Source organism: Phascolarctos cinereus, unplaced genomic scaffold, assembly GCF_003287225.1.
Source record: "Phascolarctos cinereus isolate Bilbo 61053 unplaced genomic scaffold, phaCin_HiC Scaffold_5;HRSCAF=322, whole genome shotgun sequence".
Lineage (NCBI taxonomy): Eukaryota > Metazoa > Chordata > Mammalia > Diprotodontia > Phascolarctidae > Phascolarctos > Phascolarctos cinereus.
This window is the reverse complement of record NW_027555958.1, coordinates 453355000-453407177: the sequence shown is the minus strand read 5'-3', so window position 1 is coordinate 453407177 and position 52178 is coordinate 453355000. Positions and strand designations below refer to the sequence as shown.

At 43.3% G+C, this 52178-nt stretch overlaps 1 protein-coding gene and 1 long non-coding RNA gene across 4 annotated transcripts in view; both read left to right on the top strand.

The window, feature by feature from the left end:
* Positions 1-5846, top strand: part of COA7 (cytochrome c oxidase assembly factor 7) — a 7919-nt gene extending 2073 nt beyond the window's left edge. The window contains exons 2-3 of the mRNA XM_020987788.2: positions 1509-1649; positions 4156-5846. Coding sequence (XP_020843447.1) covers positions 1509-1649; positions 4156-4604 — 590 coding nt within the window. The 3' untranslated portion in view covers positions 4605-5846. The remainder of the gene's footprint in view (positions 1-1508; positions 1650-4155) is intronic.
* A 5543-nt stretch (positions 5847-11389) lies between these two features.
* Positions 11390-50473, top strand: LOC110209354 (uncharacterized). Of its 3 annotated transcripts, XR_002324789.2 has the most exons (7): positions 11390-15584; positions 24862-25335; positions 30798-34864; positions 36038-36231; positions 39477-39724; positions 49106-49213; positions 49923-50473. It is a non-coding gene; the product is annotated as an uncharacterized LOC110209354 (long non-coding RNA). The 3 variants fall into 3 exon arrangements; XR_002324788.2 differs by having other exon boundaries at positions 39503-39724; positions 49106-50473; XR_002324786.2 differs by having other exon boundaries at positions 49106-50473.
* Positions 50474-52178: the final 1705 nt, after the last annotated feature.

Here is a 52178-nt window from a genome sequence, read left to right as displayed (position 1 = left end):
CTCTCCTCACAGAGATACTTTTCTATGTAGATGTTGTTTCACCTCAGTACAATGTAAACTTCTTGAGGACAGGGGCCGTTTTGAGGAGATGGGTTTTTTTTTTTGTCCTGAGCCCCTACAGTTCTTTTCTTACATCTGCTCCAGAAAGTCTTCAGTTTTCTCGGTGTATCTGAGCCAAGAAAACGTGTTCCTTGGTTTGGTTACCTGGTACTGTAGTTGAGGTGGAAATTTTGTCTTAGAGAATCCTCATGTTTGGGTGACTTGTTACAGTCTCATCTTCTTAGTAGTAAAGAAGTCTTCTAGTAAAGCTGGGCCAGATTTTGGATTTAGTCTTCCTGGCAGTTCACTTTTCTAAGGTTTAGAAAATGTTTTCCTCACAACCACCCTGTGATGTTAAGTCAAATATGATCACCTCCATTGTACAGAAAGAGAAATAGAAACTCCAAGAGGTGAAGGTGGTAGAGCTCATAAATTTGGAACCAGGATTCTAGCCCACCAGAATTCCTGTCTCTTGAGTTTCGTGTTCTTTCTGCCACACTGCTCTGGTTGTCCTTGGGAAATGTGTGTTGAGTAGTGGACTGGAGTCTGAACCCCAGTGTGGTGAGAATCTTTTCTTTTTATCTGGATTTTTATGATTTTAAAATTTCATAGCATGAAATAGTTTTCCTAAATTTGATCTCTACTGTTGAGATCAGCACCATAAATAAAGGTGCATAGAGGAGCTGGACACAGGGATAGAGTGACGACCCTCTTTACCCTCTAGCTTTCTACCAAGTACCCAGTGGTTGCTCCAGACAGGAAGGGGAAAGAGAGATCACTGTAGACCTGGAGGTGGGTCTTGAGCCCTTGGAAGACATAGAAGGGTGGTGTGCTGGAAGAGTACTGGTCTGGGGTCCACAAGACCCAGGTTTGAGGCCATGGGCTTTGGTGAACTCTGCATGACCCTGGGCAAATCATTTGACATCTCAGGGCTCCAATGACCTTGTTGCTAAAATGCAGACATTCTTTAAGGTCCCCTTCATTTTTAAAATCTAATGTTTCTATAAACCAGCTGGAGACCCTGGTGTTGGAAGTTATGACTTTTCTAGGTGATGCAGTGGGTAGAACATTGGACATGAAGTCAGGAGCACTGGGGTTGGATTTCTTCTTCAGATGAAGACTAGTTGTATGACCCTGGGTCAGACACTTCATCTCTCCTACTCTCAGTTTCCTTATCTGTAAAGTGGGAATAAATAACAGTACCTACCTCTCAGGGTTGTTGTGAGGATCAAAGGAGATAACATGGAAACTAAGATAACTTAGCAAACTTTAAGGGGCTGTATCAGTGCTAGCTAGTAAATTATTTCTGTTGTTAACTTAAAAATCAAAGGACTGGCCTGGGGAGCTGAAAGGACACGAATGAACTAGGTCTTGGCTTTCTTGGGACATCTCTAGGCCAGCAGCACTAACTCCCTCAAAGCCAGCCCAGGCAGTGATGACTGACATTTGCTTTTTGGTTTCTGCCCTAGGTTGCTTCAGGCTGGTGGATTATCTAGAAGGGATCCAGAAGAACTTTGACGAGGCAGCCAGGGTGCTGAAGTTTAATTGTGAAGACTACCACCACAGTGACAGCTGCTACAAACTGGGGGCGTATTATGCCACAGGCAAAGGTAAGAAGGGGCTCTGACTCTATGTGGATGTTTTGTCTCCAGCCGGACTGTAAGTTCTGCAGTGGCTGAAACTGGGTCTTGGTCCTCTTGGTGGCTTTCACTGTGTCCCTTTACAGAGGTTGTCAGTAACTGTCCCTTAAAATCAGCATATCAAAAACTGAACTTACTGGCTTTGATCCTCAACTCTTCATTATCTCTCACCTCCCCAAATTCAAGCTGTTGCCAAAGCCTGTAGATTTCACTTTTGCAACCTCTCTCCAGAGCATCCCTTTCTCTTCTCTGATGCTGCCACCACTCTAGTGCAGACCCTTGTCACCTCATGCCTGGATTATTGTAATAGCTGCTAGTGAGTTTCCCTGCCTCAAGTCTCTCCCTGCTTCAGCTCGTCCTCCATTCAGTCAACAAAGTGATTTTCTTAAAGCTCAGGACTGACCATATCATCTCACTACTCAAAAAACTCCTGTAGCTCTATTCAGTAACTCCAGGATCAAATGCAAAATCCTCTGTTTGGCATTCAGAGTCTTTTGTGACCTGGCCCTCTCCTGTTCTCCTGCCCCCTCCCCATATACTCTGTGATCTAGTGGCACTGGCTTCCTGGCTGCTCCGTGATTAAGGCCCTCCATCTCTCTGCTGTCGGCATTTTCACTGGTTGTCCCCCAGGCCTGGAATGTTCTCTCATCATTTCCACCTACTGACCTCCCTAGCTTTCTTCAGGTCCCAGCTTAAATCTCACCATCCACAGGAAGCCTTTCCTAACGCCTCTTAATTCTAGTGCTTTCCCTCTGTTAATTATTGCTGTTTATCCTCTTCAGAGCTTGTTTGTACCTAATTGTTTGCCTGTCATCTCCACCATTAGATTGTGAGCTGAAGGCAAGGACTGTCTTTTGCCTCTTTTTGTGTCCTCTGTGCTTAGGTTGCCTGGTACATAGTAGGTGCTTAATAAATATTTATTGATTGTGTGTGTTCTTGTATATCTGTACCTACTCTGTCATCAGAAGTCATTTGTACTTATTTACATTCATATATGTGACTTTATGGCTTGGTAATATTCTGTTAACATAACAGCTCCTTCAGCCATTCTCCTATAGATCATTTCTACTTTTTTGGCGATTTGACATGATGATTTTTAGGTAGCTTTTTTCCTTTTTAATAACATGCCTAGTCTTGGCTCTGACCCGTACAGTCGGCGACCTCACGTGCCCGGGCCTCCTCCACCTTCCTCCTCTTTTAGATGAAGTGATCAGACCTGATGGCCTCAGAGCTCCCTTTCAGCTTTCTTGACCAAGTGCTGCTGCTGTGATTCCTGCTCTTAAATTGGCTTTTTTTCATTACATAATTTTGTGCATTTCAAAACAAGTGTAATTCTACTATTTTGCACTTTATGACTTACATGAGGGTGTTTAGCCCCTGTTATTGGCACCAGGCGCCAGGATTTATTTGTCTTTAGATTTGGTTTTTAGTAGTTGGTAGGATGCTTTCCCTTGAGGATGCTTTACACCTCAGGAGACTAGTGAGGTCTTCAGTCTTTTTTTTTTTTTTCTGGGTAATTGATAATCAGTTTGTTAATTAGGCTAGCAAATAATCAGTAAATTGATGGTCAGTGGTCTCTCTCCCTAACCAAAGACAAAACCCAGGAGATCCCTGAATGCTTAAATACCTTTGGAAAAGGAGTGTCCCTGACAGGCAAAAATCAATCCTGATTGGTTAACGGTTCACGAGTGAGTGGATTTTATCTGTTGAGAAAATGGGCTAAAAGTCTTCAGCTCCTCCTGCTGAGAATGTGACTTGATCATGAGACTCAGCTGCCTCTATCTATCTAGACACAGGAATTCATCTCCACCCAGGAGTCTTCAATCTCTTAAATTATAAAATATCTTTTGGATGTCTTTTTTTTAACATCCCTGTCATTCCCAATGATCTGTCCTCCCCTCATAGAACCCTCCCTTGTAGCAAAAAATATAGTTAAGCAAAACAAACCTGTATGTTGGCTATGTCTGAAAATGCCTATGTCACCTCATGCCTGCATAGAGTCCACCGTTTCTTTGCTGTGTGGTTGGCAGCTTGCTTCACAATCACTCAGCGCTCTGAAGTTAATGATAGGTTATAGATGTGATCAGAATTCTGGGCTTGCAGTGCTGTTTGCCTTGATCTTCTTGTGGACTCCTGGTTCTTCTTTCACTCAGTATCAGTTAATACATATCTTCCCATAATTCTCTGAGTTCTCAGTCCTACTTACTGTCCTCTCCAGCACCCCCTGCCCACTTTCCCAGCTGGGCTTGTCTGGCTCAGCCAGACTTTTAATTGTATATAGCAGAATTATTTTTCCAGTCCTCATCTCAAGTGAATGTTATGGCCCAGTCACATTAGGAGAAGGATGCTTCATGGGCTAAAAACTAAACTCTTTCTGTAATTGACTGTTTTCTTCTAGAGTTTTGCCAGCAGGTTTTTGCTCCAAATATTAAAATGCTGACCTGACATACATTTCTTTTTTCCTCTCTGCCTACAGGTGGATTAACCCAAAACTTGAAAAATGCCTATGACTGTTTTTTAAAGGCTTGTGAGAAACCTGGGAAGAAGTCAATAAATGCTTGTCACAATGTTGGACTGCTGACCCAGGACGGGCGCATCAGTGACGATAAGCCTGACCTGGTACGAGCCCGAGACTACTATAAAAGGGCTTGCGATGGCAACTATGCTCCTAGCTGCTTCAATCTCAGTGCCATGTACCTCCAGGGATCCCCAAGCATCCCCAAGGACATGGACCTGGCTTTGAAATACTCTCTGAAAGCCTGCGACTTGGGTCACTTCTGGGCCTGTGCAAATGCCAGCCGCATGTATAAACTGGGAGATGGGGTCTCTAAGGACGATGCTAAGGCTGAGGCTCTCAAGAGCAGGGCCCAGCAGCTCCACAGAGAACAGCAGAAAAGCATCCAGCCCGTGGAGTTTGGGGTGTGAGGCGATCAGACTCCTTCCTTCCTCCTTTGGAAATGCATGGCCTCTTTCACACGGGTACATCTTTGGCCATGAACCGTGGGAACAGGAAAAGCCTACAGTGCATCGGTTGCTGGTGTTACTTGTACCAGGTGCTGTAGTTTGGGGTGCCTGTGAGATAATTTATTTTCTTTAAAATGTCTAAATCAATACATATATCATGGGAGCTGGGTTCTAACCAGCTCCCCCAAAGTGGAGGGACTGGAGAGCCACAGAGAGGTGGGAGGTAGAGAGAGAAGTAACCAAGGGGGCCCAGGGAATGTGTGTGTGTGTGTGTGTGTGTGTGTGTGTGTGTGTGTCTGTCTCCCTCCCCATGTGTCCATGTCCACGTCTGTGTCCGTCCGCCTGTCCTGGTCTGTCCAAGTCCACTTGTGTGCCTGGGTTTGTATGGTTTCATTTGAGGGAAGTTTTCTTTGTGTGAACTTGAAAATTGTAAGGTGCTCATCATTCCCTAAGAGTGAGCCTTCTTTGTGCCCATCTGTCTTCTGATGTCTGTCAATCATTGTAGCTCTAATTGTTTTTTATCTCCGAGAATGATTTTTGTGGAAAATATTAATGATCAGAAGTAATGTGAGTCCAAAGAGTTCCCTATCATTGTCGTGCAGGTTTGAGAATAAGGCCAAAAGATGTCCTGGCCCATACTTCCCTGGAGAGATCACACTGGCTGACATTAAGTGAACCTGATGTTCCAAATTGCCCATTTGTCTTAAATGTCCACATCCTCGATTATTGGGTGTGTAGAGAAATCCATGAAATGTTCCAAAGCAAAAGATTGTAATGTTTGAACTGAACCTTTGAAATTGCCTTGTGAATAAATTAATTTAATATATTATTGATTTATTATTTAAAACTAGACTGTAGGTGGGAGTTAAGGGGAGGCGCATTTTTAAAAACGTTTCTTCTGTTTTTCTGGTAAGCCCTTGGTTTAGCACTAGGGGGCAGTGGAGCACAGTGGTTACAGATTATTTCTGTTCCCACCTGCCTTGCAGTTGCCATACGTGGAGGGGAGCTCTCTCTGATTGTCTAAAAGTTCACATGGCAAATTGTACCATTTGCATGTTACCAATCAGCAGATTCTGTCCCAAGAGCAGAGAGAAGCTCAAGTCAATGCATTCAAAACAGGGAAATGCGTGTTAAAAACTTTTGTATTATGAAAGTTAATTCAGAAGGCATATTAATAAAAAAAACCTCACTTTTTCTTATTAATTCAGAAAGTGTTTTTATTGACTTTTGTTTTGAACTCATTGTTTCTTAAATCTTTGTGGGCTTTTCCCCTCCATTTGAACTGGGGAAGAGGTTAACACTGAATCAGGCTTTCCTCTCTTCTTGAGTAGATGCTATTTGCCCGTTTCTTCTGAGACTACCACGTTCTCATGTCCAGATCTTTCATTGTCAGAGTCCATTGGTGACAAGACCAACAAAAGAAGGGATTTAAAAATTCATAAGTCACATAATGTGAAGTTCACAATTAAAACCATAATGAAATAAGAATTTTTCTGGCTAAGTTCATTTTATACCCATTAGCCTTAATTTGGTGTAGGTGGTAAGGGGATCGTTTGGACAAAAAACCCTTTGCTTTCTGTGGTAGGCAAGGGATAGCTCTTAGACTGGCAACAGGAAGAAAGATTCTTTTTTCCCTTTCTTGTCCTCTATATTTAAACTTGTTCGATGCTATCTAGTTTTTTTTGATCTAGCAGGGAAAAAAAGGTGACTTTTACAATGAATTATTTTAAATTTGTTTCTATTCAATTATATAATCACTCAGATTTATTCCATGTGATCCAAGACAGAAGTAGGAGCAGTGGTGGAAGTTCCTGGGATGGAGAGTTCCAGGCCAGTGCATGGAACGATCTCACACTTAGTGGTGGCCCCCTGTGGAACTTGCCTCCCTGAAAGCTGGCGAACTCTCATCTCTGGATGTGTTCAGGTAGAAGCTGAGCGGTGGCTGAGCACCAAGAGTGCTGCTGAGAAGATTTTTGCCTGGGGAGGGAGGCTGGAGCAGATGACCATAGAGATCCCCCCTCACTCAGATTCTGAGATTCAGACAATTCTGATTAGCTTACAAGTAGAATATTTTTTGATCCTTCCTAGTTTAAAAAAAAAATAATTTGCCCTCTTTGCTTTTGCTGTCCTTTCCAGTGCCTTGGCGTATGGTCTCCTTTTGTGCAGTGTGCTTGGTCACAGAGTCCCTGCTACCCCTCCAGTGTAGGCCAGGAGGAGCACTGTGTGTGTCCTATTAAGGAGGATGGCCTGAATTTGGCGGACCTCCCTGCTTCCACCGGAAGGTGCCATAGCGCACAGACCTGTTACACTGTGACGGTCGGGCTTCTCCAGATGTTCCTCTTTGCATGACCCTGTGGTCTTTGCACCAAGGCTGAGATGAAACATTTTTAAAGTTCCTGCCGTGTGCTGGACACTGGGATTAGAGAAGTACACCAGTCCCTTCCTTCAAGGAGCTTCCCTTCTAAAGAGGGAGCCACTTAGAACTAGCACAGGGTAATCTAGGGGTGGGGGAAGGCTTTATGTAGAAGGCAGCATTAGAGTTGGGCTTTAAAGGAAACAAATTCCAGGAGGTGAGGAGGTAGTGTACCCTGGGCATGGGGACAGACAGTACAAAGTCTGGAAAGTGGGAGATGGAGGGCTGTGTCAGCCAGTTTGGCAAGGTAGTGTGTGGGAAGGGAGAAGTGTGTAACAGAGTTGGAAAGGTAGTGTGGGGCCAGCTTGTAAAGGGCTTTAAAAGCCAAACAGGAGTATATGCTTAATCCTAAAGCAGTAAAGAACCCCTGAACTTTTGGTGATGGGGTCAGACTTGACATTTTGGCCCCTGTGTGGGGAGGATGGATTTGGGAGGGAAGAGTTTTGAGGCAGGGAGACCAATTAGGAAGCTATTCCAGGACCTGGGTGAGAGGTGATGAGGCTGTGAACTGGAGTAGTGGCTGTGAGGGGAGAGAAGATAACACGTAGAAATGGCAAGGTTCGGCATCTGATGAGCATGTTGGTGAGTGAGAGGATGGTAGTCCCTATGACAGAAAGAAGTAAGCTTGGAAGATGGGTGGATTTGGGGAAAAGAAAGTCCGTACAAGAAAAACCCAGTGGAATTGTGCATAGAGAACTAGCTTTGTTGTTAGGAAGCCATGGCTTTGAGCTCCATCTCTGACACATTGGGCAAGTCACTTAACCTCTTGGTAACCCCAGACAATTCTCTGATGCTAAGTTGTGTAATGGGTGTTAATCTGCATCGGTAGAGGGATTTTTCCTCCCTGGAAGTTCCCTATACTAGTGAAATCATAGGTCTGATCCAAAATATGTAGTTGGAGAGACAGTCTTGAGAGCTGGTTCTCAGAATGCACATCCTGGAGGGACGTGAACTAGTTGGGTCCAGAGCTCGTTTGAAGGAAGACAGTAGGCTGGTTGCGTTTGGGATATTAGGCAATGTTTTCAAGGGCCCTGAGTTTCAATCTGCAACAAAACCCTCCTCATTTTATCTTTGAAAGTTCTACTGATGCCCTTTAAAAAAAAACCCACGATATTCACAGCCAAGAAAGCACACCATATGCAGTGCATTAAGGGCATCCTGCATGAAAATAGGAGAGATAGGTTTGATAATAGGATAGGCAGTCTGATAAGATGAAGCAAATTTCATTTTTTGTGTTCTGTCCAGTACCTTTTGACTCTCAAAGTAGTTGTGTCATGTGGGCAGCAGGCTACTTAATGGTTTACAAACCTTGGGCCTTTTTCATTTCTTAAAGCTAAAGTGTCCTCTGAGTCTGCCTTCACACTGTAGTCACGGCCTGTCAAGGTTCATGTGACTTAACTCGGAGGGCCTTGCATGGTCCTAAAATTCCTCCGCCTCTTCATCCTCTGCCACAAATGTTGAAGCGCAAGTCATGGTTCTCTTTGGTCTTTTTGCTTATGCTCATTAAAAGCAATGTAAGGCGTGACAGCCAGGTGTCCCGTGTTGTATTTCTTATTGCCTTAGAACATGTGATGAAACCAGATCTGCCAGTTTTGTTTGCCTCTCCAAGGAGACCTGGGGAGTCACCCTTTCATGGAACTGCAATTTCACTCCATGTTTGGTTGTCATTTCTACTGACAATATTGATCTTGACATACTTCTTCTAATAGTATTTCTGTAATACACAAGTGTTCTTGGATGGCCCCGTGATCTCACTGATGTAGGCGGCTCCCTGTGACAATGGAAATAGCAGCTGCCCAATTGTGGGACATCAATTCATGTCCTCTTACGAGTTCACCGTGGAGAGTTGGAGAGTACAACCAATGTACTAGAGCCTTCTTCTAGTTCTCTTGGCCTTGCATGGATACCAGTGGAGTGCATGGGCTGTCCACTAATTATCCCTTGATGTTGCCTCATGACTGACCCGTCTTTTTCCAGTCTTATGTTTCTCTAATATCATTTATGCTGCTCTTCCTGCATAATTATTTGTGGGTAATGTATTTTGGTCTCCTTAGAACCACCATCACTTCTCAGTTGCCCTTTGGGTATTCTTTGGAGACTGTGGTATTTCATGACCTACAAGATCATAGATTTAATGATGAAAGGGACCTTGGAGGTCATCAAGTCCATCCCCTCATTTTACAGATGAGGAAACCGAGGCCCAGAGATGTTGAATGACTTGCCAAGTTAGTATCTGAGGCAAGATTTGAACTTAGGTCTTCCTGACTCCAAGTCTTGTGCTCTACTAGCACACCTAGTTGCTGTATGGAAACTCAAGAAGAATATTGTCCAAAAGTAGACCTTTGTGTCAGAGAGAAACTTGGGGTCATCAGAAGGCCCACATACTTCCTCCTTTTCAGCTCTCTGGGCCAGCTACCTGAATATCCACAAAGTCTGTCCTAGGTATGTGTCCTGATGAACCAGCTCTGTGACTTGTCCATCCAACTGCATGGTATAGTCTGAACAATAGGCATTTTTCTTTCACTTGGTTTTTATTGTGTAGATAGATTTTTTTGAATGGTTCTGGATTTAATTCAGTAGGCTACATAGTGTTCTGGGGCTTGATGCAATTGATTGAATGTAAGCCACAAGCAGAAGCATCTGGAGGATCTCACCTCCTTTAGGGAACTCCTCCATTTACATTTCTCTCCGCAAATCTTCATTGGTGGTGGCAAACAGCTTTGGCCAACACATATCCCTGTGTGATCACAGGTGAATTATCTAACCTCTCGGTGCCCCAGAAAATGCTCCAAGATTAAAAGTTATGGATGAATTGCTGATCTGCATGGCTGGAGGGAGTTCTATAACCTGATATAGTCACAGATCTGGACCCAGAACAATGTTGTGCTCTGGCCACATCCAGTCCCTCTCCACTGTCATTGGAGAAAGTATTGGTAGTACCGTATATAGTTGCCAGGCTTCAGTGTACACGTATAACCCTTTTTGTCTCTTGTTCATTATTCCTGAAGCATGGGTTCTAAAATAATAACAACTAGCATTCGTTTAACACTTTATGGTTTACAAGTGCTGTCCACATTATCCCATTTGATATTCTTTTTCCATTATCCTCATGCCTACTTTTTCCTTGAAGATTATTAAATTTAATTTGGAGGGTCTTATTAAGTTCTTCATGGACTTTATGTTCTCATCCCCTGCAACAGCTGTTGACCCATAAGCTGTGAGATTATTTTTATTATGATCTTTGTGCAAAAACCTATCACGAGCATTGCCACTTGAAATGACCAGATGTCCTGTGAAATGTTTTTTGTGGCCTCTGAACTCACGATAAAACCATCTCCATGAACTTGACCAGGCAACTCCTTTGCTTCTCCAAGGAGAACCTGTGAGCCATTCAGCACGTAGCACAGTGCCTGGCACGTAGTAAGTGCTTAATAAATGCTTGCTGATGGACTGGTTGATTCAGCTGGAAGAGATCAGCCATCCAACGTTGGATCTTCTGCCCTAGGACTGAGCCGTTCTGATTGGTGAGAGACCATTATAGCTAGCTGGCCCTGGACACCCAATCATGCTTCCGTTTCCCTTACCTCCATTTTTCTGTAAGGTGTTAATTCTCTCCTCCCCCCAACCTCTTGCTCTCTAAAAGTGGTTAAAACAACACTATTATGGCCTCTGGAAAGAGTGTCAGTAGACTGTCCCATGGCTTCGCTCACTATGCCTATGACTTCTCAGACCAAAACTCTCCTCCCTATCAGTTTGTAAGCTTCCTGAGGGCAGGGACTACAACCCTTTTCTGTTTGTATCCCAGTGCTTAGCATTGCTAAGTTAGTATTTATGGGCAGTCTAAAAACTGTGTGGTCCCTTGCACTCTCTGCTCTCATTGCCAGAACTTTGCCACCATCACCCTAGAAACAAAAGATGGGTGTCAGGGTCCAAGGGCACACATAGCCTAGGGCCTTATATATAATATATATATATATTATATATATATATATATATATATATATATATATATATATATATATATATATATAGAGTCATGCCACTCTATAACCAAAGAATTCATCTCCAAGGGCTGGGGATGGGCCTACTGGTGATGAACCTCCCTGGTCCTTGGAAAGCAGACTCAGTACGTTACTGGAACCATACTCAAAATTTTTGAAGCAAAGTAGAACCTACCAGATCTTGAACATTGCTGGTATAGCCTTCAAGAACCCAGGCATGGTGGCAGACTTTGTGGAGGTTATAAGGGATTGGGATGGAGATTGGACTTATGCTTTCATTGCTGTAGAGAATTCCCAGGTGAGAAAACTTGCTCTATGTATGCAGGTCAGCAGCTTCTCTGCAACTTAGAAAATTTCCTAGAGCACTAAGAGGTTAAGTGATTTATCCAAGTTCACATAGCCAGTAGAGGCAGGACTTGAACCCAGGGCTTCCCTGGCTCTGTGGGTAGTTCTCTCACTCCTCCATGCTCCTGGAGGTTGTACTTGGTCATAATAATAATAATAACAATGATAATAATAATTCACATTTATATAGCACTATAAAGTTCACAAAAACACTTTCTTTGAAATAACTGTGAGGTGAGCAATGCAAGTGTTATCTCTATTTTGCAAATGAGGAAACTGAGGCTTGGAGAGGTGTTTGTCATGATATGCAGTTGGTGTTTGGTGCTGTTTGCTGTGCTGCCTCTCAGTGGACAAAGATCCTGTGTTTAAAGGACCCACAGGTTATGTTAATGATTATTGATTATTTTTAGCACCTTCTGTTCTTTTTCTTTCATTTCTGAAAATTGAAAAGTGCGTTTTATTGCTGCCTTTTGCCTTTACATCACAGTTATTTGTGGAAACTTTCCCCACTCCCCTAACTCTTTTATAATGAAGGAAAACAATGACGTACTTTTAAAACATTATTTTTTTGGGATATCTGTGGTTTTTTTTTCCATCACAGTAATTTCTTATTATACACCCCACTCCCAATTACTCATCCTCCTTCATAGCAGAGAAACAACAGTCAAGGAAAATCAGCCAGTATAGCAAGAGAGCAACTGTGTCTGTGCCTGCTACATTGAGCATCCATGCCGGATCAATATTGATCACTGTAGTTATTCTGAACATAGGTGCCTTTCTGTGGTGTTTTAATTTACAGTGTGTAAGCCATTGTAGTGACCATGGGCAAGTCACAGAAGTCTCCCTGGGCCTCAGTGCTAAAATATCTCCTCCTTTATAAAATGGGAAATCATAGTTTTTATCTTCTGTGCTTGGAAAGCACTTTGTAGCCATCAAATTCAAGAAAGCTAAGCTAACTTTAGAGAGCATTATAGTGACTGTGGAGAAATGAAATGTTTTCCACATCCTGTTATGTGGTTATTGACCTTTGTGCTTGAAGAGGACCAAAATGACATCACTTCATTGGGGTCAAGGTACAGTGTGTCCAGCTGTGGCTGATCCAATATGAGCTTGGAATGCTCTGCCAGAGGTCGGGCACAAAGAGTCCACGTGGACATTTGGAGTGGAGCTGGCTCTAAACTGGTACATCTTACATTTCCTTTGAGCTACTTCCATTCTGCTTTGCTCATTGAACACAGCACCTTCTTTGATGTGGGCACGCCATGCTGGGTGGTCCTTTGTCAGCGTCTCCCATGTCTCACAATCGATTCCAAAGTCCTTCACAGAGACCTTGAGAGTGTCCTTGTATCGCTTTCTTCTGACCTTCCTTGAGCCCTTGCCTTGTGTGAGTTCTCTATAAAAATGTCTTTTAGGCAAATACGCAGTTAGCATTCGAACAATGTGGCCAACCTTTTGGAGTTGCACTCTTTATAATAGGGTTTAAATGCTTGGCAGTCCGGCTCTAGAAAGGACCTTAGTGTCTGGTGCCTTATCTTTCCAGGTGATCTTCAGAATCTTCTTAAGACAATTAAAATGGAAGCGATTCAGTTCCTGGTATGAAGCTGGTGTTCTGTCCAGGTGTCATAGATACATAACAATGAGGCCCAAATTAGCACAAGCTGCAGAGAATTGATTCACACTCTGTTGTATCCCAGCTTCAGAGGCTGCGCTGAGTACACAGTCATCTGCACACAAAAAGTTACACACCATCTCTCCCTCCACTTTAGTCTTGGCTTGTAGCCTTTTCAAGTTAAATAATCTACTGTCAGTGCAGTAGCTGACCTCGATGCTGTTTTTTGTTCTCAATGAAGGTATCTAAAAACATTGCTGAAAATATCGTGCTAAACAGCATAGGAGCAAACATCGTCCATTATCCAGAACCCACGTAAGCATGCTGTTGTGAAACCGGCCTGCAATACCGATGAACTCTGGACAACTAAATTCGTGACCTCCAAGAGGCCCTAGTGACTAACAGTGTCAGAGGCCTTGCCAAATGGACAAACGTTGCGTACAGACCTATGTTCTGTCCCTGGCATTTCTCCTGGAGTTATTGAGCGGCAAACAACCTGTTGGCCATCCCTCAGCTCTTTCTGAAGCCATACTGGGTCTCTGGTAGATGATCATCTTCTAGGTGAAGGATCAGCCTATTAAGGAGGACTTTGGCAAGAATCTTGAGTTGGTAATGACTAAGAGAGAGAGCCTGTGATTGTCACAGGACAACCGGTGTTCTTTTCCTTTATAGAGCTGGACAATGGAGGCATCTTTGATCTACTGGGGCTAACCTCTTACTAGGTAACCCAGTAGATTTCAGTCTGCTTTTGTATGAGCAGTGATCCCCTACTTGATAAACTTTAGCTGGAATAGAATATGCTTTGCCATACAAGAGGAGCCTAGTGGTACCCAAAACCTCTCCCTTGGTTGCAAGTTCAGCTAGAGAGGGATTGACTTCAACCTAGGGTCAGTGGCTTTAGTGTCAATGATGATCTATTGAGAACACTATAGAAGTGTTCAGCCCATCTCTCTAGGATCATGTCCTTATCACTAATCAATATGTCTCCATCAGCACTGAGTAGTTGAGATGCACCGTAGGTCTTTGGCCTATAAATAGACTGCAGGGCATATAAAAGTGATTTGGGTTGTTACTATCAGCATAAAACCAAATTTCGTCTGCCTTCTTCCTGAGCCAAGAATTCTGTATCTCTCTTTTACTTTACTTTTGATAGAATTAAACACTGCCTGTTTAGAGATGAATGAGTTATCCTGCCGGTAAACCCTATGGAGTTCTTGTTTTTCATTTAGCAGCTTTTGAATTTCCCCATCATTTTGGGTTTTTTTTTTGCTTTTTGGTGAGGCAGTCGGGGTTAAGTGACCTGCCCAAGGTCACATACCATCATTTTAATCAAACCAATCTTGATGTTTTCAAGCGTTCTGGCCCAGATGAGTAAATGCAGTGCTGTACACCAAATCTCTGAAATCTGCCTACTCCTTTTCTGCTCCACTCTTGCTTAATTGTGTTGGCTTCACTTTCCCTCCAAGTTAGCAGTGAACAGTTCATGCTCTATTTGACATTGTCTTCTGGTAGTTGCCTTGCCTTGCAGCCACAGCTTTTGCTGAATACAAATGTTTAGCTTGGAGAGGCTAAGTCTGTGATCCGTCCAGCACTGTGTGCCACGTATCACCTTGTCACTCTCACATCCTGTCTGTCTCTTCTTACAATGACGCTGTATGAAATGCCAACGTTTGCTGCAAGGGTGCATCCGTGAAGTTTTATTGCATTCAGGTCAATGCAAGTAAGTGTTAGTGATGAGGTCATGAGACCCACAAGTCTTCAGTAGTAAGAGGCTGTTGTCATTACTGTTTCAGACTCCCTTCCTCCCAGTGACTCCCTGCCGTGGCTGGTGGTGTGTGCCTGCTTTGATGTTAAAGTCACCCAGAATTATAAGCTTGCACTCTTTTAGCACGTTGATGATCAGGGCCTCCAGGCCTTCATAAAATTTTTCTTTGACCTCACCAGGATTTGTTGCGGTGGGAGCATACGCACTGATGATTGTGACATGGTGCTTTCCTGCAAGTGGCAATTGTGTTGCCGTGAACCTGTCATTCACTGCTTTTGGGAGGCATACAAGCTTGTTGACTAGATTACATCTGATTGCAAAATCTATACCTGTTTCATGGTGTTCCCCTTCACTAGGGCCCCTCTAACTTTGGTAAGCTGGCCTTTTGCCAACCTTGTTTCACTCAGTGCTGCTATGTGGATGCAATACCTGCTGAGTTCTTTGGCAAAAAGAGCTATTTGTTTGTTGGATTTCTTGTTGTCCATGAGCATGTGTGCATTCCAGGTACTGATGGTGAGTGGAATCATATTTGCAAAAGTTTTTACATTTTTTGTGTTTTGACCACAGGATAGGATCCCCACCTGCTTCAGTAAGCAGACGAGGTTAGGTTAGGTGAAACGGAGTTGTTCGGGCACCTTTTCTGGCCCTTTCCTCGCTCCAGGAGGTCAGCAGTGAAGTCCTTCAAAAAGGCTGCTGAGACGCCTGGAGGGCTGCCCAATCCCACTGCTGCTTCAGTCCAGTGAGAAGATGAACCTACAGTCTGAACCACCTGTGTGCAGGGTTGTGACACTTGCCATGAGACTTTGAGGTAGGTAAAAATATCAAAGTGGTATGGGTGATGTCTTCTGACTTGCACATAAATTGGATTTAAGTAAGGCAGAGTTACATGAAGTCATCTGCCTCACTCTCCCAGAGTCATCGAAGTCCAATGGCAAGACAAAAGTCAAGCTGACTGCTGAAGGCTCTGGGTGTAGTGGACAGCCTTGGCATCTTCAATGTCTGACCAAGCTCTAGGCACTCCATAGCGCCTGCTTCTGCTGCCTTCATGGCTTGTTGGAACAAAATGTTTGCATCTACCTATTCTTCCAGGGAAGTCTTCACATGCTTGGGGTAGGCACCCTGCTAACTCACCAATGGGTCTGAGAGTCTTTGGTTACCTTCAAACCTGATTTAGCCAGTCTGTGGCCACTGCACATGCTACAGCTTCTTGGAGCCACAGATGGCAGATGGACACCAAAGGTATCCCCTGAGAAGAGCTTGGCAGCCCTCACATCAGAAATACTAGTCTTCCCTGAACACCTGCACACTTAAACTATTTATATATGTACATGTTGTCTCCCTCAACACAATGTAAACTCCTGGAGGGCAGGGGTCCGCTTCATTTTTGCCTTTGTACCCTCAGCACTCAGTGTAAGGTCAGGCATACAGTGGGCACTTAAAAGAATGCTTCTTATCAGTTAATTGAGGACTTTGGTGTTCCTGGTACTTGATTTAAAATAGCCTGATACTTTTGCCCTGACCTTTAAACTCTGAAAATGAGATTGTGGTTCCCTGTTCCAAAGTATTTGATTTTCCCCTGCTGCCTATTGAATAAAGTCTAGGCTCCTAAACTAGATGCTATTATCCTCATTTTACAAATGAGGAACCATTTTACTGATGAGGCAGCTGGGTAGCTCAGTGGGTAGAGTACTGGACCTAGAGTTCCTGGACTGAATCCAGGAAGTGCTGGATTCAAATCTGGCCTTACACATGTCCTAGTTGCCTCATTTTCCTCACCTGCAAGATAGGGATCATAATTATCGGTACCTCCCATGGTTGTTGTGAAGAAAAATTAGATATATTTCTAAAGTGCTTTGCAAACCTTAAGGATTTGTATAAATGTTAACTAGAACTAAGTGGGTTGCCCATGGTCAGTTCAGTGCCCTGGCCAAGGCTCTCCATGATTTGGTCGCAACCCACCCTTTCAGCCTTATTGTACAGTATTCTTGCTCACATATTCTGTGTTATGGGCAATCAGGTGCCCTGGCCTTTTTTTTCCTCTCTACACCTTTAACCATGATGTTCATTATATGTAGGGTATTCGTTGACTCTTCCCTTATACGCCTTCCTGCCCCCAGCCCACTTTTTGAAACTTTGACCATCCTCCAAGGCCCAGCTATATTCTACGTGAAGACTTCCCTGATTCTTTTGATTGAATGTGCTCCTCCCCTCCTGAAAGACTTCATAGCATCCTCAAGGCTCTTGTGATCATCTGCCTTGAGTGGGAGTTACCTGTGTATTCCTTATTCCATAAGCTGGAGGACGGTGACTCTCAGGTTCTTTACTCCACTGCCTTGAGCAAGGTAGGAATTCTCTGCCGTGTGTGGAATAAATGTCCAACCATGGTGCTAATTTCTTTCTGGTGCAATAGGGGTCTAGTTCACATGCAGAGCGTCTCCAAGTGAATGATAGTTCTGAGAGAAGTGTGATGGGAAAGGAAAGGAAGGAAAAAGGCAGGGAAGTGTCTTGGAGGCATCATGTAATGTGCAGGGACATTCTGCAGCCAGCACCCCCTGGCAAACCACGTGGTTGGGCAGAGCCTGTCTTGATTGGCTGGGTAGCTGGAAGTGTTGCATCTCTCCAAAAGAAGACTGTGGCCAGCTTCTTCCCTCCTCATCTTCAGCTGCACTGTCACGTGGGCATCGGGTGAGAGCCGTGCTGTACACATTGTGGGAAGGGGAAAGGGGCCTCTCTCCTGCCCCTGGGGTCACATGAGGCCCCTTCAGCCTTTTCATTTGTTCTTTTCCATTCTAGGTGAAGGTGGTAAAGTCTCCAGTCTGGGTTGGGAGCAGTCACAGGAATCTGGGAGTTGGAATGTAGGTCTGGTTTGGCAGGCAGCGTAGCATTGATACCCCAAGGAGTTAGGGGTGACTGGGACTGGCCTTCATGATCTCAGTCTAAAGGTGGTCAAAACATCTGGCAACAATATCACTTTTTGCTGTGAATTGGAGAAAATCATGAAGGGATAGCTAGGTGGTACAGTGGATAGAGCTCTGGCCTTGGAATCAGGAGGACCTGAGGTCAAATTCAGTCTTGGACACATGACACTTACTAGCTGTGTGACCCTGGGCAAGTCACTTAACCCTGATTGCCTCACCAAAAAGCAAAAAAAAAAAATCATGAAACTGTGCTGACTAGGTCCACTACAAATTTATGTTATGTAACTTCAAATGGGTCCTCACGAGGGCAAGGCAATCATTCCATTCCTTCTTAATTAACTCACCACTCCATTCACCATGTCGGCTCTTCCAAACCTTTCTGTCCCTCTTCAGACCTCTCATGGTTCCCCCCCCATCCTATCAGCCGAGCATTATATTATGCCCCCCTGAATTGAGACCATTTGCTGAGCTCCCTCTTCTCTTCTCTCCGTCTTGCATCACCCAGAAACCTTCTGCTGCTATTTCCTCCTTGAACCCTGTCTCCCATGAAGAGGTGGCCCTTTGCCAATGCTAGCTCCTCGACTTCAAAGTGATCCCATTCCGTCCTGTCTTCTCCGGCAGATTTCCCCCCTCTGTCATCATTCCTACTCTCATTCATCTTTAATCATGGCTTGTCGACTGGCTGCTTAACTATTGTCTGTGGACATGCCTCTGTCTCCCACATCTTCCAAAAGGCCTCAGTTGATCTGTCCCCCATACTAGCTGTTGTCCTCCATCTCTTCTCCCTTCTGTGCTGGGACTCACTGTTGTGCATTAAGCCACTTCCTTTCCTCTCACTCTCTTCCCAGCTCTCTACAGTCTGACTTCCAGCCTCATTGTTCATCCTGCTGAAACTTCTCTCTCCAAAGTTACCAGTGACCTCTCGATTGCCGATGTGAAAGCCTCATCCTTCTTGACCTTCTTGAAGCCTCTGACATTGTCAGTCATCCTCTTCTAAAACTCTTCTCTAGGTTGCCGTGGCGCCGTTCTGTCTTGGTTCTTCTTCAGCCTGTCTGAATGAGTCTTGGCTGGTTCTATCCAGCTCGCACCCCTAACCGTGGGTGTCCCACAGGGCTCTTTCCTGTGCCTTCTTCTCTTCTCCCTCTACACTGTTTCACTTGACGATCTCATCAGCTCTCATGACTTCCGTTTTCATTTCCATGTTGCTCATTCTCAGAACTGCTTAACCACCCTTAACCTTTCTCCTAACCTCCAGACTTGCATCTCCGACTGCTTTGTGGACATCTCAAAATGGATGTCCCATAGACACCTTTAACTCAACACACCCAAAATTTAACTTATCTTTTCCCCCAAACTCTCTTCACTTTTAAGCCTCTCTATTACTTTTGAGGCCGCCGCTGTTCTTTCAGTCACCCCACAGCGGAGGTGTCCTCCTTGACTCCCACTGTCACCTCCACATCCAGTCTGTTGCCAAGTAATGTTGATTTTATCTTCATATCATCTTGCATATATGCCCCCTTCTCTCTTCTAGTGCTGCAAACACGCTGGTGCGGTTCCTTATGGTCCTATACCCAGACTGTGGCAATCGCCTGCTGTCGGGTCTACCTGCCACAAATCTCTCCCCACTCCAGTTCGCTTTCCACTCAGCTGTCAAATTCATCTTCCTAGACCGCAAATCTGACCGTGTCACCAACCTTATTCAATGAACTCTGGTGGTTCCCTGTCACTTCCAGGATTGAATCCTGTTTATCATTTAAAACTTCACAACCTGGCCTAGCTCCCTCTTACCTTCCAGTCTTCTCACACCTTACACTGGCCTCCTCCATATTCCTCACACAGGCACTCCTTCGTTTTAATTGGCTGACCCTGAACAAGTAACTTAACTCCAATCGCCTCAAAAAACACAAAAGCAAAACAAAATAAAAGAGTATACCCTAGAGGTATTGGGGAAAATGCTTTTACATTTGTTTTTGCTATAACTTTGAAGCAAATATTGCTTTTAATCAGTGTTAAGTGGTTAAATGGACCTGGGGTTTGCTAGTCACTGGTTCATGACAAATGGGGGAACGCAGTCAATGGAAGCTCAAGCCAATGGTATTAGAGAACAGGTGACCCTTCAACACCTCAGAGTGCCCTAGGACCCTGAGGAGAGATATAGCCCTCCTGGCCCTTAGAAAGAGGCGTTAAAACGCACACCATTACATTAGAATGGCTGGTAATGGGGAGATTGGATTGAGATGAGAGACACCCTGGTTAAACATCCTGGTGCTGGTTAAAGAATTTCCCTAATATTTTCATCCAGCTGCTGACATGAGGATTCGCATCCCAGGAAAATTGCTTGTTGATTTTAGACAAACAGCCGACCATGAAAACGGGCCTTGTGGCAGCCTGCAGAAGCAAGTGGGCTGGGCCCCAGCAGGGCTCCTGGGCTGCCCCAAGCTCAGGGCAGAAAGCCAAAGGTTAACCTGATGCTGCCTACAAGGGAGGGGTCGGGGTGAGCTGCTGGGTGAAGAGTTCCTCTAGAAATTGGAAACCTTGCTGAGTTTGATCAGGTCCCATAATAGCATCTGACCCTTAGATGCCTCAGATCAGTTTCCATGGGGGCTGCGAGTCCCCAAGAGCAATCCTGGGATTTGACTTTGAGGCTACCCTTGGAAGGGTAATGTTGGTCACAGATGGCCCGTTGCATCAGGGCTGGCAAAAAGCCCTTTGCTAACAATATTTCACTTTGGGGCTTCACAATAACCCTACAGGAATTATTACCCCCATTTTATAGATAAAGAAACTGAGGCTCTGAGGTGTTAAGTGATTTGCCCATAGCTCCTGTCAGAGGTGGGATTTGAAAAGAGTCAGTGTAGTGTACCAGCCTTGGAGTCAGGAAGACCTGAGTTCAAATCCTACCTTAGACACTTGCTAGCTGTGTGACCCTGGGTGAGTCACCCTCCCTGGGCCTCAGTTTCCTTTTCTATAAAATTAGGGGTTGGACTTGATGTCTTCTAATGTCCCTTTGACCAGAGAAGGTAATGGCAAACCACTCCCATATCTTTGCCAAAAAAATCCCCTGGGCAATATTGGTGTGGTATGGTTTAGGACAGAAAAACACCACCACCCATTCTAATTCTAAATATATTATCCTATGGTCTTAAAATCTTATATCTTGCTCTGGGCTTCAAGCCTAATGTTCTTCACACTATTCTTTCCTACATGGTTAACCTTGGGCAAGATGCTTAAACTCACCGGGCCTCAGTTTCCTTATTTGTAAAGTAGGTGGTTGAACTAGCTGGCCTCTGAGATCCCTCCCACCTCCAGATCTTTTCTCCTGTGATCCTAGGTGATACTAAATTCCCGTAAGCTGAGGACTGGGAGTAGGGGAGGAGAGGAGGAAGGGGCCTATAAGCCCAGAGGTGCCCGAAAGAGATTCATGATCACAGGTGGTGCCAACCTCTAAAATTGAATTTATAAAATGTTAAAACTTCAAGGTGTCTGAGAAACCACCTTGTTGGATCTTTTTGTTTTACGGGCAAGGAAACTAAAGAGGAAGGGAAGAAACATTATATAGGTCCTACTATGTGCCTGGCACTGTGCTAAGCACTTTATAAATATTATCTCCTTTGATCCACGTGACAACCTGTGAAGCCGCTGCTGTTCTTAAACTCAATTTACAGCTGATAAAACGGAGGCAAACAGAATTTAAGTGACTTGCTCAGGGTCATGCAGCTGGTCTTCCCGACTTTAGGTCTAGATCTCTATCCACTAAACCATTTAGTGGCCTAAAGTTTTTTTATTTTTTGGGGGTGGGGAAGGAGTGAGTTGCCCAAGGTCACGGTGAGTTAGTGACCAAATAGGGATCAGAGCCTGGCCCCCTAGCCTGCCACCCCACCGTGTGTTGTATCCTCTCCGTTAGAACCATACCAGGACATGGCCTCCTCTCACACTTCTAATAATAGCTGTTCTTTGGATCAGATAGAGAGATGGAAGGAGATCTGTCAAATTGCTTGTATTCCTTGAGAGCTACCGCATGCGTGGATTTCCTTGATGGCTGGGCTAACTTGGTCCAGCAAAGTGTGGTCTTCCAGGCTCTCCTCTAGTAAGGCACTCTCCCCATGCACATGCGCACATTTAGATGATGTACAAGCCCTGTCCGGGCTGAGTCATGTTGGGTAAATCATGCAGGGTTTTTGATGATCCCAAGCTGATCCTCGGAAGCAAAAACTCATTCTTAAAAACATGAATATTCTTCCAGTGATGCTTCATGATGGCTGTGACTCATGGGAGGCCAGTATCTCCATAGAATCAAAATGGTGGGCTGCTCAGAGGGCAAGGGAGAGATCTGGAGCATGTGAAATAGAGTGTGGCATATTACCAGAGATGACTTGCTTGCCAGGAGCGGCAGAAACGTTCTCATCCATGACCAGATGACCAGAGAGGGAGGCAGGCTAGTTATCTAGGGCGAGCGGGACCTTATAGCTGGGCAGCCCCAGTGTTGTGCTGGCACACATGCCGTGTTAAAGGATGCTGCAGAAAGCCTCTGCTGAGGTGGGTGGATCCTCCGTGGAGGGTTTAGGAAAAGATATCGACAAACCAAAAGCAAGCAGTCATCGATCATTGATTAAGTGCTCACAATGCCAGGTTTTGTGCCTGGTGCTGCTGGAGATATGAAGACAAAAGCAAAAACAGAGCCTGCTCTTAAGACGTCTACATTCTAACAGTGGAGCCAACCCACTGAGAGAGAGAGAGACAGAGATAGATGAGAGACAGAGAGAGAGACAGACGAGAGACAGAGAAAGAGAAGAGAGAGACAGAGGAGACACAGAGAGAGACAGATGAGAGACAGAGAGAGAGACAGAGAGAGAGAGAAAGAGAAGAGAGAGACAGAGGAGACAGAGAGAGACACACAGAGAGAGACAGACGAGAGACAGAGAAAGAGAAGAGAGAGACAGAGAGAGAACTCATAAAAACACAAGGGAAGGAGATGTGGATGGATTGCAGTCTACAAGGGTGGAAGGAGTACCTCTTAGAACAAGGAAGCCCCTAAGTCATTTGGTATTGATCTCAGGCTCTTCACATCTGACTCTACCAAGCCTTCAGCTTCCCTGGGCACACTGAGAGGGTCAGTGCCTTAACCCCCAACAAGATGGATTTCAGGCAGTAACCAGTAGATGGAGGCAAGTGGAATCACCCAGATGGGCTCCGCCATTGTCCACTCCCATGCCAGTCCCAGGGAGGGTGGTGGAGGCGAATGAGTGATAAAATCCCAGCATCTCAGTGTTGGATGAGACCCCAGTTTATCCAGTGCAACCCTCCAGTCCCTGACAAGACATCATCCAATCTACTTCTGTGGGGAACTGATTGGGGGGAGCTGTGGAGAAATGAGGGGAACACATGGACAATCCTTTAATCCACTGACTCTGTGTCCTCATTTTTAAATGAAGGCAATGATATTTCACTCCCAAGCTCATAGGGTCCATCTGAGGAAAACACTCAGCCAGCCGTAGATCTCTGTGTAAATGGGAGTCGTCGTTAGCTTCCAAGGCGACCCTTTTTTTTCTAAAACCACACTAAGTTTGGGGAAGCCTTTTCTGACAGCCAGCTGAAAGCCACCCATCCTCAGCTTGTACACATTGCTTCTAGCTTTGTCCCCAGGGGACCAAGCAGAGGAAGTCGGATTGACTTCCCGGAGTTTGACATTCAGGGCTATGGCTGCGATAGTCAAGTGCTGGAGGTGACGTCAAGAGGGACAATACAGGAGTCTGGAAGTTAATGACCTTCTTTCTATTTTTGTTCTTCAGCTCCTCAGCTGATACTGTCAGGTCGCCAGAATGAGGGGGCGATAGTTTGGAAAGGGCTAAAAGGATTCTTTGGGAGGAAGGCCAGGGAGCTGAGGCGGGGAGGGAAGATGCTCCTCTCCCTGAACCTGGTGACAGTGACGTGGGGGGACCCGGGATGTCAGGAAAGGCTAAGTAGAGGAGAACTGTAGCTGTGTTAGAACTGAGGGGGACCTGGGAGGGCATGTCTTTTCTTTGTCTTCTGGTGTCATAGTTGCAGCTGCTTCAAGCAATGGTCTTATTCCACTTTGTTTTTCCTTTTGCTCTCAACCCAATGACAGCTACCCCCCCCCCACCATTTCTTATCTCTGACATTCCATGTTTGTTTTTTTTTTAAATAAATTTGTGTTGCTGTCTTCTGTTTCTTATATCATCATGGTTAATCCATTGTCTCCCTCTACCCCATCCCCCCGACAGCCATCCCATAGAACAAGTTCTTTCTAGCCAAATTTCTAACTGAAGAAGAGGTTTTGAATGTCATTAGGCTCTTTTTGTGTGGCAAAGCACCTGGTGCTGATTCCATTCCAGCAGAGATCTACAAGGCAGTAGGTCCACCACTCATACGAAAGCTGACTGAAGTCATCCAGCTTATAAAGCAAGAAGACGTTTTCCCCCAGGAGATCAAGGATGCCTCCATTGTCCATCTCTGTAAAGGAAAAGGAAATAGGTTGTCTTATGACAATCCGGAGGGGGTGGTGGTAGTGGAAGGGAGGGGTCTCTCTCTTGGTCAGTGTTGACAAGATGCTGGCCAGAATTCTCTTTGATAGGCTGATCCTTCACCTGGAAGATTGTCCACAATCATGCACACATTCCATGTACCAATGGTGAGTGGAATCATCTTCCCTAAAGTTTTTGTACATGTTTTCATGTTTTGACTGCAGAGTGGGATCCCAGCAGGCCAGGGCTGGCTGAAGCAGACAATTTTTAGGGCACCTTTTCTAACCCCTTCCTCATGCCAGGAGGGGAACAGTGCAGTCCTTAAAAAAGGCTGCTCATACACCCAGGAGGTTGCCAAATCCTACCTCTCCTTTGGTTCAGTGTTGACCCTATGGCCTGGGCCACTGTGTGCAGGGTTGTGACTATAGCTCCCAGTGTATCTGCACCTGCTGCTTCATCACTAGCTCATTGCCATAAGACTTTGAGGTTGGTAAAATAGTGACATAGCAAAACAATAAATACTAAAATAGTTGGGTACTAAAATAAAATGATAAAATTGTAAAAATTATTAAATAGTAAAATAATCAAATGGTAAGGTGTATGGATGATGCCTTTTGGTTTCCTGAATAGATTAGATTTCAGTGAGGCAGATGTGCGAAGTCATCAGCCTCACTCTCTCTTCCAGAGTCATCAAAGTCCAATGGCAAGACAAAAGCCAAGACAACTGGCAATGGCGGAGATGTAGTGGATGACCTTGGCATCTTCAATGTCTGACCGAGATCTGAACTCTCCAAGATCTAAGCGCCTGCTTCCAGTGCTGTCATGGTCTGTCGAAACAAAATGTTCACATCTGTCTGTTCCACCGGGGAAATCTTCACACGCTTGGAGGAGACACTCCCCTAACTCACCAATGGGCTTGAGGCCCCTTGGTTTCCCTCCACCTAGTTTAGCCTATCTGCCAAGATGAAGATGATTTTTACCAGGGTATGGCCGCTGCACGTGCTGCAACTCCTTGGAGCCACAGATGAGAGCTGGGTGGCTGGTGGACACCAAAGGTGGATGAGCAGCCCTGAAAAGGGCTCAACAGCTCTCATAGCAGAAGTGCTAGTTCTCCCTGAGCACCCCATATTCCCCAAGTAAGGTGCAGAAGACTGCAAAGGTGAGGGGGGGAGTAGGTTACGAAGGGCTTTGAATGCCAAACAGGGTTTTGTATTTGATCTTGGATGTAATAGGGAACCACTGGAGTTTATTGAGTGGGGGGCGTGTGATATGATTGGACCTGCAATTTAGGAAAATCGTTCTGGGGGTTGAATGGAGAATGAACTGGAGTGGGGGGAGACTTGAGTCAGGCAGACCCCCCCCCCCGCAAGTTATTGTGGTAGTCCAGGTATGAGATGATGAGGGATTACACCAGGGTGGTGGCAGTGTCAGAGGAGAGAAGGGGGCGTGTTTGAGAGATATTGCAAATGTGAAATCAGCCGGTCTTGGCAGCAGCTTGGATATGGGATGCGAGAGAGAGTTGTGAGTCTGGGGGCCTGGGAGGATGGTGGTGCCCTCTACAGTAACAGGGAATTTAGGAGCAGGGGTGGGGGGAGTATTCACAGAGAAAGATGAGTTCAAGTTTAGACCTGTTGAGTTTAAGATGTCTACTAGACATCCACTTTGAGCTGTCTGAGATTTCTCTGGGCTGTCCTCCATGCCTGGCATGCTCCCCTTCCTCATTTCAATCTGCTACCTTCCCTGGCTTACTTTAAGTCCCAACTAAAATTCCATCCTCTCTAGGAAGCCTCGTCTGTCGTTATTGTTGTTCAGTCTTCCAGTCGTGTGCGACTCTCTGTGACCCCGTAGACTATAGCATTCCAAGCTTTTCTGTCCTTCACTATCTCCTAAAGTCTGTCCAAGCTCATGTTTGTTGCTTCCATGACATTATCTATCCATCTCATCCTCTGCTGTCCCTTTCTCCCTTTGCCTTCAATCTTTCCCAACATCAGAGTCTTTTCCGATGAGTCCCGTCTTCTCATTATGTGGCTAAAGTATTTAAGCTTCAGCTTTAGTATTTGACCTTCCAGTGAATAGCCTTAATTACTTTCTTTAAGTACTGGCTGATTTGGTCTCCTTGCTGTCCAGAGGACTCTCAAAAGTCTTCTCCAGCAGCACAATTGGATAGCGTTGCTTCTGTGGTGCTCAGCTTTCCTTATAGTCCAACATTGCTACTGGAAAAACCATAGCTTTGGCTATACAGACCTTTGTTAGCAAGGTGATTCCTCTGCTTTTTAGTCTACTGTCCAGATTTGTCATGGCTTTCCTTCCAAGGAGCAAGAGTCTTTTAACTTCATGGCCTCAGTTGCTGTCTACAATGATCTTTGAGCCCAAGAATATAAAATTTGACACTGCTTCCATTTCTTCTCCCTCTATTTGCCAGGAAGTGATGGGACCAGTTGCCAAGCTCTTAGGTTTTTTTGATGTTAGGCTTCAAGCCAGCTTTTATACTCTCCTCTTTCCCCCTCATCAAGAAGCTTCTTAATTCCCCTTCACTTTTTGCCATCAGAATGGTATCATCTGCATAGCTGAGATTGTTGATATTTCTCCCAGCAACCTTAATTCTAACTTTTGATTCATCCAGCCTGGCATCTCACATGACGTGCTTTGCCCATAAGTTAAATAAATAAGGTGACAATACATAGCCTTGTCTTACTCCTTTTCTAGTTTTAAACCAGTCATTTGTTCCATGTTTGGTTCTAATTGTTGCTTCTTGGTCTGAATATAGGTTCCTAAAGAGGCAGGTAAGATGATGTGGTACTCCCATCTCTTTTAGGACTTGCCGTGTTTTGTTGTGATCCACACAGTCAAAGGCTTTAGTGTAGTTAATGAAGCAAAAGTAGATGTTTTTTTCTGGAATTCCCTTGCTTTTTCCACAATCCAGCAAATTCTGGCAATTTGGTCTCCAGTTCCTTTGCCTCTTTGAAAACCAACCTGCTCTCCTGGTAATTCTCAATTCACATATTGCTGAAACCCCGTTTGCAAAATTTTAAGCATAACCTTGCTGGAGTGTGAAATGAGCACAATTGTTTGACAATTTGAATATTCCTTGGCATTTCCCTTCTTTAGGATTGGGATGTAAACTGATTTTTCCCCCCAATCTGGTGGCCATTGTTGAGTTTTCCAAGTTTTCTGGCATATTGAGTGCAACACATTAAGAGCATCATCTTTTAGTGTTTTAAATAGCTCAGCTGGAATTCCATCATCTCCACTAGCCTCATTGTTAGCAGTGCTTCCTAAGGCCCACTTGACTTCATTCTCCAGAATGTCTGGCTCTAGATCAGCAATCACACCATCGTGGTTATTGGTGATGTTAAAATCTTTATTGTATAGCTCTTTTGTGTGTTCTTGCCACCTCTTCTTAATCTCTTCTATTTCTGTTAGGTCCCCACCATTTTTGTCTTTTACCATGCCCATTTTTGCATGAAACTTTCCCTTGATATCTCTAATTTTCTTGAAGAAATCTCTTGTCTTTCCCTTTTTATTGTTTTCTTCTATTTCTTTGCATTGCTCATTTAAGAAAACCTCTCCTTGCTGTTTTCTGTAATTCTGTATTCAGCTGGGTACACCTTTCCCTTTCTCCTTTTCCTCTCCTTCTTTCCTCAGCTATTGGTAAAGCCTCATAAGACAGCCATTTTGTTTTCTTGCTCTTCTTTTTCTTTGGGATGTTATTATTGCTGCCTTCTGTACAATATTGCAAACTTTGTCCATAGCTCCTTAGGCACCCTGTCTGCTAGATCTAATCTTTGAAATCTATTCATTACCTTTACTTCATGTTACTTACGTCATACCTAGATGGTCTGAGGGTTCCCCCTCCTTTCTTCAATTTAAGTCTGAATTTTGAAATAAGAAGCTCATGATCTGAGCCACAGTCAATTCCAGGTCTTGTTTTAATAGACTATATAGAGCTTCTACATCTTTGGCTGCAAACTATGTAATTATTCTGATTTCTATATTGACCATCTGGTGATGTCCATGTGTAGAGTTACCTTTCGGGTTGTTGAAAAAAAGATGTTTGCTATGACCAGTGAGTTATCTTGACAAAACTCTATTAGTCTTTGCCCTGCTTCATTTGGTACTCCAAAATTGCCCATTATTCCAATTATCTTTTGATTTCCTTCTTTAGCATTCTAATCCCCTATGATGAAGCCTTTGCTAATCTCTCTTAATTCTGATGCCTTCTCTCTCTTAATTATTTCCTATTTATCCTATATATAGCTTGTTTGTACACAGTTGGAGAAGCAAGCAGAGAGGTTGGGGCAGGAGATTGGTAGATTTGAGAATTATCAGCATAAAGATGGTAATTTAATTCGTGAGAGCTGATGAGATCACCAAGTGAAGTACTATAGAGGAAGAAGAGAATAAGGCCCAGGACAGAATCCTGTGGGACACCCCCGGTTAGAGAGAGTACCATCAGGAGGAGGATCCAGCAAAGGGGACCAAGAAGGAGAAATCAGAGAGGTGGGAGGAGAACCAGAAGAGACAGAGGTATCCCAAAAACCTAAAGAAAAGAAGTATAGAATTAACAGAGTAAATGGCTGCAGAGAGGTCAAGGACAATGAGAATGGAGAAAAGACGATTAGATTTGGCAATTAAGAGACCATTGGTGCGTTTGAAGAGAGCACCTTGGGGTGGGGGGGAGGAGGAGGCTGGAAGCTAGATGGTAAGAGGTTAAGAAGAAAATGAGAAGAGAGAATAGAGGCAGTCTTTTCAAGGACTTTAGCAACAAAGGGTAGAACAGATATAGGACAGTAGTTCCCAGGGATGGATCAAGGGAGGACTTTTTCAGGATGGAGGAAACATGGGCATGTTTTAGGTAGAAACGAGTGAGCCAGTAGAGGGAGAGATTGAAAATAAGTGATAGTCGGGATGATGGAGGGAGCACTGTGCTGGAGGAGATGGGGTGGAATGGGATTTCTTGTACAAGTCGAGAGGTCTGCCTTGGTAAGGGAGGAGGCTGCCTCTTCATGTGAGACAGGGGTGAAGGAGGAGATATTGGCTGAAAGCATTATAGAAAGATGAATATTTCCTCTTCAGAAAGTAAGGGGAGGGTTGATTGATCTTCTCAGGCCACAGGATAATCAGGTTAAAAGTTTACAGAAGTTCTATAGGAATAAAGAGACCTCTCTTTCCAAAGAAATGGTAAGGACTGATAACAGCCCTGGATTTGCGGAATGTAGCTTGAAGAAGTGTTTTTTCTTGACAAAGCTTATGAAACACCAAGAGAAGAATCAACTCAAACAGTGCTCCATAGGTGACATCCACATGAATTCAACCAACATTCGGCCAACAAAGAAATGTTGAATAAATGGCTGAGTCGTGCAGATTTGTGGATGGAAATGGGGGTGGGGGTGGGCAGTTAGGTAACAATTCTGGATCAGACGTTGCCACCAGAAATGGTAGAAATGTTGTTTTTAAGGAACCCAGACTTATTGATTGGTGCAGATTTACAGATTACACAATGAAGTGGTGACAACTATATACTAAGTGATAGCAGGCTGCACAAATTTAGCATCGATTGGAAAGGCACAGTGGAGTGGCTAGAATTATACATCAGGAGCTCTCCATCCTTGATAAACTAACAGATGACAAATCCCCTGTCCTACAAATCTACCCACCCCCTGCTCCAAATATCTTTGAGAATTCAGTGAATAAAATGTCCTGGGACCAAAACATTCCTATAAACAGAATTGTGGTTAGTAATTTCCTGGACATAGTACCGACACCTACAAATTTAGGAACAGCATTTTAAGAGGTGTCACCATACTGAATATTCATGATATCTAAACCACATGAAATGAAAAAAAATTTAAATATAGAGATCGAGCAGAAGAAATTAAAACCACATGGGAATAGGATGAGATATATGCCACAGCTAGCATTCTGATTGCTATTGGAGTTGTTTTGAAGATGCTTTCAGCAAAGTCTGTAAGAGATGACCTTATGTGAATGAATGAATGAAAAATTATTGCAAGCCATTCCTTGCCCTCAAAGAGCTTACATTCTAATGGGGAAGATAACACATATAGGGGAGTGGTGGCCAGGGAAGGGAGTTGTGGTCTGGAAAGTCTCAGAGATGGTGGGTTCTCGATTGACATGCCCCTTTCTAGAAGCGATGTAGCATTGGTTTGATTTTAATTTCTACGGCGAGAGATGGCAAGTGGAGGTAAGACACATGTATTGCGGCAGGTTAGAAAAACAGCAAGGATGAAAAAAATGAAATGGTTCAGTTTGGGACTGGCTCGGGACAGGTGGGGGAACTTTCACCAATGAGAACCCTTTTATTCTCCTGAATAATATACCACATAATATAAAATATAAATGAAAAATAGCAATATAAGGATAGGAATGGATCCAGTCAATCAGTCAAGCATCCCATTCCACTTACAGTAACTACCTTAATCAGGTGGTAATGTGCCTATTTAATCCATTGCTCAATTAACCTAAGGGTCAGACTATGTTTGAGCAGCCCACTTCATCAATTTGAAAGGAATGAAGACTAGGGGATAAAATGAAGTGATGCTGGACAGGAAGCATCTTGGTATTGATTAATAAGCCTCAGTCACTTCCTTTGGCTCTTAGGTAAAATAGCAAGCCAGTTTGGAACCCGAACATTGGAGTGTCTATCAGCTTAGAGGAGAGAGCTGTGCTAGCCCAAACCCCTGTGAGTGAATCGCTTGGAGAGGAGAAGAAGAGCCTTTGTATTCCCTGCCCCCTCTCCTCACCTTGACTGGAAGATAACCGCAATGGTAAACTTTGGACATCCGGAGGACTGGGACTTCTTATCTTAGGACATCAGCAGCTGGTGGCAGGGTTTGCCTTAGGATCCAACTACAAATTAGGCACATTGAGGAAAGGCATGCTCAGGACCCTGCAAGAATCCCAGAAGATCCTCGCAGGCATCCCCACCGTGGCTAAGGAGAGTTTCATGTGTATGAAGGGGAGAAAAAAAAAACCTTCCGTAACCAGGAGCTGTGGATATCCTCTTTTGTTTTATACAATCTAAACTTGAACTCGCTTGTATGGACTTGTGGCAGAATGAACCTCCAGTTCTGGGGGATGTTTGTACTAAATAGTCTGACTATAGCATTTTAGTAAATACTGGCTTCTAAAAACTAGTTAAGTCTGGCTGACTGATATCAGCGGATAATCATTGAGAGAAATATGCTGATAGGGGCTTGTAATTGATATTACTAGAACCACCTCTGCCCAAGTCAAGGCAACAAGCATTTATTAAACCACCTACTGTGTGCCAGGCACCATGCTAAGCAAAGGCTACAGAGAAAGGCAAAAAAAAAAAAGAGTCCCTGCTTTGAGAGCTCAGAGTCTAATGCAGAAGACAATGTGCCAACAATACAATTAATAATATAATATTGATACATAATATTCAATAATATTGATACCTAACATTCCATAATCTCCTCCGGTCCACAGGGGATGAGTAGCAGCTGCCTTCTGGGGACCCCGCCTCTAGGTGTTGAGTTGAGGTATGGCAGTGATGCTGGAGGACCTGCTGCCACAGAATATCGACTTGTCCTTGTTCTGTTTCTTTCTGAACCCCATAAAAAAGTTGAAAAGGCTAAGATGGTTAATAAGAAAGAAAACAAGGGCTGACATTTATATAGGGCTTTATAATTTTCAAAGTGCTTTAGGTATACAAGGTGTACCTAACGTCTTAGTGTAGTTTTAAAATATTAAAGATCTTTGGGGACAGTTGGTATATTACCTCATTTGAACCGTGAAACAACCCAACAAGCTAGGTACTAGAGTATTATTGTGCCCATTTTATAGATGAAGAGACTGAGACTCAGAAAGGTGAAGTGATTTATCCATGGTCGCATAGCTAAAGCGTTAAATAAAGCTTTTACACACCCATTACTGGTTGGGCAGTTAGGTGGCACAGCAGATAGAGTGCTGGGCCTGGAGTCAGGAAGGCTCTTCTTTCTGAGTTCAAATCCAACCTCAGACACTTACTAGCTGTGTGACCTTGGGCAAGTCACTTCACCCTGTTGTCCTCAGTTTCCTCTTCTGTCAAATGAACTGGTGAAGGAAATGGCAAACCACTCTCGTATCTTTGCCAATAAAACTCCAGATGGGGTCATAGAGAGTTGGACGGGACTGAAAATGACTGAACGACAACTTTGTAGTAGTCTGTCTTGATCGCTTGTCTTCCTTCTTGTCCTGTTCACACTAAATATGGAACCTGAGGTTGGTAGAATTTATTCTCCCTGTCATATGAGAGTGGGATTTAAGAATTACTGGTGCTGGGGCAGCTAGGGGTTGCAGTGGATAGAGCTCTGGCCTTGGAGTCAGGAGGACCTGAGTTCAAATCTGGCCCCATACGCTTGACACTCACTAGCTGTGTGACCTTGGGCAAGTCACTTAACTTTGATGGCCTCACCAAGAAAAAAAAAAGAATTACTGGCCCTTCTCCTCATCCCTTTGTTTGACTGTGGTGCCCAATTTTAAGAAAAAAATCACTTTATTTCTTGCCCTCTTCCTCTGTCCTCCTCTATTTCCTTTTTAAGAATTTCTTTCCACAAATATCTCTTTGTGTTTTCAATGCTCCCTTGCTACCTGAGACTTGAGAGTGACTTCTTACCTTCTCAGAGCAAGTAAACACTGAGTCCCTTTGGTGTATTCCTGCCCTCTTGGCTTTATCAGTTTGCATGTCAAAGGCCCGGCCAACCCATTGGCCCTGTCTGGTAACAGATGCCTCATTTCACGCCTATTCCACACCCTGCCAAGATGAAGGGTTATAGGTTTCACCATCTGTCCTCTGAGGTCAAGACTGGCCATTGCATTGACCAGTGCCTGTCCTGATGATGCAGTTTAGGGGTTCAGGGGTGCTGGGGCCCCAAAGTCACAATGCACGGGTCCTGTGCAAAAGAATTTGACCCACGCCTTCTTTCAGCCGAAGACAAGATTTATTAGAACATCGATCATATTGGGCAGACTCTTAAGGAGTCTGAGCATGGGTAAACTATTGACTAGATTATAAGAATCTGACCAGTGGCTAGATTTTAGGAATCTGAGCAATGGCTAAATCATAAGAATCTGAGCCGTGGCTAGATTGTAAAATTCCCAGCAATGGCTAGATTATAAGAATCTAAGCATCTTAATGGAGACAAGATGGACCTTATATACAGAAAGCCTGTGGGAGGGATCTAGGAGTGGCCAGTAAGCTGGGGTGGACAGAATTCCTGGGACCTGGACCTGGCCAAGAGAGAATGGAGCCTAGCTAAGATTAAGGGTGGGAAATGGCCAGGGGCCATAGGGAGGTAAGACAATGGAGGGGAGATTGGGTGTAGCCACAATGAAAGGCCAGTTGATGGGATTATAGTCTCAGGCGAACACCCGAGATGTGGCCATGTGGGAAAGTCCAGGGTTTTTCCTTTCTGGGGTCCAGATCCCAGCCCCATCACTGATGCTTTCATTGTGGTCATTTTCTTAGTTATTTTCTTCAGCATCAGTTCATACTTTTATTTCAAAGAATTTTTCATTTTTTATCGTTTCTAACAGCACAATGATACCGTTACGTTAGACAACCGATGGGCGCCCTATGGTTCTAATTGTTTGCTTCTACAGAAAGTGCCGCTGTAAATGTCCTTGTCTCTATGGGATCTTTCCTTCTGTCTTTGACCTCTTTGGGGTACACACCCATTACTGGATCAAAGGGTACTTTCAATTTAATTATCTTTTTAGTAGTATAGTTCCAAATTGTTTTCTAAGATGGTTGTACTGATCCACGGCTCCACCAACAATGAATTACTCTTGTCTTCTCACAGCCTCTCCAACATTTACCAGTTGGTGCTTTTGCCATCTTCATCTTTTTTTTTTTTAGGCAATTAGGGTTAAGTGACTTGCCTAGGGTCACACAGCTAGTAAGGGTCAAGTGTTTGGTCTGAGGCTGGATTTGAACTGAGGTCCTCCTGACTTCAGGGCCGGTGCTGTATCCACTGCGCCACCTAGCTGCCCCCCATCTTTGTCATTTTTAAATCTTGCCACATCTTGGGAAGAGTTTTGTTGAGTCTGATGGGGTGCTTGTTAATATTTGAATTGCTTCCTCTCAGCTGCTTGCAAGATTCTCTCTTTGATAAGAACTTGGCAGAGGTCAACTTAGGACTCCTCTTTATCATAACCCTCTGTATTCTATTGAATTGCTCTGCTCTCTGTTTCTAATACCTTCAGGCAATTTTCTTGTGTGATTTCCTGGAATACGGTATTCACAGTCTTTGTTCCTTAGTATTTTTCTGGGAGACCAGTAATTCTCAGATTGCTTCACCAAACTCTGGCCTCTCCCTCTTCTGTATTTTGGTTTGCCATTTCTAATTTTGTTCTGTTGTTTGTTCTTGTGATGCCACTTTTTTGTTCTGCCTGAGTTACTTTAATTCTCAGAATTTCTGTTACTTCATTAATATTTTCCATCATCTTTTCTATGTTGTCTTATCTCATGTTTATCTTTGATTCTTTCTTCATTTATCTTGATTTCAACCTTATATATGCCAGATACTCCTTTACATCTCTTTGTGATGTAATGGGGGATTGGTAAATGGGAGTCCCATCCTCAAAGCTCTGCCTGCAGCATACCCATGTGGAGAACGGGCATGAAGAATGAAAAGGTCCTGCTCTTCAACTTCAGAGCATGTGTAAGTATTATGTTTCTGGTCTGCTTACAGTATGATGAAAAAAAAAGACTATTTTGGTTGGCTGCTGAACCAGAATCGAAAGGCAAACAAAAGACACCTAGGCAGTAAGGTATAACAGAAGACTGAGCCCTGTATCTGGAGTCAGGAAGACCTGAATTCAAACACTTACTAGTTGTGTGACCCTGGGCAAATCACTATACCTCTGTGTGCCTCAGTTTCCTCAACTGCAAAATGGGAATAATAACAATACCTACCTCACAGGGCTGTTGTGGGGATCAAAAGTCCTGATTTTTAAAATGGAGTTGGATTCCTGGAAAAGTTCTAGAATGTATTTTTTTTAACTTTATTTTTTATTTTGGAAAAAATATGTTTAAATTATCAAAATCTACTTTCCACTCCAACCCTTCCTTTATTGGTAATGAAAGATGAACGAAACCCCTGTTATATACATATATGGTCAAGCAAAACAACTTTCTATATTGGCCACGTCCAAAAAATATTTGTCCCGTTTTGTGCTATAAGACCTTTACCTCTCTACCAAGAGGTGAGTTACGCATTTCATCATTAGTCCTGTGGAGTTGTGATTAGCAATTATACTGATCAGAATTTCTCAGTCCTTCAAAGTTGTTTGTTTTTATCATATTGTTGTCACTGTATAAATTGTTCTCCTGGTTCTGATCATTTCACTATGCATCAGTTCATAAAAGTCTTCCTAGGTCTTTTGGAAACTATCTGAATTCATAATTTCTTGTAGCAAATAGTATTCCGTCACATTTTTATACCAATAATTTAACAATTCCCTAATTTATGGACAGATTCACATTCTTTATCATCTTAAAAGAGCTATTGATATTTTTGTATATCCTTAGAGTTTATTTTGCTTAGAACTAATCTCTTCCTTAATCTACCCTTCCTCTAATTCCTCCTTTCCCTTTTCTCTTCTTTCCCTATTAAGGGAGATATGTTTCTGCACCCAAATCAGTGGGGTTGTGTTCTTCCTTCCTTTGACCAGTTCAGACAAGTGAAGTTCAAGGACCAGCAGCTCCCCTCCACCCCCTCTTCTTTGTGTGTGTTTATTTGTTGCTGTTAAAGAGTACAGTCAACTTGTGCTCCATTATGTGAGATGGTTTTCCCTAATCTTCCTTTCCCTTCTCCTCTTCCCCCACTCCCCAGCTCAATGTAGTAAGACTGAGGAAGAGGTGGAGTGACAACAGACCATCATCAGATCAAGGAATTCCAGAGTTCTTGAACATGGAAGTGGTGCACTGTGGGTGATGTTGGTACTAAGGATATGACCATTTCTTTGTGTGGCTGAAGTGGAGTGGAGGTGTCAGTCCTGGGAAATGAGCAAATCAAGGAACTAGGAGGTAAGAGTGTTTGAGGGAGTATCACTTTTTATATTAAAGTCTCCTTCCTACTATGGGAAAAAAAAATGAAAATTGGGGAGATGGGAAGGAGAGAAAGACCAAATGCTCTCTGCCTTCTGGCTTCCCTGACTTCCTTCAAGTCCTAGTCACAATCCCTCCATCTACTAGAAGCCTTTTTTTCTTCCCCTTAATTCAAGTGCCTTCCCTCTGTTGATTATTTCCTATTTATCCTGAATATAACTTGTTTGTACAGAGTTGTTTGCATGCGGTTTCCCCCATGCGACTGAACTTTTCAAGAGCAGAGATTATCTGTTGCCTTTCTTTTTGTCTCCAATGTTTAGCACCTAGGAGTAGGTGTTTAATGAATGTTTATTGACTGACTGACTGAATCAAGTGCAGAACTCATAGAGGAAAGAAAGACATGTCCTGGAGTTCAGTAGGCAACAGCCAGCAGAGTCCAGGGATTTGGCAACAACTCCTTTTCTGAGTGATGTGTGTGCTCACTTTTTTCAATTCAATATAAGGAAGAACTTTCCTAAAAATTGGAGTTGTCCAGTAATGGGATGGGCCATCTTAGGATGCAATGATACCTCCGTTCTTAGAGGCAGAATGGGGTGAGCCTTTATCCTAGATGCTATAAAAGGGTGTCTTTCATAGGGTAAGGGATTGGGCAAGTTGCCTGAGCAGCTCTGAAGATTCTAGGGTCCTATGAGGAAGAATGGAATACATGCCAGAAGGGAAGGAGGAAGGGAACATTTATCAAACTTGGCCAGCCATGTACCAGGCACTGTGCTAAGTGCTTTTCAAAGACTATCTCGGCTGATCTAATAATGACAATAGCTAACATATCTGTCATCTCATCTTACCCTCACAATGACTCTAAAAGAGAAACATCAACAAGGTTCTGGGGCAGAAAATTAAAAGGTGGGTGAGATCTCTTCCCTTCTGGGAGGAACCTTCATGGAGGAGGTGGCAGCGTGTGAGCTAGGCCTTGAAGGACACCATCTATCAGGTGCCAGCTTCTGCCTCCCCTGATGAAGGGCATGGGCAGAGGGGCATGTTTTCCCTAGGTCCCAGACCCCAGAGTTACTGTGCTAATTAATGTGCTAATGAGCACAGGCTGTTTAGCACTGGGGTTCCTTGTGTTTGATGGGTAACAGTCTGATTGCCCTCAGACACTCTACTGGGGTCCTCCAATTATCAGCCCATTTAAGCCCATTTCAATCAATTCCATCTAGAGGGGATAATTGACTCTGAGAGCAGGAAGATATTTTCCTGGTAGCTCTAGGGGAAGGGGAAGGGGGAAGGGAGGCCCAGTAGTGGATAAAGCAGGCCCTCCCTCTCCCCTGAAGCACTGTCTATTGAAATCATTCTCCATCTCATCAAATGGCACTTGGACAGGCAGCCTGAGACCTGGGGGGGCTGGATGGCTTTGTGGGAACTGTTGGGACTTCAGTTTCAAAGCTCTTAAATGCCTTCTAGTCTAACTATCATTCTTATGGATGAGGAAATAGAGGCCATGGAAGTATTGACCTCTACCACATAGGTAGGGAGGAACAGATGATCTTTAAGAGCTAAGTCTGATGGTCTTTGGCCAGTTCTCATACTTCTTAGCCTATCTGCTGCATTTGGCATTGTAGACCACCCTCTCCACCTGAATCCTCTCTCCATTTTTTTTTTAAAGACACTACTATCTCCTGGTTCCCCTCTGATTTACCTGACCACTTCTTCTCAGTTGCCTTTGCCAGCACTTTATGCACATTCCACCCTTTAACTGTGGGTCTTCTCCAGGATTCTATGTTAGGTCCTCCTTTTCCATCCATCCAAACTCTCTCAGTGGCCTTGTTAACTCTCACGAGTTTCTTTACCTGTCAACTTTGTGCCCATAACTCCCAGATCTAGCACCATTTTCCCCTGAGAGCTTCAGTCTTGGATCACTGATTGCCTATTGGACATTTTAAGCTGGTGTCCCAGAAACACCTCAGACTCATCATATGTAGAACTGAACTTGTTATCTTTCCCTATAAACCTTCCCCTCTTCCAAACTTGTTTATTTCTGTTGCTGGTACCACCAATCTCGCAGATTAATGATCTTGGCTTTATCCTTGACCCCTCACTCTTCCTCAGCCTACACATACAGTCTGGAGGAGAAAGTGAGGCTGGTGACTTTGCCCAGTCCTCCCTCACTTAAGTCTAATTCACTTGCATGTCATGGCATCACCTCCCTGATGTCAAGCTCCTCTTCGAGAACAGTGGACAAACTATAACAACAACAATAACATACATAGTCAGCTGCCAAACCTTGCCATTTCTGCCTTCGCAACCTCTCTCCCACCTGACCCTTTCTGTCCACTCACATAGCCACCATCTTGGTTCAGGCCCTTATCACTCATAGCCTAGATTATTGCAACAGCCTCCTCATGGGTCTCCCTGCCTCAAGATTCTTTCCACTCCAGTCCATCCTCCACTCTGCTACCAAAGTAAACTTTATAGCTCTGATCTGACCATGTGATTCCCTATTCAGCCTCCTTCTATTGCCTCTAACATAAAGCAGAAACTCCCTACATGACTTGACCCCAACCTATCAGTGTAGCCTCATTGGGTATCACCCTCCTCCCATACTCTGCACCCCAACTCAACTGGTCTTATCTCTTCTATACCTCTCTCTCACTGCATGACCAAGTGGGCCCATCACTCTCCTGGCCTGGGCTTCCATTTCCTCTTTGGTTGGCCTTCATAGCAGACGACCTATTTCCAGCTTGTCTCTGCCCTTCAGGGAGAAGAAACTAGTGATAACCCTCAAGAGAAAAGGTCTGTCAAGTGGTTCTTTTTAGTTCTGTAAGATATGTATGTCCATGTTAGTTACAACTGGATACATGGGTGGAATGGAGGGATGTCTCTGGAATATGACCCATTGCTCTCCAAGGAGGACTGTGATTTCTACCTTGAGAGGAACAGGAGAAGGATCATGTCTTCCCTCAACTATCTCCAAGCTAGATCTAGGTAACATTAGGCCCCAAACCCATTGGTATGGGACTCTCTCCTCGTTGATGGAGATCGGTGCCCTGTGCCTTCATGAAGAGAGACAGAGAGAGGGGGACAGGGACAGAAAGACAGAGACACAGAGAAAAAGATAGTCAGCGAGACAGACAGAGAGATAGAGAGACAGAAAGGAGAGCTCCAGCCTTTTCAGACTTTCCCCAGACTTTCTTTGAGTTTCTCTGAGTTTTCTTTGGGCTTTGCAGTTACTGCAGATGCTCCTGACTCCCAGCTTCTAGGGAGAAGATGAAGACGCCCATTCCGCTTCAGGTTGCTGAAGGGAAAGGACTCTGGGAAGAAGCCAACATGAGTCTCCATCACATCCCTCGTCCCAGCTTATGACACTAGAGACTTGGGAGAACTTTTCCGTGGGTGAGATCTGGGACTTTTACTCTTGGTTGAGCTGAGTTACCTTGCTCCCAATGGGAGAGTTCCTGCACTTTTGTATCGGCTGGTATGTATTCTTCAATGTATCTCTTCTCTGATTTCTGTTTTACTACCTACTTAGAAGGGAGAGCTAGGTGGTGCAGTGCAGAGTGTTGGACCTGAAGGCAGGAAGGTTCAGACCTGGCCTTAGACACTTACTAGCGGGGTGACCCTTGACAAGTCACTTAACCTCTGTCTGCCCCAATTTCTTGTCTGTAATAGCTCCCGGGGCTGTTGTAAGGATAAAATGAGATTTTATACATATACACATATATTCACATATAGACACATGTATGTGTGAACATACGTATATGTAAAGCACTTAACAGACCTCAGAGAGCTATATATGTACATATGTGTGTGTGTGCTTATTGTTATTATTATCATTATTAGTGCCCCAGGCCTCTCTCTAAAACCAGTCACAGGGGGGCAGCTAGGTGGTGCAGTGGATAGCGCACTGGCCCTGGATTCAGGAGGACCTGAGTTCAAATCTGGACTCAGACACATAACACTTAGTAGCTGTGTGACCCTGGCAAGTCACTTAACCCCATTGCCTAGCAAAAAACAAAAAACAGACAAACAAAATTAGTCACAGGGATGGTGCCAATCTGGATGGGTAGACTGCGACAACAAATGTCTGACTGCTTTTGAAGGACTACATTGGACATTCATAAGGTGGAGGGCATCTGGAGGAGGGCCTCAGTGAAGGCCTTTGAGTTCATGCCTCATCAGGGCTTAATGATGGAAATGGCAACATTTGGCCTGGAGATGAGAAGACTGGGAGGGAGGGAGGGCCGAATGGTGTAAGAGGGAACCGTCTTGTCCTCTTTGGCCCTAGAGTCACAGATAGAAGGAACAAAGAGGCAGCAATTAGAGGAAGGGGCTGCCTTGAGGGGTGGCAGGTTTTCCCTCATTGGAGGTCTCCAAGCCAAGGTTGAATGAGCCCTTGTTGAGTATGTTAAAGTGGGGATACTTGTTTGGAAATGAATTGGTCTCCATGGTTTCTGACGTTCCTTCCAAATCTGAGACTATATGGTTCTCTTGGTAGTCGTATATGCTAGGTGCCAAATAAGTGCTTAGAGGGTCAAGGAAAGCTTCATAGAGGAGGTGAGACTTGGGCTGAGCCTTGAAGGGCAATAGAAGAGGGGGCAATGATCAAGGTATGGGAACTAAGGGAAGTGCCAGGCCTAGTCCTACTGGCAGTGGGTTAGGAGTGCCATCTTTGTTCTTCCTTGAATAAGACATGCTATCTCCTGACTCTGAGTGTTTTTGCTGGCTGTCCCTCTCTCCCTCTTCATCTCTACCTCCTGGCTTTTCTGGATTTCCTAAAGTCTCAGTTAAAGTCCCACCTTCTACAAGAAGGCTTTCCTACTGCTCCTTAATCTTAGTGCCGTCCCCTGAGACTCTTTCCAATTTATCCTGTAGATTTCTCGTCTGGACCTAATTGTTTGCATGTTGTCTGCCCCATTAGACTGTGAGCTCCTTGAGGTCAAGGACCATTTAAAAAAAATTATTCATTTATTTTGATTTATCAACAATCACTTCCATAAGCTTTTGAGTTTAAAATTTTTCTCCTTCTCTCTCTCCCCCCCCCTTCCCAAGATGGCGCGCAGTCTAATATAGGCTATACATATACATTCCTATTAAACATATTTTCACATTAGTGATGTTGTAAGGAAGAATTAGAACCAATAGGAGGAACCACAAGAAAGAGGAAACAAAACAAAACAGAAGAAAAAAAATAGCAAATAGTATGCTTCAATCTGCATTCAAACTCCATAGTTCTTTCTTTGAATGTGGATAGCATTTTCCATCATGAGACTTGGAGATGTCTTAGATCCTTGCATTGCTGAGAAGAGCCAAGTCTATCAAAGTTAGTCATCTCACAATGTGGCTGTTACTGTGTACAACATTCTCCTGGTTCTGCTCACTTCACTCCGGATCAGTCTGTGCAAGTCTTCCCAGGTTTTTCTGAAGTCTGGCTGCTCATCATTTCTTATAGCACAATAGTATTCCATCACATTCATATAGCACAACTTGTTCAGCCATTCCTCAATTCATAGGCATCGCCTAAATTTCCAATTCTTTGCCACCACAAAAAGAGCTGCTATACATATTTTCATACTTGTGGGTCCTTTTCCCATTTGTATGATCTCTTTGGGATACAGCCCTAGAAGTGCTATTGCTGGGTTAAAGGGTATGCACATTTTTATAGCCCTTTGGGCATAGTTCCAAATTGTTCTCCAAAATGGTTGGTTCATTTCACAACTCCACCAACAATGCATTAGTGTTCCAATTTTCCCACATCTCCGACATTTATCATTTTCCTGTTTTGTCATGTTGGCCAGTTTGATAGATGTGATGTGGTACCTCAGAGTTGTTTTGATTTGCATTTCTCTAATCAATAGTGATTTAGAGCACTTTTTCATATGACTATAGATGGCTTTAATTTCTTCATCTGAGAACTGTCTGTTCATATCCTTTGACCATTTATCAATTGGGGAATGGCTTGTGTTCTTATAAATTTGTCTTAATTCTCTACATATTTTAGAAATGAGGCCCTTATCAGAGAGAGTGATTATAAAAATTCTTTCCCAGTTTTCCGCTTCCTTCCTAATCTTAGTTGCATTGGCTTTGTTTGTGTAAAACTTTTCAATTTAATGTAATCAAAATTATCCATTTTGTATTTCATAATGTTCTCTATCTCCTGTTTGGTCATAGATTTTTTTTTTTTTAGGCAATTGGGGTTAAGTGACTTGCCCAGGGTCACACAGCTAGTAAATGTCAAGTGTTTGGTCTGGGGCCGGATTTGAACTAAGGTCTTCCTGACCTCAGGGTTGGTACTCTATCTACTGTGCCACCTAGCTGCCCCCCCATTGGTCATAGATTCTTCTGTTCTCCATAAATGACAGGTAAACTATTCCTTGCTCTCCCAGTTTGCTTATGGTATCAGCCTTTATATCTAAATCATGACCCCATTTTGACTTTATTTTGGTATCTGGTGTCAGATGTTGGTCTATGCCTCGTTTCTGCCCTGCTCTTTTCCAGTTTTCGCAGCAGTTTTTGTCAGATAGTGAGTTCCTATCCCAGAAGTTGGGGTCTTTAGATTTATCAAATAGTAGATTAGTATAGTCATTGACTATTGTCTTGTGTACCTAACCTATTCCACTGATCCATCACTCTATTTCTTAGCCAGTACCAAGCAGTTTTGATGATTGCTACTTTATAATACAATTTAAGATCTGGAACGGCTAGGCCACCTTCCCCTGCATTTCTTTTCATTAGTTCCCTTGATATTCTGGACCTTTTGTTTTTCCAAATGAATCTTTTTATTATTTTTTCTAGCTCCATAAAATAATTTTTTGGTAGTTTGATTGGTATGGCACTGAATAAGTAAATTAGCTTAGGTAGAATTGTCATTTTTATTATATTAGCTCGGCCTACCCATGAGCAGCTGATGTTTTTCCAATTATTTAGATCTGACTTTATTTGTGTGGAAAGTGTTTTGTAATTGTGTTCATAGAGTTCCTGGGCTTGTTTCGGGAGGTAGGCTCCTAAATATTTTATAATGTCTACAGTAACTTTAAATGGAATTTCTCTTTCTGTCTCTTGCTGTTGGGCTTTGTTGGTAATATATAGAAATGCCAATGATTTATGTGGGTTTATTTTATAGCCTGCAACTTTGCTAAAGTTGTTTATTATTTCAAGTAGTTTTTTGCTTGATTCTCTAGGATTCTCTAAGTATATCATCATGTCATCTGCAAAGAGTGTTTCTTCTTTGCCTATTCTAATGCCTTCAATTTCTTTTTCTTCTCTTACTTCTAAACCTAACGTTTCCAGTACCATATTGAACAACCGTGGTGATAATGGACATCCTTGTTTCACCCCCGATCTTATTGGAAATGCTTCTGGCCTGTCCCCATTACATATAATGCTTGCTGAAGGTTTTAGGTAGATGCTACTTATTATGTTAAGGAGGACTCCACTGTGCTTTCTAGTGTTTTTAATAGAAATGGGTGTTGTAGACAAGGACTATTTTTTTGGCCTTTCTTTGCATCCCTACCCCTTTGCACCATACCTGGTACGCAGTAGGTGCTTAATAAATGCTTGTTGACTGATTAACTACCATTGTCATAATCCCTTATTTTTTTTTATATGTTCTACTATACTTGAATGATTTTGAGTTATTATACAATCATCAGACTAAATTGGCTTTCCAAGGACCAACCTAATGTGGACAGACTTAGCAACAGTTTGTCAGTCAATAAACATTTATTGAGTACCTACTATGCTAAGATAATTGAGGGAGTGGGAATGAAAGAGGGGCAGTTTACTGGAGAAGATGAGATTGAATGGGATCAATTCTATGTGTAGAGGGGTGTGACTTGGCAAGGAGAAGGGCCACCTCTTTGTGTGAGATGGTGAAGGAAGAAATAGTGGTAGAAGTCATCTAAATAGCTTAAGATGAGGAGAAGGTAGAAAGCAGGCAAATGGCCTCAATTTCCCCCCCATGAAATATGAGGCAAGCTTTTTGGCTGAGATGGTAGAGGAGGGATAAAAAGGTTTGGAAGAACTGCTGTGTTGAGTGGGATATCAAGTCAATTAAGGGAATATAGATGGATTGCCTGCAGTGAAGGCCCGGTTGAGATTCTGTATCATAAATCGGTGGTGGATCCAGTCAGCGTGGTTTTGTGATGTCTCCAGGTTCATTCAGCAATGTGTGAGAAGACGCAGAGGCAGAGGATGGTAGGAGTAATCCAGGGCTGAGGCTTGTCAGGGCAGAATCAGTGATAAGATCGGGGGGCCAGGGAACTAGGGGAAGAGGACAGTGTAGAGTTGGACTGGTTCACTGAGGGGTCAAAATGGGGCATGTAGGAAAGTGTAGCCAGTGCAGGAGTGATAGCCTGGAAAAGAAATGAGGGGCAAGGGCTTGAAAGTCACTGTGAGGATGAAGAACAGGATTTAGAGTGGGGTGGGCAGAGGGAGAGGCAGAATGACAAAGATTATGATCAGATAAGGGAATGTCAGAGTTCATAAACATCATTTGTGGGTAATGGCAAGATCGAGGGATAGGGCCATCCAAGATGGCATATATATGTATGTATGTACAGAGAGAGAGAAAGAGAAAGAGAGAGAGAGTACAAAGCAGTAGTTGAGGAGGAAAGAGATTGTGAGCCAGAAACTGAACTCATTGAGAAAAGAAAGGAATGTCTTAGAGATCCATAGGAAACAGCTACTAGAATCTTGATTCTAGATATGGTAGATATGGGTTGAGTGAAGTGGCAGTGGGGAACTAGGAGTGTTCCAAGTCTCCCATTTCAACCAGTGAGCTGAGGGAAGTGAGTAAAAGTCCAGCCAGTGATGGAAGGGGAGGTCAGTCATCAAAAGGGAGACAGGTCTCAGTAAGATATAGAGGATGAAAGGAGTGAGAAAGGAAAAGGTTTAAGATAAAAATCTAGTTTGTTACTTATAGAATGGCCATTCTAGAGGGCACAGTGAAAGGGATGGTAGCGCTTTTTTTTTTTTGGGTAGGCAATGGGGTTAAGTGACTTGCCCAGGGTCACACAGCTAGTGTTATGTGTCTGAGGCTGGATTTGAATTCAGGTCCTCCTGAATCCAGGGCTGGTGCGCTATCCACTGAGCCACCTAGTTGCCCCGGGATGGTAGCTTTAGAGTAGGCCATTGGCCAGGGGTTAGGTTGGAGGGAATGTGGAGAAGGACTAGGGAGTGGGCAGTGGATGATGCAGAATGAGATTTGAATAATGACAGCCCAGGGTTCAGAATCACTGGGAAGGGGAGAGTATGATCAGGTAAGAGTTTGTTAATCGTTGCTGAATGAGTTCAGGTGGATTGTTAACATCATTAGGGCTCCTTCACAGGGTGGATGGAGAGAGCAGGTGTTAGGTAGTTCAAGTGAAGGGACCAGTTGGGTGGAACTGATGGAATGGTATTTCTCTATCCTTTAATGGAAGGAAGAAGTCGGCAACAGTTGGCTGGCCACTTGGTGATGACTTCTTTAGCTATGGCAACCCGTGAAACAAAGAACATTACAGCGTATTCTTCAGTGATGGCAGCAGGAGATGCTAAGACTTGCATAGTGTTTAGACCATGTATAAACTTTAACTGGGCTGTTACTACACTAAATGTGAGATTCTTATGTCCAACGAGCAAGTGAAGTACTAGAAGTAGGGAACTAGGGGGCAGTGAGGTGGTGCAGTGGATACAGCACCGGCCCTGAAGTCAGGAGGACCTGAGTCCAAATCTGGCCTCAGACCAAACATTTGACACTTACTAGCTGTGTGACCCTGGGCAAGTCGCTTAACCCCAATTGCCTTAAAAAAAAATAGAAGTAGGGAACTAAATTCTATCTTGACATTCTTGCTATAAATAAAGCCAGAAAAAATAAGTTGTAGATCAATGGAAGGAGGTTCCCAGGTACTCCTTGGAGACAGAAATAAAAGGCTTGGCAAGGTTGGTTTAATTAGATACCCAGAGGCAACAAGAAACTTCATTTTGTGGGTTATCTGGTTATCTCATGACAATACTCATGTTAAGTATTTGTGCAAAGATCACAATGAAAATATTTGAAGCTTGTGGGCCAACATATGTTGCAAAGAACAAAAAGGCAGAGAAAGGCTATGAAGAATTTGATGAGACCCTCCAAATTAAATCAACATACACTTTAATACTTGGTATCTTCAGTGCAAGGATGGGAATAGGTGAAGATGGTAAGAATTCTATTGGATTCAAGAATTTCTATTGGAAATCATGAGGAAAGAAAGACCAATGATTTTTTAAAATTCAATTTAATTTATTTTGATTAACAAAAATCTGTTTTCTCTCTCTCCCCGCTCTCATTGAAAAAGAAAGAAAAAAACCCTTGTAACATTTGCATAGTTAAGCAAAACAAACTCCCTAATTGGCCATGTCATCTATCTATCTATCTATCTATCTATCTATCTATCTATCTATCTATCTATCTATCTACGTTCTGAGTCTATCACTTCTCTGTTCAGAGGTGAATAGCATGCTTTATCATGAGTCTTCTGGAATTGTGATTAGTTATTGCATTGATCAAAGTTCTCAAGTCTTTTCAAAGTTGTTTATCTTTACAATGTTATTGTATAAATTGGTCTCCTGACCCTGCTCACTTTCTTCTGTCTCAATTCATACAAGTCTTCTAAGGTTTTTCTGAAACCATCTCCTTTATCATTTCTTCTAGCACTATAGTATTCCATTACACTCATACACCATGATTTGAATAGCCTTTCTCCAGCTGATGGGCCACCACCCCTTCTCCCAATGACTTTTAGAAGCCTTGAGCCTATACAACACGAATATTTTTTTAAAAAGAATAAGCAGGTTCTGGACATGATAAACACTGAATAACAATTTTAAAAGACAGAAGATTTATTATTGATTTGAGAGTTTTGCCTGAGTTAGCTGTCCTGAATTCAGTCAGACCACTGACACTTCAGAGCAAAGACAAGAATTTGTATGAAGCTAGAAGGAAGAAAAATAATGAGAAAACTATATGGCATGCAATTGAAACAACTTAATCCTGACCCATTTAATAAGCCCTTGATAGTGAAAAATGGGTTGAAGGTAGAGATGACATTGACACTGATTAAAACAATTTTATACAGGTGTTTCACTGGCATAAATCAAAAGCCTAGAAAGTGCCTTAGTCAGCAAACATTTGACTTACTTGACAAGCAGGAACACTGGTTTGAATTTAAGCGTGTTTGTAAAATCTTACTTTTATACATCATGTGACTGACCAAAAAAAAAGTAGAGAAAGAGGATTTGGAACTGAAAATAAGTTAAACTTGGGGAAAAAGATAATAGTAGTAATGCAGATTAAGTTTAAAAGTGCATTTATATAGTGCTTGAAGATTTGCAAAGTGTTTTATAAATATTACCTAATTTTATCCTTGGCAATACCCTGGAAAGTAGGTGCTATTATTTTGCCCATCTGACAGATGAAAGAAGCAAGCCTGAGAGAAGTTAAGTGATTAGTAAGTGTCTGAGGTCAGATTTGAACTCAGGTTTTCCTGATTCCAAGTCCATGTTCTAATCTCCTGAACTCCCTATTTATTATTACTTTGCTAGAGTGTACATGAGTTTATTTTTCCTTGAAAAACCATAAATAATTAGAAATTTATAGTTTTACATGTGATTTTATTTCTGACTTGGTTTGTTTTTTTGTTAATGTCTGCTATGGCGGTATGGTGCAAAAGAAGGAAGACTGAATGTGGTGTTATGAGATGAGTTTGAACCCTGGCTTTGCCACTTATTACCCGTGTGATCCTGGGCAAGTTACCTGACCTCTCTGGGCTCCATTTTCCTCATGTGTGTATAATGGGACTGGCCGATAAGCTCAGTCCTCATGAACATGCGTGAAGCTGCATCAGCTGATGCAACCCTATGCGGACGTTAAAGTATGCGCAGACATTCTGTAGCTTCTTTTGGGCTGTTCTTTTACTTTAGGTGAAGGAGATTGGATGTAGAGGTCTGGGAGTAAAGCCCAGCCGCGGTTTAAAGCCTGTCTGGCACTGATGTCTTAAGAATCTGGTAGTGACCTTCAGGACCTCTCAGCTCCTTTTGTAGGTTAGCTGGGGCCGGAGCCAGAAGCGAAGCTGCATTTAGTTGTGGGCTTGGTGGGATCGATGTCGTACAGAGCTCAGAGCCTGTCTTCCCCAGAGACTGGGGTGATAGAAGGCAGAGTCTGCCTCCCAGTACTTGGGGCAAGTTCGTATTTCTGATCTGGCTGTCTGTTTACAGTAAATATCCCTTTGTCGAACCTTAATTAGTTAAATGGAGCTGGGGTGTTATTATTAATTAACAGTAGAGAGACCAGCCACGCCCCTGAGAGGGAGCTGCCTGGGAGGAGGTGGAGAATCTGTCACTCTCTCCATGCCCCTTCAGGGAAACTGTGGAAATTCAGGAGATCCATCTTCTTTTTTGCTTGTATCCCTAGCACTTAGCACTGGCACACAGTAGGCACTTAACAAATTCTTATGGCTCTGCCTTGCCTTGTCATTGGCTTCTCCCGCTCTCCGTGACCCCTTTTGGGGTTTTCTTGGAAAAGACATTTGAGTGGTTTGCCATTCCATTCTCCAGCTCATTTTACAGATGAGGAAACCAAGGCAAACAGGGTAAAGTGACTTGTCCAGGGTCATGCAGCTCGTAAGTGTCTGAGGCCAGATTTAAACTCAGGAAGATGAGTCTTCCTGATTCCAGGCCCGGCGCTTTGTGCGTTATGGCACCGCCTACAGTAGCAGCCTCCCAGGTGTAGGAATGGCTGGTGGCAGCATCTACATTAGAAGCTGAGAGACACATTGAGGACAGACTAGATACATTAGGGAAAGATAGTTTCAGGATGCTTCAAGGTCTGGATGCTCAACAGACAGCTACGCCAGAAAGGAACAGCAGGAGGACTCTGTGAAAGAAGAGAAGGACCTCCAGGAGCCACGACCCGTGAGCCCCATGTTTGCCGTGGGCGTTCTCTCTCCAGGTGCCTCACCTTCACTTGTACTTTGGGTTTGTTCCCATTCTCCCCGTGGTCCCAGTGAATATCTGTGGGAGAATGTGCTTCAGACTTTTGGGGTGGGGATTGTTCTTTGTATCAACTGTTTGCCATTTCAGTAAAGATCTTCCCCTGAAAGGCAGTTGAAGCTACTGGCTGATAATCAGTAGGGAGTGCATGAGATGGGAGCTCATTAATAACAGGACCAGAAAACTCTGGCTCTAAAGGGAGGAGCACCTACTGTTAAGGGACTCAACCTGCCGGTATCAGTGGGGGTGGAGGGAGTAGTCCTAGAAGTCACTTAACTTCTCAGTAGGCCTCAGGCAGCTTTTTAAGGCCACATGTTGTAGAACAGTTATTTATCTGCATTGGTAGAGGGGGTAGAGGAAGCACTGTGAGCTCCCTAAACCTAATGAAATAAAAAATCTGGATGAAAATGGAAAATTGTATTCATAGACAGAGCTTTAAAGGCAATTAGAACATAGAAGGATCTCAGAGTTAAGAGGGAGCTTAGAATTTGGAATATCAGGAGCCTTAGAACAGGGGATGTCAGAGCTGGGAGGGGCCTGAGAACAGGGAATGTTTGAGCTGGGAAGGCCTTAGAACACAGAATATTACAACTGTAAATTACTTTGGAAAATGAGAACCTAGAGTGAGGTGTGGATTGTAACCTCCATCCCAATTAATTTACTCACAGAGGGAAGACGCCTTAACTGAACTGATTGACCTGGAACCTAGGCATTAAGGCATTTTCCTATAACTTCATCCCACTATATGGACAAGCCCTTAACCATTTTGAAAGGGCCATGGGACTTGATGCCACTGGATGAAAGGCAGATGACCTCATGCAGGAAATATGTTGTTATTGGTTGAGAAAACCAAGTTCTGTCTCTTGGGCTGAGTGTGAAAAATGGGGAGTTGGTTTAGTGGTGAGAAGTCAGTGATGGAGGACTCTAAATTCAGGAGCTGAGAATTTTAGATCTTTGAGAGGGAGTCACATAAGGATCCCTGTGGGCTGCATATTGACTTAGGAAAAAACACATATCGATTTAGATATAAAGGCTGATACTATAAGCAAACTGGGAGAGCAAGGAATAGTTTACCTATCAGATCTATGGAGAACAGAAGAATTCATGACCAAACAGGAGATAGAGAACATTATGAAAAGCAAAATGGATAATTTTGATTACATTAAATTGAAAAGTTTTTGCACAGACAAAGCCAATGCAACTAAGATTAGAAGGAAGGTAAGAAAATTGGGAAAGAATTTTTACAACCAGTCTCTCTGATAAGGGCCTCATTTCTAAAATATATAGAGAATTAAGACAAATTTATAAGAATACAAGCCATTCCCCAATTGATAAATGGTCAAAGGATATGAACAGACAGTTCTCAGATGAAGAAATTAAAGCCATCTATAGTCATATGAAAAAATGCTCTAAATCATTATTGATTAGAGAAATGCAAATCAAAACAACTCTGAGGTACCACATCACACCTATCAGATTGGCCAACATGACAAAACAGGAAAATGAAAATGTTGGAGAAGATGTGGGAAAATTGGAACACTAACACATTGTTGGTGGAGTTGTGAAATGATCCAACCATTTTGGAGAACAATTTGGAACTATGCCCAAAGGGCTATAAAAATGTGCATACCCTTTGACCAGCAATAGCACTTCTAGGGCTATATCCCAAAGAGATCATACAAATGGGAAAAGGACCCACATGTACAAAAATATTCATAGCAGCTCTTTTTGTGGTGGCAAAGAATTGGAAATTGAGAGGATGCCCATCAATTGGGGAATGGCTGAGCAAGTTGTGGTATATGAATGTAATGGAATACTATTGTGCTATAAGAAATGATGAACAGGTTGACTTCAGAAAAACCTGGAAAGACTTGTGTGGTCTGATGCTGAGTGAAGTGAGCAGAACCAAGAGGACTTTGTACACAGTAATAGCCACGTTGTGTGATGACTAATATTGATAAACTTAACCCTTCCCAGCAATACAAGGATCTAAGACATCTCCAGAGGCCTTGTGATGGAAAATGCTGTCCACATCCAAAGAAAGAACTATGGAAGTTGAATTGCTAGTTTTTTCTCTTCTGTTGAGTTTTGTTTCATCTTTATGATGGTTCCTCTCCTATTGATTTTAATTTTTACTTACAACATCACTAATGTGAAAATAATGTTTAATAGGAATGTAAATGTATAGCCTGTATCAGATTGGTGCCGTCTTGGGGAGGGTGGTGGGGAGGAAGGGGGAGAAAAATTTTAAACTCAAAAGCATATGGAAGTGATTGTTGATAAATCAAATTAATAAAAAAAAAGATCAAGAAACAAAAAAAAAAAGAAAAAACACATATTAACATTATGTTCCATTGTATTTTATTATCATTTATTATATATTATAATAGATTATATTAACATTAATTATTATTGGCATTATTTATTAAACATGTTAAATATTTCTCAATTACATTTAGATCTGATTCTGGTCACGCTCTGCCAGAGGACCACTGTTGTCCCCTCCACCTCTTAAATTCTGTGATTCTATGATCCTTTGAAATCCTGGGTAATTGAAATGATCAAGGTGGTCCCAAAGAAAAAGCACCTCTCTTATGGTAGAGGTGTGGACTATAGTTGTGGAATTGAAAACATTGCCTGCTCTTCCAGTCTGCTTTTGGATGGTGGCATCAGCATTCTTGGGCCACCAGGTGGCGCAGTGGATAGATCGACTAGCCTTAGTCAGAAAGAACTGAATTCAAATTTGGTCTCAATTTGGTCTGAATAGCTGCGTGACCCTGGGCAAGTCATTTAACCCTGTTTGCCTCAGTTTCCTCATCTATGGAATGAGCTGGAGAAGGAAATGGCAAACCACTCCAGTATTTTTGCTAAGATAATCCTAAATAGGGTCACGAAGAGTCAGATACGACTGAAATGACTGACCC